Source organism: Solanum dulcamara, chromosome 6, assembly GCF_947179165.1.
Source record: "Solanum dulcamara chromosome 6, daSolDulc1.2, whole genome shotgun sequence".
NCBI classification, from domain to species: Eukaryota; Viridiplantae; Streptophyta; class Magnoliopsida; order Solanales; family Solanaceae; genus Solanum; species Solanum dulcamara.
The window spans coordinates 15,365,206-15,437,294 of NC_077242.1; the positions used below are offsets into that span (position 1 = coordinate 15,365,206).

The window sequence follows — 72,089 nt, forward strand, 5'->3', positions numbered from 1 at the left end:
CTGTTGGATCCCCTCTAGTGACTTGGGAGTCGTTCACCAGTGTTTTTTATGATCCTTTCATCCCTTGGAGTATGAGGAAAGAGAATCGCCTCAGATTTGAGAGGCTTAGGCAGGATGAGATGTCCGTTTTTGAGAATGCGGTTCATTTTTGTCAGCTAGCCATACTTGCCATCGTTATCATCCTTGTTGACACTGATAGGGTTCTCTATTTTTTGAGAGGTTTAACTTATTCTATCAGGCAGTCGATATTCTTGGTATCTAGAGATAACGCCTCCTTTCAATCGGTGGTTAGTGCCGCCAATGAGGCAGAGTTGATAGAGAAGGAGGAGTTCGGGGACCTTAAGAGGCCCTGTGCTTTTGGACAATTTTAGGGTGCCTTATTTAGAGGTAGAGGTTCTTACAGAAGACATGGTTTCTTTCAGTGCAAAGGGCTGTTTCATGCCTCTATGCTAGCATCTAAGGGAGGACAGGGTTATCATAGTTCATATAGTTTGGGTCAGAGTTCATCCGATTTACAGCATAGGCCTGCAGGTCGGGATGGTTATAGTAACCCTCATATTTCTCCACATCATCCATCTGTTTTGAGATTGTATTTTGGGTGAGGATCCCCAGACCATATAGTTCTATAGTGTCCCATGCAGACTTATTTAGGTCCACACTGTACTTACGCAGCAGCTCTAGTCAAAGATCCGGTGCCACTAGTAAGAGGTTCAGCCCTACTGACCCGGGGTCGTGGTAGGGGTCAGTCTGATAGAGGTGGTCGTACCAGAGGTAGGGAAGCGGGTGATGCCCTATCCTAGTAGGTTTATTTCTTGAATTGGTCCCAACGATTGATCGATAGGGGTTATTTGGCATATTTGACATTTATTCATGATATTGATGTTGAGCCGCCTTCTATGGAGTCTATTCCTGTAGTTCGAGAGTTTATGGATGTATTTCCTACTGATCTTCCAAGGGTTCCACCTGACAGAGATATTGATTTTGCTATTGACCTCGAGCCGGGCACCAAGCCCATTTTTATTTCTCTTTATCGTATGACTCCAGCTGAGTTGAAGGAGCATCTTTAGGATCTATTGAGTAAGGGGTTTATTCGCCCTAGTTTTTCTCCTTGGGGTGGCCCGGTGTTATTTGTGAAGAAGAATGATAGGTCTATGAGGATGTGTATCGACTATAGACAGTTGAACAAGGTGACTGTCAAGAACAAGTACCCTCTTCCCTATATTAATGATTTATTTGATCAGCTCCTAGGAGCGTCCTTATTCTCTAAGATCGATTTGAGATTCGAGTTTCATCAGTTGAGGATTCGGCCTTCAGATATTCCTAAGACAGCCTTCAGGACAAGATAAGGCCACTATAAGTTTTTTGTTATGTCTCTTGGGCTGACTAATGCCCTAGCAATATTTATGGAGTTGATGAATGAGGTGTTTCATCCGTATCTGAACTTATTTGTGATTGTCTTTATTGATGATGTCTTGGTTTACTCCCAAGATTGAGGTAGATCACGTGCACCACTTGAGGATTATGCTCCAGAGGCTTAGAAAGGAGAAACTTTATGCCAAGTTCTCTAAGTATGAGTTTTGGTTGAGTTTAGTAGAGTTCCTAGGGAATGTGGTTTCCAAGTAGGGCATTAGAGTTGATCCGGCCAAGATCGAGGCGGTTTGAGGGTGGACTAGACCCACCTCAGCTACATAGATTTGCAGCTTTGTGGGTTTGGCAGGGTGTAATTGTCGTTTTGTTTAGGGCTTCTGTACGATAGCAGCTCTATTAACCAGGCTCACTCAGAAGAATGTGGTATTTCATTGGTCGGATGAGTATGAGGAGAGCTTCCAAAAGCTCAAGGTATTATTGACTACTGCGCTAGTATTGACCTTACCTGAGGAGGGTGTTGACTTTACTGTGTATTGTGACACATCGGGAGTGGGCTTAAGTGGAGTGTTGATGCAAAGGGGAAGGTAATTGCCTATGCTTCGAGGCAATTAAATACTCATGAAAAGAACTATCCCACCCATGATTTAAAGTTGGCGGCGGTTATATTTGTTTTGAAGTTATGGAGACATTATTTATATGGAGTTCATTGTGAGATATTCATCGATCACCAGAGTCTACAATACATTTTCAGCTAGTGGGACTTCATGAGGCAAAGGAGGTGGGTTAAGCTTTTGAAGAATTATGATTTGACTATTCTATATTACCCCAGGAAGGCCAATGTGGTGGTCGATGCATTGAGTAAGAAGACTTCTAGTATGGGAAGTCTTGCAGCTATTCGAGATGCGGAGCAACCCTTGGCTAGATATGTTCAGAGATTGGCCAATGGGTTGGTGAGATTGCAGCTTTTAGATGACGACCGAGTGGTTGCTTTTATAGAGGCCAGTTCTTCTTTGATGGATCAGATCCGAGAGAGACGATTTGAGGATGAGAAGTTGTGCCTCATTCACGACAAGTTGGCGAGAGGCTAAGCTAAGGAAGTAGTGCTTGATTCTGAGGGTGTTTTGAAGATTGGGAGTCGCATTTGTGTGCCTAAAGTGGGTTAGTTGGTCAAATTGATACTTGAGGAGGCTCATTGTACTTGATATTTTATTCATCCTGGGATAGCCAAGATGTACCCTGACTTGAGTCAACACTATTGGTGGTGTGGTATGAAGAATGACATCGACGAGTTTGTGTCCAAGTGTTTGACATGTCAACAGGTTAAGTGTGAGCACCAGAGGCCTGAGGTGAGTTTTAGAGGATGCCCATTCCCACTTGGAAGTGGGAGAGGATCACGATGGATTTTGTGGCAGGTTTGCCCACTACCGTGGGAGGTTTTGATTTTATTTGGGCTGTGGTTGACCGATTAACCAAATTGGCTTATTTCATTCCAGTTAAGGTTAATTTCACGGCAGATAGGTTAGCTCATCTCTATATTAGTCAGATTGTTAGGCTCCATGGGGTTCCGGTTTCTATAATATCGAATCGGGGCTCATTTCACATCTCACCTCTAGGAGGCCGTGCAGCATGGATTGGATACCCGATTGGATCTGAGTACCTCATTCCACCCTCAGACTGTCCGTCAGTATGAGAGGACTATTTAGGTACTTGAGGATATGCTAAGGGCATGTGTGATTGATTTTGGTGCTCAGTAGGATCAACGCTTACCCTTGGCAAAGTTCGCTTACAATAACAATTACCATTCTAGCATCCATATGGCTCCTTTTAAGGCCTTGTATGGACGGAGATGTAGATCGCCCATTGAATGGTTTGATTCTGTGGTGGTGGACACCGATTTGATTCGAGATGCCATGGAGTGGGTTCGACTGATTCAGGGTAGGTTGTTGACAGCTCAGAGTCGCCATAAGAGCTATGCGGACATGTGGGTTCAACCCTTGGTATTCATGGTCGGGGATCAGGTATGATTGAGGGTCTCACCCTTGAAGGGTGTCATGAGGTTCGGGGAGAATGGCAAGTTTAGCCCTAGGTTTATTATCCCTTTTGAGATCTTAGAGCGAGTGGGAGAGGTGGCATACAGACTTGCCTTGCCACCTAGTCTATCCTCTGTGCATCTAGTATTTTATGTCTCGATGCTACGATGCTGCATTCCATATGAGTCTTATGTGATCTCCCATGATTCGGTGGAGTTGGGCCCAGATTTGACATATGAGGAGGAGCTTGTGGCTATTTTGGACAGGCAGGTCCGAAAGTTGAGAACTAAGGAAATAACTTCGGTGAGGTCCAGTGGCGGTATCAGTCCGTGGGGGAGGCTACTTGGGAGTTAAAGTCATACATGCGGGCCTGTTACCCCCATCTTTTTGAGACTCCAGGTATGTTCCTTGCTTTATATTCGAGGATGAACATAGGTTTTAGTAGTGGATGATGTAATGACCCTAAAGGTCATTTTTGGTATTTTTGATAAAATTATCATTTTACCCCTCCCGCTAGTTTCCCCGAGTCACTTTTGATTGGGTCTGAAAGTTAATTTTTGCAAATCTAGTAAAAAGTTGAGGTTTTACTTGAGAAATGAGCTTTAAAGGCTTAAGTTGTCAAAAATTTGAGTTTCAGAGTCATTTGGAGTTTTGAGTTTTGAATTGGAATTCCTTCGATTCCATCAGCTCTGGATTGTGGAAATTGATCTAGGAGAATTATTGGAATCAGATTTGGAGTCATAACATGGAATTTAGGTCCGAAGATGGAAATTGAATTAAAGTTTGATCCAAGTTTGACTTTGGTCAATATTTGAGGTCTGGATGCTCGGATTGGATTTCTGATGGTTCAAATGGTTTTGGGGAGGTGATTCTAACACTAGAAATGGCTTCGTTATAGTTTTTAGAGGTCCCGAGTGTATTTTGGGTATTTTAAGTGCTGAAAGTAGTTTAGTTGCGACTTATTGGATTTCGGGTCAAGGAAGCCTCGAATTTGAATTCTGATGATTCCATTGATTTCGGAATGTCGAATTTAGTAGGGTTGCATATATGATTTGCGTATATGGGCTTCCAAATGAATCTCGAGGGTCTATTCCATGACTTTGAGACTTGCCAAAATCTGCTATCTGGTGCCTCATAATTCCTTCTCCGCGTTCGCGGAGGGAATTCCACGGTTGCGGAGCTAGCTGAGTTCCTTCTCTGAGTTCGTGGAGAATAGGACACGTTCGCGGAGTGTACCGAATTCCTTCTTCGCATTCGCAGAGGGTGATCCGTGTTCGCGAAGAGATGTCTCCACGTTCGCAGAGTAAGTTGTCCACGTTCGCAAAGAACAAATGTGGTCTGAATAGTGTTTAGTCGAGGTTTAAGTCATTTTCCACCATTTTTGAGTTTCCAAGCTTTGGATAGGCAATTTGGAAGGGGTTTCTTACAAGGAAAACATTGGGTAAGCTATTCTAACCTATTTTCTTGATTATCCATGACTTATTTGGATTTTTAGACATGAAATTAGTGATTTTGAGTTGGAGGAATAATGTAAATTTGGTTTTTTAATTATTTTCAACTCATTTTAACTCCATTTTTGAAACGGATTTCACCATTAGACTCCTGATTACTTGAGGAACATTTTCATCTAAACATAATCAGATTTTGAGTTCAATTTTCGATATAAAATTTTTGATCATTTTATCCTTTTCACCCGAATTTCTTGATTTTAGCATCAATAGATTCGAAATGTGATTGTGAGTGTATATTTGATTAAATTGTGGTGATTTGAAGTATCGTCAGAGAGTAAAAGCGGTGATTTCAAATTATTCATGACTTTTTGGCTAAGGCAAGTGGAATTCTAACATTTGTTAAGTATGTTGAATTTTGTATTTTCCTATGTGAGGGGATTAGGGTGTGTTGGGTCATTAGATTGAATTGAATTATATGACTTGAAGTGTGATAGTAGATTTTGAATGGGGATTAATCGTCTAAGTGTTGTGGATTTCGGAAAATTGATCTATTGTGTGATTGTGGTTTATATGGCATCCTTGTGAATATTTATCTTGCTTCACTCATTACTTGTGCATATATTATATATGTGATGACTGAGAAATGATATGAATGAGGTACTGGATATTGGGACCAAAGTTGTAATTTGCCAAGGTTTCTTCCAGCGGCCGAGGTCTCTTTCGACAGATATTATTGTTGAGGTCTCTTCCGGTAGATATTGGATGAGGTCTTTTCCGGCGAATACATGATCTATGTGAAGCCCCCATGGGATCCGATTTGAGGTGATTAGCGGATGTGTATCATAGGACAGACATGCATCACAATATTTGACATTGCATTTGTATCTATTTCGTCCTGTGATTGATCATGATTTGAGACTTCACGTACTTGCCTGAGTATTGTGGTGAGAATGTATTTGTAGTTTCTATTTGTGGACTGTCTAGAATTCTGGTATAATTATGATATAAACTGTATAGATTGGATTGTCTGAGTGCAGGTGTGTAGTTGTGGAGGATTGTGGTTGAGATGTCAGGAGTACTCGTGTTCCGCATTGCTTTACTTAGGGTTAAGTTTTCATTTTGTCGAGTACCGTATTATTGGTGCTCACCCCTTGTTTCTACACATGTGTAGGATCTGAGCCTGGTGCCTCCTGTTCATAGCTTCCCTGTTGATTGGACCGAGCTTCTGGTGTGTGAGAGATAGCAACTCGTCTTCTTCGGCAGACTCTCGCCGTCATTTACCTTATGCCTTGTTCTGTTTGAGGATTGAGACATACAAACTTATACTCTTTTCATTTCTGTTAAAATAGTGGCTTGTACATGTGACACCAAATCTTGGGTAATTTAGAATCTATTCTTCACTTATCCTTATTTATATCATATTAGACTTTACATTTCTGATTACTTTAAATTGTTCAAATTCTTAGGCTGACTGGTCTTGATGGATTAGGTAAGTGTCATCACACCTGATTCTAGATAGTGATAAAAATCTATTTGCTTCAATAATGAAATAAAAGCATGAATATGAAATTTCCACTTCTAGTAACTTTCTCATTATAGAATAAACTATTGGTGACTAAATGGGACAAATAGTCACGGACGGAGCCACAATGCACACACAAATTGAATAGAATTAAATAATTTAGGCCCATATTTTTATATTACTGTTAAAAGATCTACATGTATAAATAATTTATTTAGAATCTAATAAAACTATTCTTTCATTCTACAAACTGAGCAGTATAAATACAGTAATATTATACATAGGATTTTGTTATGTGCATGCCATGCTCTGTAGACTCTGTAGAGTTATCAATATACAGTATGCAGTATTTTTGCTGGTGAATGAGCTTAGAAAAAAAGCCAGTGCTTCTTTCTGGGAACTCTAGCTGGAGCTTCTGAAAGAAAAACAAATGTGTTCTCAGTATAGCTGAACCAAATTTCTCAATTACTGCACAACAGCGAAAACAATAACATACTTACCTCCAATTTCGTATAACGAATTGTAGTGCACCTCACTCCAGAAACTCAGCCACAGTTCTGAAAATTGACAACAAGAAGTCAAAAAGTTTTTTACCTTCAAGAGATTCATCAGCACAACATGATACATCTACTAACAAGTGATTTGGAATTTACTGACTCATCAAAAAGGTTTTTTTTTTTATAACCATGGTGTCCGGACTAGCTTGCGTGTATCTTGACTAATTTCATTAGATACATGTTACCTCCCACTAGCACATGTATCTGAGATTTGAACCTGAGACTGTATGGTTCTCAAATTCACTTAATTGACCACCAGGCTACAGTTACTACACCTTTGGGTGCCAGACAAGGTTAATCTTATCAGGTTTAATTGTCTTTCCTAAGATAACCGTGAACATATGTGTTTATCTATATAAATAGAATCAGTAGAGAACATCAGCAAAAATGATTCAATATCTTGGGAAAACAATTTCAACATATCATCAAAACGAGAACAATAAAACAGGAGCACCCACTGATTGTTACTTTTTTTTGGCATGGATCAAGTTTACAGTTCGTAACAAATAAAGCTTAACAAGAATTGTGTGGCTCATGTGACAGTGAATTCTCGACGTTTGGAATCAACCTGGTTAAATGATGTAACAATGCCGTCACAAATTAAAAGTGCATTAATTTAGTACTTAAACAATTACTTAGTACCATTTCACTTTGGGACGATACTTTCACTCACTTTGGGACGATACTTGTCCCAAACAAAAAACAGCAAGTACTACTTTATTTAAATTCTGGATTTTATATCACAACTCATTATTTTATTGTTATTTAGCAATTTTCAGATATATTTTTTGTATTTTTGATTTTTAATCATTCAAGCAGGAAATTTAAGAATTAATAATCATAAATGAAATAATTGTCATAAGTATTGATTGTGCCATGATCATTAGGTAACAGAAAAGATGTATGTACCCCTAGAAGGTAGTATGTCCTTGGGAAGGATATCAATGTAGCCATTGTCCCGGAAAGAGGTGACCAAACATATTTTTACCCCAAACTGCAAATAAAATCCAAGCAATTACATAGTGTTAGAAGACAGCAACATCAAGCACCCAACAACAGAAAAAAAATGCAGATAAAATGTATGAACAAGAGGCTTATAACTTGCTTTCATGCCTGTTGCTATATTGAACTTCAATCGGTAACAATGAACTGATTATTTAAATTCTATCCCTTCACTGGTAGGAGAAAAGAGGCAGAAGATATCGTTTCTTAAAACAGTTTCTCTTCTTTATGTTTGTCGCTAACTATTAACAAGTAATAATTCTTGTCTTCTTTAGTTTCATTGACACAGTAACACGATAAATGAGCCAGCACTGCTGGTTTTTGTACCCATTTTCTGATTTCCATAAATGCTTTTGACTTTTGGGATAATATGTCTTTCCTTCTTGAAGTTGATAAAACAGAAACAAAACACAAGGGTATTCCAATCCTGACTCACTTCACTTTGTTATACAGATTATTTTTTCAAAGACATATTTGATGTCTCAGACAAATGTATGCCTTCTAAAGCCTAATGTAAATTGACAAGATGCCACAGGCCAAATTTAACTCTTTCTCATTTCTGCTCTAAAATCTATAGTTACTTTTCAGTAACCTACATGCAACGCAGGTATAGCACATAAAAAGATCGGGTTAAACAGATGAGATGATGTCCATGTTGCAAGGAAGTGAGAGGGACTATTCGAAATGTTCGTATTGAGATGATCAGGTTATTTACAGTGACAGCTTGGGTCAAGAATAAAGCTCTACACGTCATAGTCAAAGAGTTCTAAGTAGGAACCATCATAATTCACTGAAGAGTTTTACGTCTTAACAGAAAGAACTTTCATGAAAACCAAATGATAAAAGTCTAACAGCTCAACCATGGTGAAACCAGGAAGCTGAGCAGAATTGCTCCACACTCATAACTTTTAATTCTACCATATTATATACCAACACCAACTCAAAAATTCACTTCCTAAATTTGTTCAACTTTTTCACAGGAAACTTTGCCACTATGTATATTATGCAATGATAGGATGCTACTAACAAGGTTGCTTCATTGCTTTTTTCTCATTTAACAAGCTCAGATTTGCAAACTGCAATGCATCAATTTTTCTGCACAGGCAATACATCAATTGTTGGCTTTTTCTCGTATGCAATGTTCCGAATCACAATGTGTCATAATATTGCACAAGTATATCATCATATTTTTTCTATGCTATCTCAACAGTGCCATTAACTCTTAGTTCAAAATGCTGTATACATACAAGCATACCACATATATACCTCCAACAGTCCAATGCTTGTTGAGGAACAAAAGAGAAACTTTCAACTTACTCTATCAGAAGCTGCTTGTAGAGTGACATGATCTCCCCATTCTCCCAACCTGGTTAGAACGAGAATATGTAGGTAAAGTACTGAGATTTCCCGCTATAAGCACTGAAAATTGACCAGACAGCTTACCTCTTCATCTTCTTCAAGTAGCTTTTGTACTTCATGGGTACATAACCTTCATATAACTTTCTAAAGTGCTTTAGCTGAAATGAATTTCCAACTAGGATAAGAAACATGTAGGAAAAAAACTAGATTATAGAGATAACGTCAAACTCAAGCAAGTAGAGGATTGTGTTAATATTTACTAGATCCAGAAACTAGGTCAAGCAGTTGAGCTGATGAGTCTCAGATAAAACCCGGGAAAGTTCTTCTTTGTTACTCTATTATTATGCACAAGTCACCCAGGAGGAGCAAAATGAAAATTTGACCAGAAATGTTGCACTCCGATAATACAATAATTGTTCTAAGCCTACTCTTTTCCCATTTCTTAGCCTACTTTAGCTAACAGTCTGTAAGTCCTCGGGCAATTATTCAAAGCATAGTTCTTTAGATTTAATAGCAACAGGTACTGAGAATGTTGCATTAGAGATGAACCCTTCTTTTTCTTAACAAAAAAATGAATTCTAATGTGCTAAAACCTAATGGAGAACCAAACGTTTCACAAAGAAAAGAAATAGTACCATGATGTGTACAATAGGAATACAATCAGACTTGTGAGAAGAAATCAAAAAACAAACAAAAGTAGGATAGGGTTGGTGACAAGCATCTACAGTTCTAAAACTTGTAAAGATCTAAACAATGATAATTCAAGCAAACTAGCAGTCAATCAAGTTTGAAAGTCCAACTGTTTCAACTGAAGTCCGCAGGTGAACACAATCTTGCAACCACAGGATGTTACTTTTAAGGACAAAGAAGTTTTAGGTTCAACTAGAATTTTTGATCTACAATTACAAATTTGATTCCAGATTTATCAATCACAGAATTGATTTAACAAATTCCTTTGACCCTTAAACTCTTAATCTAAAACTTTCGCACTTCAGTATATTCCCCATCCTTCGGACAAAAAGTCGGGCATTGTCTTTCTATTTTTCTATGGTAAAGTTGTTCCATACTTGTCCTTGTGCCAATGATTATTTACTTACTTTAATGATCTACTTGGTTTAGTGCCACCTCCTAGTCACCAAATGACCAACTTGACCGCTATATTTGGGCAGGTTTGACAACTAACTGAGAAGTAGGTGAATTGTAAGTCATTCAGATTAGAAGGCTTGCTATTACTTTTAATCATGGCTTATATGTGCCACATGTTAGGCTCACTAATTTAGTTTAGGGGTCATGACTTTGCCCCAGAAGAAGTAAACTGCTGCTACAGATTTTCCTTGGAGTTCTGTTCTGCTTGATCAGTTTTCACTTTTATTCTAGTCCCTAAACATTGGCTTGATTGCTGTTTTCTGTAGCTTCTCGGTTTCCTTCTACAGTGAAACAATTTCAGGTCTATACTCTACTATAACTTCATTTTCCTTCTCTGAAACACAGATTAAAGCACCTCCTTTGGTATACATCGACGAAGTTAACCGGATCTTTTTTGTGAGCAACTTTATCTGAAGGCTGTTGTATAATAGCTTTAAGATGGACTGAGATATGGTTAAGACGTACTTATACCAAAACCATGTTCTTTAAAATGAGCAAACCTCATTTTTACCTGTCGGTGGCATCACTTGTGTGACAACTGCTGATGTTTTCCATTTTGGCTACTACTGCTATCATACATACAGTTCATAAAGGTCCTATGTATGGCTCCTCACTTTATACTATAACTCACAAAAAAAATAATCTAAGCTACAGAATGTGGCAATCTTAGATGAACACAATCCTCAAACATAATCATTATGTAATTCTCAACTTTTAGTTTTCACACATCCTGTTTCCCAACAATGAAAAGCAAATATTTAAAACATGCAACTGTACCTGTTTAACGACCTCCTTCCTTACATGCTTATGATACTCTGGATTATGATACAACTGATCTGAAAGGGCTCGAAACTACAATAAGCCAAGTATACAGTCACAAAGCAGGTTCAAATCGCCTGTGAATTAATAAGTAGCATGTAGGTCTCAAGTGCAACAAAAGCTTGTCGACAAGTCAAAAAGACCAACCTGGCAATTCCCATCCCCTTCAATTTGCATTTCAGCGAGACCATACGTTGACAACCTGAATCAAAGATAAACAAAGGATCAGAGTTGTCAAAGGGAAAGCCATAGAAAGCATCAACAAGTTGGTCACCTTTTAAGTGCAAAGTGCAATTTAAGTGTGGCTTCGGCTATGATTAAAGGTACTAATGAAGGGGTAAATATAATATATATAAAGAGAGAGACAGAGAGAGCGAGAGACAGACACACACACATATCTGTAAAGTTTATGAGCACAAAAGATAATAATTTTGACAAATAATTGAAATAGTATAATTGCTTGAAATATATGAAGTAAAAAATCATATCAATGAAGTTCACAAACTAATTTATCGTGATTTTGATAGAAAGATGCAGTTATAAGATTTTAGCGACTAGTTTTCTTATAGCATATATCTAATTTCTTTTTTTCTTTTGATGGGAAATCACAAAAGAAAAAGCCTTTTCAACTAGAGTCTCTGAAGTCATTTATCTGGGCTCTTCTACACAACGTAGGCTCCATCCTTGCTTTGCTCTTACAGATTTTTTAAAAAGGCTTTACGGATGAGTCAATGGAATTGTAATGTGAACCAACTCCCTTATCAACCCTGAAAGGTAGTCACATCTATCTTTGTTACAAGTGCTTGCTCTAACATTAGAAATAAAATAAGAAAAAATTTGATCATGAGGAAAATATTGTTAGAGCAGGATATTAAGTAACCCAGCAATTTATATCAATGTATAGAGGAAATAAATAGGGTTAAGGATTGAAATTGATATATGCTAAATTCACAAAAGTAAGTCAACCAAAGGCTGAACAATTGTGCACTATAGTGATGGATAACCTGCAAGAGAGCCTCCCATGGTCTAGCGTGGCATCATTTGGGTCAGGTATCTCGCCAATTACCCGTGGAGTGTGCTGGCAGGAAAGTAAGACTGTAAATAGAATGCAGATATAGGTTTCCATGGGATAAAGCTCATGAAGTAGTATACAGAAATGCAAACTATGGACACAAACACATCTTCATTCAGATATACTTTTGCTAGAGTTTGCAGAAAATAAAAAACAAATATATAAATTTAGATGCTTGTTCATAAAAAAGTCAAAAAGTTCCCTGGATTTGTAATCTTCTATGGATCTTAGAAGACACTAGAAGTTATGAGGGGCGAATTTATAGCTAAATATGAGGCACGTGGTCTATCCATAAAACAAAAATGTAATCATATCATACCGGTATTGAATCCAAATGAGAAAGTCTCTTCCCAAGCTTGCCATCATACTTTCGAGCATTTTCTTCTTCTTCAGCTAAAATTGTTGCAATGGCATGATCATCCTCAGTACCCTGCTGAGAATTGCTATTCAAACTAGATGCAGAACTCGAGCTTCCTCTTGAATTCCCATAGTATTCATTCATATTATGTCAAACAACTTCTAACCATACATACATACAAAAAAATCCTAGTATTAAACATCATCCAATAAATTAAATAAAGTAAACCCCTAAAAATAGAATCTTTAAAAGTTTGTATCAGAATATATACGCAAACCCATTGCTTTACCCAAATAATAAAAATCAAGACAGCGACCATAAAATCCAAAATCAAGAAAAGAAAGAGAGATACCTGTGAATGGAAGATAAAGATAGCGGAAAAGGGAAAGAGTTGCTTGGGGGAAAAAAGTAGTTGTTGAAATATCATTCTTTATTGCAAATCAAAAAGAAGAGATTGAATGTTTCGGTAAACAAACAACAGCCTACGGCAAACGAAAGCGTGTGTTGGTTGGAAGCTTCTTTCTTTGTCAAACTCTTTGACTTTTACTTGCACAAACTCGGCTACAAAATTAACCAGTATTTGAAAATTACAAAATCGATTTCGATTTGATAAGACTGGCTCACTAACAGCCTGATATCGGTAAGGTCGGACCAGTTTTTTGGTTCGATGCTGCGAATTGATCCAACTTTTGCCTACTAGTGAAAAAGGGAAGCAAATGAAAGTGCCTTTATTGAGATACATTGCCAGTGATACACAAGAAGTAAAAATAGTTGGCAAACACATAAGAAAGGGAGTGAAAATAACAAGACAAGAGACACACAAATATGAAGTCTTCGTCATTTGTTCATTAAGGCAGCATTCTTCTCGTCGCGCAGCAGTTGTATAACCTCAACAACTCCATCCATCTCTTCCTCTCTTCGCGATCTCACATTCTCACCAAGATTACACATATTCTTTCTCAAATTCTCGTCACTAATGACACGTTTAATATTCTCAGTTATATTAACTCTATCAAGATTCCCATTCCCATCTCTTGGGACCTCAATAGCTACTCCAATTTCCACCAGCAATCTAGCATTAAGAGGCTGATCATAAAGCATAGGGATACCTATGATTGGAACACCAAACTCTATGCTCTCTAGTGAAGAATTCCAACCACAATGAGTTACAAATCCGCCAATACTTGGATGGTTCAAAATTCTCTGTTGTGGAGCCCATCCTTCAACTATCCTTCCTCTGTCTCCAATTCTTTCTACAAAACCTTGAGGAAGTGCCACTTGTTCTCCTTTTTGAAACCTAACAACCCATATGAAATCAACATTGCTAAGCTCTAGTCCATAAGCTATCTCTTCCATTTCTTCTTTGGTTAAGAAATACTCACTCCCAAAAGAGACATAAACAGTTGAATGCTCTGTTTTCATGTCAAGCCATTTGATGAGATCCATATCATCTCCATTATTATCAAGGTTACCAACATGATCTTGATGAAATCGTGTTCCAATAGGTACAACTTTTGCTTGTCCTGTTTCCCAAAGATAATCTGTGTACTTCCCATCTATTGATCTAGAACTATCAACAAGCACAAACATGTCGAATTCAGTGAGATTGTCCTTGTCAATTTCTACCTCCGCGTCATCTGCAACATCATGTGTCATTTGTTCGTTCTCATAATCCCTCATATACAGAGCTGGGAAAGGAAATTCCTCTCCTGGTTTGCGATAAAAATGGGAAAAATAACAAAAAATAGCTGCATTTACAGTGTAGAATTTTAATGATGGAATGTTGAGAGTAGATGCAACTCTAGCTGACCATAGTAACATAATGTCATATATCAAAAAATCAGGTTTTTTATCACTCAAGATTTGGTGAAATTGTGGTTTGGTCATTTTAAGTGCTTTAAAGAGAGTTTGTTTAAGATGTTTTGGAAGGCCATTGGTTGTGTGGTGATGAGGAGGAAGTTCAGGTAAGTTTGGTAAGTGAAGTTCCACAAGATGAATTGAGGAAGAGTATTTCTCTGAGATTTTTTCCTTGATGAAGCTAAGATTAATGGGAGTGGAACATATATCAATGGAGAACCCTCTATCTGAGAGTTTCTTGGCTAGTTCAAAAAAAGGAGTGATGTGACCATAAGCTAAGTATGGCAACATAACAATTCTCAAGTTTCCCATGACTTGTGTGTGTGTATTTTTTTTTTGTGTGCCTAAAAGAAGCTCTTTATAGATCAAATTAGAGGAGGAAAGAGAGAATCTGTAAAGGGTTGTTTGGTTGGTTACAACTTATTTTGGAATTAATTATTTTGAAATAAGTTATTTCATCATGTTTATTAGATAATTTATCTCATTATTATGATATAAATTATAGGATAAATATTATAAGGTTGAACTCATCTGCAATCTCTTTAATGTTGCTACTAATTTTCACTTAGACAACTCAAATAAGTTTTATTCATTTTAATCCTTTTATATTACACTCGCAAGTAAGGTGTAAAATTTTCAATAAAATGAGGACATTTGTCATTTATCCTTAAAATAATTCTTAAATAATGAATTTTGAGTAAAATTCATGTAATTATATATCAAATTAAAATTCAAATCATATAGTGCCGTACAATTATTATATTCATAATAACACGTGTTCTAGTATCGACGTATATAAGTTAATTCCAAAATAATTTTTAAATGTTCGGTTAATTCCTCATTTGGTTGCATAGAATGTGTGATTATTTATCCCAAATTTAACAATTAATATTGAGATAAGTAATTCCTTCAATAGTAATTTCAGAATGACTTATTCTGAGATAAAGTATATTAAATAACAAAAATACTCCCCTTAAACTATTAATCACTGTTTTTATGATAAAATATTTTTTTATTTAGAAATTACATTTTTAAATATAATTTCTATTTATGAATATATAATAAATTGAATTTATTTATTTAATTCTTATGTTTATTTATATTTTGATTTCTCTTAAAATGTTCACTTCACTATTAAATTACATATTTTATTTAAATAGTTTATTACTCACTTAAAAAATTTATATTTTATATATTAAATAAAATGTAAATAACTTTAAAATATAGATAATTTTAAAAATAAAATTTATTTTACTTTAAACTTAAATGAAAGTTTCATTTTTAAGCCAAATAAGATGAAAATTTAATTTAAAGCTAAATAAGATGGAAGTGTTATTTTAAGTTACATAAGATGAAAGTTTAATTTTAAAAAACATACTGCACAAACATGGAAATGCATACACAAAAATATTTTAGTTAAATAAGATGAAAATTTTATTTTTAAGAATGAATAACTAAAGCTTGCTTAATAAAATGTAAAAAAAAATATAAAATATGGTGGAGGGTATTTTTGTAAATAAACAACTTATTCTTAGATTTATGCAATGAATATAATTTTGAATATGACAAACCGAATAAACAATAAAAACTACTCTCAATATAACTAATCCTAACATAATGTATCCCATCATAACTAATTTTATCATAACTTATATCCAAACGAAACAACCTTGCTCTGTAACGCGTTTCTATGTATAGTAAGAAAGAAAAAGATTTCATTCCCAATTATGATCATATGAAAATGGATAAATGAGTTCTAGCAGGTGTAATACAAGTCTACTCTATCCAAACACAATTTATCTGGACAAGTTTATTTATAGTTACAAGGCCATACTTATAAAAATCATGGCTTTAAGAATAAATCCAATGAAAAAAGAAAATTAAAAAATATATAAGCTAATGTAAAGATATATTCATGAAAAACACTCTGGCGAACTATTTTTAATCTATTATATTAAATTATTTATCTCCTTTTCCATTTATGCTTACAATAATTTAGTGATAGTATAAAAAAAAAAAAAAATCAAAAACACAGCAAGCTGTCCCTAGTTACTCTCACATCCAAAGCCAGGATTTCCTCTACAGATTACTCCTATAACTTTACACACAAATAATTCCTTGCGATATCTCTATCTGTTTCGTTTTGTTTTTACACCAATTTTGTTAAATATTTATGGAAATTTCTTGGTTGTCATTTTGTTATGACCAAACAAAATGAAGAAATCTATCTTCAATACCATCACTGGGAACTTAAATGACTGGTGTCGGTTCACATGAAGACTGATTAGAGCAACAAATAGAGAATGGAACCTAAGAAAAAGATAAAAAGGAATTTGAGGGAGTTATGATCTAAAAGTGTAACCTCAGGTATTTATAATTGTCCTGCATCTCGTATCAAAGACTTACGAACATAAATTTGAGATTTTTTTGGTAATACCGCTCAAATTTGGAGACATCGATTTTAAATGATTTTTTAAAAAAAAATAATATTTTTTTAGTCTATCCCTAAAATGTCTTAAATATTTATGGAAATACCATAAAGAAAGACTTTCCTAGACCATTTTGGATAACTACGCGCAGCCTAGTCATCCGGCTCCCAACAAATGAGACCGCCCTTCTAGTTCATCCAAAAGCTATTCCGATGGATTGGAGAGGAGAGGTGGAAGAAAGGGTTCGAGATGAATTTTGGCGTCTTTGTGCGAGCTGTATGTGGTGAGAGTCACACATATGACATCGTGTAGTGTGGTTCTTAGGCCTATCCAGTACCCTATTTGTTCTATGATCTATGGGTCTACTAGAGCTACCCACTTCGATTAATTAGACAAAATTTCGACTAGATATGAAATCACTGATGCTCGATCGATCTAGTGGTAATTTTATGGAAAATATTTTTGTAAGCAAACAACTTATTCTTAGAAATTATGCAATGCATATTATTTTTAATATAACAAACCAAATATTTACTAAGAAATAATACCAGAATAGCTAATATCAGAATCACCAATCCCAACATACCTAACATCTTTGCATAACTAATATCACCATAACTTGTATTCAAACCAAACGACCCCTAAGTATTGAAAGAAAACAAAGAAGACAGAAAGTCAAAAAAAGGAGGAAGAAAAAGAAGAAAAGAAAAAGTCAAAAAGAAAAGTTGAAAATGCAAAAAGGGAACAACACGTTTTGTTGAAAAACAGAAAACGTGTACTGCCCAACTTTTCTTTTAATTAACGCGTTTACGCGTTTCATCCTTCTATAAATGGAGGGCCTCTTGCCCTCATTTAGATCATCCAAAAATCCCAGAAAGAGAGAGTAAGAATACAAAAAGAGTTATACACCAAGATAAATATTGTAGTCTTGAGTGTCCTCTTTAGTAGTTGTTCCTTTTACAAGAGAAAAGTGTTAATTGTTGTTTTCTCCTTGTATTTGAGAACAGTGTACTCCATATTTTATAGTGAGATCCTTCTACCCCGTGGTTTTTCCCTTCTATCAATTAGAGGGGTTTCCACGTAAAATTCTCGTGTCCAATTTATTTTCAATATTTTCATCATATCAAACTTTAGTTGTGATGCTTCCCCCCCAACAAGTATCTTCCCTATTTTGATATTTGGCCTGCTAGTGAAAAAGGGAAGCAAATGAAAGTATCTTTATTGACATACATTACCATCACAGTCGAACGATAGAAGTAATACACAACAACTAAAAATAGTTGGCAAACACATAAGAAAGGTACAGAAATTTTGAAGACACACACAAATTGACAAAGAGAGAGAGAGATATGAAGTCATCTTGTGGAGGTATTTTTCAGGTGCAACTGGTCTTTTGGGACCATGGGTTCAGGTAAAACAAGTTGTACACATCGAAATTTTATGAGACTCTACAAGATGTGTTCAATTTCAGTTAGGGTTCTTGAAGGCTACTCTATCCTAAACCCTAGTTGATACCTATATAAAGGATATTATATTCCCTTGAAAAGACATCTTGAAAATTTCACAACTTCATAGAATATTCATAAAGAGATCAAAATATGTCAAACTCTTCTCGATAATCAAATATTTCAAGAGGATCCACAAATTCTTTCATGGTGATCAAGTTCAAATTACCCTAGTTCGAGAAATACGCTACTAACAACCCTCAAATCAAGGAGAAAATCCAGAGAAAAGAATTAAGGGAGGAACAGAATTGAACCGCATTATTTATCAATAAAATATTCTTGTTTCTTCATATTTTTTGTAATTGCAATTGTTCATCACTTTAAAATTTGTTGCAAACACAAGTATTAATGAAATGGTAGAATGTTAAAGGCAATCCTAGAAAGAAGATGGATTTTAATGCACTGCCTAATGTCATCTTGTGGTTTCTTTGGACAAGGAGAAATACCATTCTACATGGTGGTTCTTTCTCTACTAATAGAGAAATTTGGGATATCTCCTGGACTATTAAAAATTTCATTAAATTGAAATTTAAATATTTCATATCTCGGATAATTGGCCTCAAATGGTAGCTTTTTGATAACATTTAAACTACACTTCTAACAAGTCAAAGTGTAGACAGTTGCTAACAAGTATAAATCTGAGTTGGGACTGACCCACGAGGAACGATATTGAAGAGAATTCAATCACGAAGTATGCAAGCATTCTAACTTTTTGTAGAGTAAAAATAAATAAATTGAGACATGATATAAATCAATAAATTTTAGTTATCACTTTTAAAAGAGTTTTAGTAGTCTAATGTTAACTAAAGCAATGGATGCGAGATTACAACAAATAGAGAGGAAACCTTACGAGTGTGTAACTGAATACTAATTTCGCTTAGTGGGTATTAACAAATTGCTTTAACTTATTGAGTCTTAATGGGCAAGATGGATTATGATTATAACAACCATTTTTCAATCAACTATTATATTTCAAGCGAGTTCTTTCGAACCTCAGCAAGTCTAACGATACAAAGCAATCCAAATCCTTAGTTTATCCCACTTTATCAAGTTTGGTTGTAAAGACAAGAATCAATACAACTATCAATTATTTATTCTACTCTAAGCTTCTTTCAAAAGTAAACATAGAGATCTAAGGCTAGAATCGAATTTGCAACTTCAATTCATAAATGAAAACATGAATAAATAACCGAACCCATTTCAAAACAACATTAAATCAAGAAACTACTAATACCCACATCTAATTTGTGTATTCAATTATATAATCACACCCCTAAGGTATGAGTTTTTAGCCAAGCATAATGAAAAGTAAATAAGAATCACCAAAAAGATTATCCATCACAATTGACAAATTTTCAATACTCCAAATCAAAAACTAGAACAAAACCCTTAAACCTCAAGATTGTAGCTCAAAATATTATTCAGAGAATACAAGTTTCTTTTAATAGAAAATTCAGGTGTCCAAAAGTGCCTTTTTCTCACTTCAAAAATTAATTTATAAGTTCTCCAAAAAAAGTCAAAAATTCACGCCAGGACCACTTCGGCGACATAAGTCGTGCCCGCCGAAGTGATCAGTGCATTGCCAAATGAGACGGCGTCTTTCATATTAGCTCATAAGTCCTTTAGTCTTCATTATGAGTGGTTGGCTAGCACGATCCATATCGCGGACCTGTTCGGTGAGTCATCAATCAGATATAGAATTCGTCTTTTCATTGCTCAATTTTTTTAGATGTTGCAGAGCTTTTGGGCGAGTTCAGTCGAGCTCGCCTTTCATGTTGGAAAGTCTCCTTCCTCTCGTAGGCTCGCCATTTAGTTCCTTCACTTAGGCAAAAGTTTCAGCTTCTTTCTGCGAGCATATTTTAGCTCTCCTTCCACCTTTGGTGAATTGCCATTTAGCTTCATAGCTCACCGACTTGTCTTGACACTTAGCCTTGCCTTTCCTTTAGGTGATCATAGAGTCCACTTGGCGAGTCGCCAAGGGACTCTTTGCGAGTTCCAGCACAAATTTTCAGCATTTTCCCCTTTTTTAGCTCTTTTCTTCAAAATAATGCCCATGCCTTGTCCCACTGTACATCTGCAAATCAACACTTTAGCGTCAATGTTGGACATAATATAGACAAATAGGACACTATTTCATTGGATTTTAAGCCCTAAATGAGTCGAAATTTCCGACTCATCAACACCCTCAACTTAAATTTTTGTTTGTCCTCAAGTAAATCAAGAAACCAGTCAGTTCAAAACCAATGTCTACAAGTAGTGTTCATTCAGAACCAACACGAAAGTGCAAACAAGGTTCAATCTCAACATGCAATATTCAATTATGCATTCAAGGTTTCAAATCATGACTATCCAATCTTAATTAGCGTTCATGCTCACTTCAAATGCAAATTCATGCTCAATAAACGTATTAGAATTCCCTCACATAAAAAAATGATTCTGTGCTCTCTCGAGGCCATTCAAAGACTATAGTAAAGGAATCAAAAATAACTCTCACACTCACAAAGATAAAAACATGCATAACTTCACTCATAGGCTTGCCCGTATTTTCCAACTAGCATATCAATTGGATCATGCAAGATCAAAAAGGTCTTTTAAGGCTTGTAATGTCATAACCCAAATCCGGGTGTGATGACACCTATCCTTTCCCACTGGACAAGTCAGTCTAAACCTAAAATTTATGGAAATTAAAGCAAAAGTAGTCTAAATAAGTAAGTAATAAACAAAAGCGGAAGTCTTTCAACTTAAATACTCCTAAAGATTGGTTGTCACATGTACAAGCCGCTAAAGAAAACAAAACTTAAATGAAATACAAGTCTCAAAATGTCTTCAACTCTCAAGTAGAGTAAAGTATAAATACAAAAAATCTAAGAGTATGCTGAATGCCAATAACTATCTCTCCTATAAATCCTGGAAGCCTCGAATGATCAGAAAGAGACGGTGGTCAAAGTCCAGGCTCAGATCCTACACAAGTATAGAATCAAGGGTGAGTACCAAACAACGCGGTACCCAGCAAGCTAACTAGAAAAATTAAGTAAATATAATAGAATAGACGAACTCTTTTTTCCAACCCAACCGAACCTTCAGACTACAACCTGCACAGAAATCAGCCCAATCTAACAGTTCATAAAATATAGTTCAATAAAGTTCAGATCACAACTCAATATCACAAGATATATCGTACAAATACTTACAAGTCACAAATAGACATCAAACTATCAACACAGATATGCAAAATATGTATATGCACACTCAATGATCATGTATGTGTGCAATTGCCGGCAAAGACTTCGGCATAATACACTTTGACTGGAAATGATCCGGTCTCAAAATCCCTGACCAGAAATGACCTCGATCTCATAACCTCACCGAAAATGGCCTCGGCCATATAATCTTGCTGGAAATGACCTCGACAATATAATCCCGCTGGAAATGACCTCAGCAATATAATCCCTCCAAAAATGACCTTGGCCTATCAATCTCTCGCCAAAAATGACCTCGACAATACCATATCTCTAAGCAAAAATTACCTCAGCCCCACAATCATATACCTCTCATCATAGCATTTCAGAACCAATGCAAACGACATGCCCACACAATGAGGAATAATCAATTCAAACAAACAACAATCACAATTAGACTATCTAGTATTTTACCAAATACAACTAGATTTTTAGATTACGATATGTATAATTCAATACTTAACAATATCACACATCATCTTTTATTAACCCCATCAATTCATTTTAGATTAGTTCATATCACAATTAAACCCGTAACCTTATCCCCATTACGCCCCAACACATATACAATGGGATATTTGGGAATTTTAAGAGATTCACCGAGTTTTAAGAGTCTACTTGCCTTAGACAAGACGTGATCAATCAATCCACGTGTGCCTTACCCTTCCGATTATATTCCAAATCTCCACAATCTATTCAAGTATTGTTTCAAAATCAGAAATCAAATCCAACGATAATAAGAATGTGAAATTCGGTGAAAATGGGGTCAAAGGCTCAAAATCCGACTTCGCAAAATAGGGTTAAATCTGGAAATTTTTGGATGAAATTGTTCCTCTTAGTCTTAGGAGCTCAACAGTCAAAACTGTTTCAAAAACCAGCCCAAATCAAGTCACAATCACTATTTAAAGAAATTTTCAAAGTTCTTAAAAAATGGTCATTTTCACCCATTATAATCCCCAATTTCATGTTAAAATCATCAATTAATCATTGAAAAATGAAAAGTAGAGTCAAAGTAACTTACCCAATAAAATTCCACGAGAAAATCCTTCTCCAAATCGTTCTTACTGATATCCAAAGTTGAAAAATGGAGAGAATAGCATAAACCCTTGCCAACCCCCCCTAGATGTCGCTTAAGAGACTAGGGTTTGCTTAAGTGACATTTGCTTTTGCAGATATTTGGTCGCTTTGGCAACTTCCGCCTAAGTGACCCCTGTTGCTAAAGCAGATGTTGCTTTAGCGACACCCCCTGGATTTCGCTAAAGCGAGGCCTGCACCAAACACAACTGAAGTTCCAATTTTAACAAGTTTCAAAGTTTCGAATTGACCCTTGGGATTCGTTCGAAATATCGTATAGACAAACCATATATGCAATCCTACTAAACTCAATGTTTCGAACTCAACGAAACCATCGTAATTCGATTGTGAGGCCTCTTTGATCAAAAAATTAAAAAGTCACAACTAAACCAATATTATGCCTCAAATGACCAAAATGCCCTCGAAGCTTCCAAAAAATACACAAGAACTCTCCCTAGGCCTAAAATCACCCTCCAAATCTAACAGAGTCGTCAGAATTTAATTCCGAGTATTCGATCCTCAAATGTTGACCAAATTCAAACCTATGGCCAAAAACTCAAGCATTTCCAATTCAACCCCTCAAATCCATGATATGACCCCGAATATGATTCTGTCGACCATCCTAGACCAATTTCTATATTCCAAAACTATTGGAATCGACAAAATTCTGTTCTGAGACTCGAAACTCCGAATAACCTCAAATACTACTTTTGAGTCATTTCTAAACCTCTAAACTCAAAATTTACCAAAAAATCTCAACTTTCAAGAAAATTACAGAATCCAAATCAAATATAATTCGAAAAAACTATCGAGAGGGGTAAAGTGGTCTTTTTATGCAAAATTTCCAAAAATAACCTTTAGGGTCGTTATATCATCCACCACTAAAAACCATGTTCATGCTCAAACATAAAGTAAAAAAAAGTACCTGAAGCCTCGAAAAGTTATGGATATCAGGCCCACATGTCTTCCTCTGACGCCTGAGTCGCCTCTTCGGCTGAGCTGTGCCTCTACTGTATATTCACTAAAGCTATTTCCTTGGTCCTAAGCATACAAACCTGTCTATAAAGAATGTCTATGGGATCCTCATCAAAAGTCAAAGCTTGACCCAACTCTACCGTGTCAAGAGATAGGATATGAGACTCATTCGGAATATACTTTCGAAGCACGAAAACATGAAACACAGGATTTACCGCTGATAATCTAGGTGGCAAGGCCAATCTATAAGCCACCTCCCCTACTCGCCCAAAATCTCAAATAGGCTAATAAACCGAGGGCTAAGCTTGCCCTTCTTTTTGAACTGCATCACGCCCTTCATGGGTGACACTCGAAGCCAAATATGGTCACCCTCCAAGAACTTCAATGGTCAAAACCTCTTATCTATATAACTCTTTTGCCTACTTTGGGCTGTCAAGAGCCTACCCTAGATAATCCGAACCTGCTCAATAGAATATCTAAACAAGTCCGTATCCAAAAAGTCTATCTCAGCTGAATCAAACCACCCTATAGGAGATCAACACTGCCTACCATACAATGCCTCGAATGGGACCATGTGAATGTTGGAATGATAACTATTGTTGTAGGCAAACTCTTTTAAGGGAAAATACTGATCCCACCTAGCACAAAAATCAATAACATAAGCTCGGAGCATATCCTCCAACAGTTGAATCATCCGCTCAGATTGGCCATTAATCTGTGGGTGAAAAGTTGTACTCATATCAAGTATAGTACCCAGGCCTTTCTGTAAAGCCTGCCAAAAGTGCAAAGTAAACATTGAACCCCGATCCGAAACAATGGATACTGGGACTCCATGAAGCTGAACGATCTGACTAATATACAATTGAGCCAGCCTGTCAGCCATGTACTTCTCCTTAATTGGAATGAAATGGGCATACTTGGTTAATTTGTCAACAACCACCTATATAGAATCATAACCACCCACGATGGGAGGCAAAACCACAATGAGGTCCATGGTGATCCACTCCCACTTCCAAGTAAGAATGGGCATCCTTTGACTCACACTTCCAGGCCGCTAGTTCTCACATTTGACCTGTTGACTGGTCAAACACTTACACATGAACTCTGCGATGTCCCTCTTCATCCTACACCACCAATAATGCTAACTAAGGTCATAATACATCTTTGCAGAGTCTGGGTGAATAGAATATCAAGAGCAATAAGCCTCTTTTAGTAACAATCGGATCAAATCACCCACCTTGGGCTCACAAATCCGGCCCCTTATCCTCAAGACACCCTCTGAATCAAGTGTAGCCTCTTTGAATTAACCCCTCAACACCTTGTCTGGAATGAGACATAACTTTTCATCATCAAACTGCCTCTCCCGAGTCTACTCAACTAAGAAAGAGCGGGCTTCAATAGAAGCAATAAATCCTCTACTCTCCTCGAAAACTCGCAATCAGATAAGGTTTTTGGCTAACCTCTTAAAATCTCTACACAATGGTCTCCTATCAACACTAATCGCCGCAAGACTTTCCATACTAGGAGCCTTCCTACTCAAAGCATCGACCACCACATTAGCCTTCCTCGGGTGATACAAGATAGTCATGTCATAGTCATTCAGTAGCTTAAGCCATCTACGCTATCTCAAATTCAGATCCCTTTGACTGAATATGTACTAAAGACTTCGATGATCAGTGAATATCTCACAATGCACACCGTATAAGTAATGACATCATAGATTCAACACAAATACCACCGCTACTAACTTTAGATCATGGGTAGGGTAGTTCTTCTCATGAGCCTTCAACTATATAGATGCATAGGGAACCACCTTTTATTTTTGTATCAGAACTCCACCCAAACCAACACCAGAATCATCACAAAATATGGTGAAGTCTACACCCTTCTCGGTTAAGGTCAAAATAAGAGCTGAAGTCAATAAGGTCTTGACCTTTTGGAAGCTCACCTCATACTCATCGAACCAATAAAAGTCTACTGCCTTCTAAGTCAGTCTAGTCAGTGGGGCTGCAATAGTAGAGAATTCTTGCAAGAAACGTTGGTAATATCCAGCCAAACCGATAAAACTCTGAATCTCGATAGGGGAAGTAGGCCTGGTCCATCCTCTAACTCCCTCAATCTTGGCCTGATCCACCCTAATACCCTCCTTGGACACTACTTGCCCTAGAAATGTCATGGAATCAAGCCAAAACTCACATTTGGAGAACTTGGTATACAACTTCTGCTCCCTCAACTTCTGAAGCACCAACCTCAAATGACTAGAATGATCCTCCTTTTTCTTAGAGTACACTAAGATATCATCAATGAAAACAATCACAAACAAGTCTAGATACGGCCTAAATATCCCGTTCATCAACTCTATGAATGCCGTTGGGGCATTGGTCACCCAAAATGACATAACCAAAAATTCATAATGGCCGTAATGAGTTTAGAAAGTGGTCTTAGGAATATCTGATGGTCTAATCCTCAATTGATGATACCCGGATCTCAAATTTATCTTGGAGAACAAGGACTCTCAATGAAGCTGATCAAATAAATTATCAATACGAGGAAGAAGATATTTGTTCATGACCATCACCTTATTCAATTATGTATAGTCAATGCACATTCTCATAGATCCATCATTCTTCTCCACAAACAAAACTAGTGCACCCCAAGGTGACATACTAAGGTGAATAAATCCCTTACTCAACAAATCCTGTAACTGGTCATTCAATTCCTTCAACTCTGCCGGATCCATGCGATAAGGTAGAATAGAAATGAGCTTAGTGCCCGACTCTAAATCAATAGAAGAATCAATATCCCTATCCGGAGGATTTCCTAGAAGATTAGTAGAAAATACATCGGCGAACTCCTTAACTATGGGGAATATACTTCATGGGAGGTGACTCAGCACTGATATCCCGAATTAAAGCCAAATAGGACATACACCCTCTATCAATTAGTCTCTAAGCACTCATATATGAGATAACCTTACTAGGGTAGAATACTAGTGCCCTTCTACTCGATCCTCAGAACACCCAATATCACTAAGGTCAAGTTCTTAGCATAGTAATAAAGAATAACACTATAAGGAGAAAGTCAATCCATACCTAATATCACATTAAAGTCTACATCCTCAGTATAATCATGTCTACCTAAGTATCATACCTGGCTAAAGAAACAAGGTAGGATCGATATGCTTGATCCACTACTAAGGTCTCACCCACGAGTGTAGATACATGAATAGACATGAGCATGCGATCACAATTCAAATCAAATCCAGATACAAAATTGGTAGACACATAGGAGAATGTAGATCCAGGATCAAATAACACAACTGTGGGTCGATGGCAAGCTGGAACGATACCTGTAATGACTGCATCAAAAGCCTCAGGCTCAGGTCTCCCCCAAAAAGCATAGCACTGAGCTCCTCTACCACCAACTGCCTGAACTGTACCCCTACCTTATGAAACCACACCACCACCACCAGAGGCTCTATCACCTCTACTTGTCTGAGCTCTACCCGACTCTAGCTAGAGGCATTAAATCTCTCTCTGGAACCACTGAATAAGTGCGCTGAGGCCCTGAACGAGTATGTAGTAGGCATTGGTGTATCTAATTACCCAGATCTCTATAACTGAAACACGACCTCGAGACCGAAGACTACAACGACTACCCTAATGGAATACTATAACTACCTCGTCTGAACTCTACGATCCTCAAACTAATTGACCACTATCAACTGCTGGCATAGAAGTATTAACATGTCTCTGGTGCTGAAACTGACTGCCGCCCTAATGTGAACTCCTACCTATAGATGAGATACCCAAAAACTGACCACTAGCACGGGCCATCTTGGGGTCCCCAAACTCCTCTCTGACCATCAATTCTGCCTCATTGGAGGTACTCATAATAGATTGGGAGGAAGCTCCCTCATGGGCTGACCTAAACACATAGGATCGAATAGAGAAGGTCCAACCCTTAACAAACCTACAGTGTCATGCTCTGAAAGGGTACCCTAAGCGTGCCCGGCACTCAGAAATCATCTCTGGTCTCCGGGAGAACCACTTGGTCTCATCACTCATTCGTTCATCAGCGGAAGACTTTAGTGAAAATAAGAATACTTATGTGGGCGAACCATCATCAACATCAAATGAAAGAAATAATCCTTAGAAGAAGTAGTTTCAAAGGAGAACTACTCTAATTACATCATCAAACTCTGTCTATGAAGCCTCTAATACTATCAGACGGTGCCAATGGCATGTCCATGGCTACCTCAGAAGAAACATAATACTCAACAATAATAAAAGTATAAAGAGTTCCTCCGAATACAAGAAGGACTCACCAAATAACTAGAAAGTAATGATCTTTAATAATGCGCCTATTGAGGATATCTAACACCTGTATCTGCATCATAAAATAATGCAGGTCGAATGACCTCAGTACATGGAATGTATGAGTATGTAAAATAACAGGAAAGTAAGGATAGATATCAAGAAACTCCTCTCAGGAAGACTCGGCTCAGAACTCAACACTATCTCAACATTAATATGTAATGCAAGTTTAATAATAATAATAATAATAATAATAATAATAATAATAATAATAATAAGCAATGCTTACTCAGTTGTGAGTTTCTCTAACCGACAACCATCACTTATGAGCTAGTGATGATATAACGAAGTAATATCGTTGTCATATCCATCCAATACCTTGCTAGGGTAAATGACATCACCATCTTGGATTCAATCATCGAAGTACTCTTTTTGGAACTTAAGAGGCATAGCCTCCATCCTACGCTGGCTACGTAGTTCTGGGATTTGAGTCAATTAAATTCTTACCCAACTTGGTTCTCATTACTACTCCCAAAATATGTGCTCATATTAACATCATCATCTAGCTTTATTGGAAAATATCAAACTCATCTTATTACCTCTTCATCAATCATTACACTTCAAAAAATAATTTACATCTCATCAGAACATCTTGCTCAAAACATCATTTACTCAAATTCATTTAAACTTAATTCTTTTGCTCTTTCAAAACTCAATACATATATAGTATTAATTCAAATCACTCGTTTTGTCAATAAATGTTAAAAGCCAATATCTCTAATCAAAACAAGCGTAAAAATATTCATGAACATCAAATCAATTATGGTTAATGGGAAAGTAGCCATGAATAATAATTCAATTAATATGTGAGATAAAATAATAATAATCTTAATGCATAAATATATCTATCTCAATAAAAGAAGAGTTAATTCATTTAGAATTCAAGATTTGGGTAAAACTCAACTATAACTCAATTACGATGAATTTAAATATTGAGCGCATGGACGAACTCAATCCAATGCTATGAATAGCCTTACATACCTGAAATTTGAAGCTTTACTCCGAATTGAAGAACTCAATGACCACTCTTGAACCCCTAGCTTTTTCTCCTTGCTGAAGTATTTTGTGTACTACCCACATTATAAGAATTACTGGAATAGTATTTCTACACTACTAAAAACTAAAACTATATTTAATAATGAGTAAAGAAGTGTATAGAGAGAAGAGTTGCTTAAGAAAGTTTGATGAATAAAATGAGGAAATAGAGTGGATATTTATAAGTGTGGAGGAGGAACCTAACAATAAATAAAAAATAATTACAAAGGATGATCTTGAAAATTTAATGGAGGATTGTGATATCATGGATAATGTCAAATGGAGGACTATTGATGTCATGGGTGACGTCAAATGGATCTAGATCTTTTCATGATTGGTGAAATAACTCTTTTTTAATGGAATACCTTTTTTTGGAGGTGCGTTTGAATAAGATAACTTCTTAATTAGGATTTGGTGTCTTATATGAATTGTAGATCTAGAAGTATACTTTCAGGTCATTCAAGAATCAACCAATTTGGAGCACTTTCAGATCGTTCAAAAATCAATCGATTTGGAGCATCCTACCATGAGATATGAATTCGCTTCTACAAATACTTTATTTCGTCACAACACCATTTCTTATAAAAATTAATTTATTTGACCTACGTATCCTTCGATATGAAGATTTGGTCTCATAAAGGTTGTAGGTAATGCCGTTGGGGTTATTCAAAAATTTGAATAACCTAATATGGACTATTCTATAAAAATTTATGCTCAAAATATAGAAGCAATATCATTTTCATCGAAAATTGAAACACCACATACAACGTTTTAGGGGATGTTATAATATCTCCCTCTTAGGATCATTCGTCCTCAAATAAAGATGAAACTAGGGGACATGAATAACGAATATCATCAAGACATCAATTTCTCAAAAACTCCAATACTCAAATATTCAAAGAACACATACTGAAATAGTTAATGACTCAAACACAAGAATACACATCGAATCAAAGGTAGAAGTAAGGAATATTACCTTGAACATCATCCTCGTAAGGCATGAATATAAGTGGATATTTAGCCTTCATATCTTCTTCAGCTTCCCATGTTGCATCTTCAACAAATAGATTTAACTATAGGACTTTGACATATGCCACTTCCATAGTTCTTAATTTACAAACTTGACGATCAAGAATCTGGACTGGAATCTCTTCATAACTCAAACTCTCTTTCACCCCAATTCTCTCAGTCAGGATAACAAGTGAAGGATCTTCCAAACACTTCTTAAGCATAGAGATGTGAAACACGGGATGAATAACTACTAATTCTAGGGGCAACTCCCATTCATAGGCTACGTTACCAACCCTCTTCACAATCTGATAAGGACCAATGTAGCGGAGACTAAGCTTTCCTTTCTTTCAAATATCATCACACCCTTCATGGGTGAAACTTTCAAGTATACCCAATAATATACTTCGAACTCTAAATTTCTCCTTCTAACATCAGTGTAGGATTTCTAGCGACTCTAAAAAGTCCTCAACCTCTCTTGGATAATTTTCACCTTTGCCATAGCTTGGTGAACCAAGTCTAGTCCAATCAACTCAGCTTTACCAACTTCGAACCAACCAATTGGTGATCTACATCTCCTCTCACACAGAGCTTCATAAGGAGCTATTTGAATACTCAAATGGAAGCTATTATTGTATGCAAACTCAATAAGAGGTAAATGATTATTCCAATTACCTCTAAAGTCGATGACATAGGCTCTCAACATATCCTCCAAAGTATGTATCGTATGCTCTGCCTGGCTGTCTGTCTGCGGATGAAAAGTAGTACTAAGGTTCACTCTTGAACCCAAACCCTTCTGAAATGACTTCTAAAACTCAGCAGTGAATTAAGCTCCCTTATCTGAGATGATAGATAAAGGAACTCTATACAGTCTAACAATCTCTCTAAGATACAGTTTGGCATAATCCTTTGCGGTGTCCGTAGTCTTAATCGGCAAAAAATGAGCCAATTTGGTCATCCTATCCACAATCACCCAAATAGATTCATGTTGTTTACTAGTTCGCGTTAAACCGGTAATGAAGTCCATGTTGATCATCTCCCACTTCCATTCTAAGATCTCTATATTTTGAGCCACTCCACAAGGCCTTTGGTGTTCAACTTTAACTTATTGGCAGTTCAGGCATTTGGACATAAACTCTGCTATATCTCTCTTCATTTTACTCTATCAGAATACTTCTCTCAAGTCATGGTACATCTTTGTCTAACCTGGATGGATGGAATACCTGGAATTATAGGATTCTGCCATGATTCTCTCTTAAATACCATCAATACTTGGAACACATAATCTCCCTTGATATCTCAACACTCTATCTCCCCCTTTGGAAAAAGCCATTACCATCTGCTTGTAAACCTCATCTTTCAATTGAAGGAGAATATAGTCCTGATCTTACTTTCCTTTTACCTCTGCAGCTAGAGATATTCAGCTCCATTCCAGACTATTGTACCGCCCTCACTAGAGTCAATAAGTTGAACTCCCAAATGCGCAAGTCTATGCACTTCCTTTGCCAACTCCTTGTTTTCCTCTTACATATGGGTCGTACTCTCCATGGATAACTTGTTTAGAGCATCGACAACTACATTTTGTTTACCTGGGTGATAGAAAATGCCCATATCATAATCCTTGAGCAACTCTAGCCATCTCCTCTGCCTCAAGTTCAACTCCTTTTGATTGAATACATACTGGAAGATCTTCTGGTTCGTGAATACATCCACATGTACACCATAAAGATAGTGACGCCAGATCTTAAGAGAAAATACCATAACTGCCAATGTAAAGTCATGAGTGGGGTAGTTTCTCTCATGAGTCTTAAGCTATCTGGAGACATAGATAATGACCTTACCTTTCTACATCAAAACACATCCCAACTCAACTCTAGAAGCATCAAAATTGATTACAAAACCACCCGTTCCCTCGAGTAGGGATAGTACTGGAGTAGTAGTCAATCTAGCTTTCAACTCTTGAAAGCTTTTCTCACAAGCATCAAACCATTGAAACTTAGCCTTTTTCTGAGTCAGCTTAGTCAATGGTGAGGATATGGATGAGAATCTCTCAACAAACCTCCTATAGTAACCAACCAAACTAAAGAAACTCCTTATGTCAGTTAGAGAAGTGGGTCTAGGCAGTTCTTAACTGCCTTAATCTTTTGAGTATCAACTAAAATTCCAACACCAGATATAATATAACCTAGGAACGCTACACATGCAAGATAAAACTCACACTTCAAAAAATTAGCATATAACTCCCTTTCCTTAAGAGTTTGAAGGATATTACTAAGGCTGTTAGCATGCTCACTCTTACTTCTAGAGTAGACCAAAATATCATCGATGAAGATAATCACAAATGTATCAAGGTATAGCTTGAATACCCAGTTCTTGAGGTCCATAAAAGGTGTAAGAGAGTTTGTCAATCCAAAGGACATAACAAGAAACTCAAAATGACCATAGCGGGTTTGGAAAGCTGTCTTCGGGATGTCAATTATCTCACTTTCAACTGATGATAGCCTGATCTGAGGTCTATCTTAGAGAAGCATGTGGCATCCTGAAGTTGGTCAAATAAATCATCTATTCTGGGGAGAGGATACTTGTTCTTTATGGTGACCTTGTTCAGATGCTGGTAAATAATGCACATTCTAAGGGACCCATCTTTCTTTCGCATGAATAGGACAGGAGCGCCCCAAGGTGAGACACTTGACCTAATAAATCCCTTATCTAGGAGGTCTTTCATCTATTCTTTCAACTCTTTCAACTCAACGGGATCCATCCTATAAGGAGGAATGTAGATAGGTTGTGTATTAAGATGGACATCAATACCAAAGTCTATCTTTCTATCAAGAGGGATTTCGGGTAGATCCTCAGGAAAGACTTTCGGAAACTCTCATAACGGGAACTGACTCAAGAGATAGAGCCTGATTATTAATATTTTTGACTCAGACTATATGATATATGCATCCTTTAGAGATACTTTTTGACCTTAAGGTAGAAAATAAATTTACCCCTAGGCACTACAGAACTCCCCTTCAACTCTAAGATAGACTTATTTATAAATTGAAACTTGACAATTCGGGTCCTACAATCAACTAAGGCATAACAAGCATAAAGCCAGTCTATACCAAGAATCACATCAAAATCAACCATGTCCAACTTAACTAAGTCAGCCATGGTATTCCTGTGATAGATTGATACAGTACAATCTCTATAGACCCTCTCAGCTAAGATAGAGTCACCAACAGGAATAGATATGATAAAAGGCTTAAGAAAACACTTAGGAAGGATCTCAAAATTACTAGTCAAGTAAGGAGTCACAAAAGATAATGTAGCACCCGGATCAAGTAATGCATACACATCAAAAGAAAGGACTTGGAGCATACCAGTAACAATATCGGGTGCATACTCTTGGTCTTGACGACTACCCATAGCATACAAACAGTTTGTTCCCCCGCTTGTACTTAAAACTGCACCTCTTTAATTACCTCTATTCTGCGGAGTTGCAGAAGAAAACTTAGATCTACTACTTCTATCTCCCTATCTCTTTGAAGGACATTCATTCTGGAAGTGACCTATCTTTCCACATCCGTAGCAAGCATTGGTGCCCATACGACACTCTCCCAAATAGAGCTTCCCACATCTAGCACATGGTGTCTTTCCTCTAAAACCTTGATCTATACTTAATTGGGACTGAGAACCCTAAGATCAGAAGTTTTGGTGAGTCAGCAACCTCTGATTAGGTGTAAAAGCACTTAAAAAAGGTGCATAATTAAAAGACCCCTTCTGAAAGAAGGACTTGTTACCCTTCTTGCTTAAGTGTTCCTCTTGATCCTTTTTCTTGTCATCCTCAACCTTCTGAGCATACACCATCAATCTAAAAAAATCCATATAAAAAATCATTAGCATTACTTATATTCTCTCTTTACATGTTTTACTAGGCTAGAGTCAAACTTCCTCATCTTGGATCTTATATAAGGAATCATTTCTGGGGAATATTTGGACGACTGAATAAATTTCAAGCTATACTTCTTTACAATCATGCTCTCCTACTTGAGGTTCACAAACTCCTTAACTTTTGCTTCCCGTAGCTCTTGGGGAAAGAAGTGGTCAAGAAAAGTTCTTTCAAACTTATCCCAAACTGCAGGTCCAGCATCCTCACTGCGAATCTGCTCCCATTGGTCATACCACACGTTCGCCATATCCCTGAGCTGGTAGGAAACCAACTCAACACCCTCGACCTTGGTAGTATGTATCGCTTTCAAGATCTTCCACATATCATCAATGAAATTTTTGAGGATCTTCCTCAACCTTAGACCCTGTGAAGACTAGCGGGTTCATCCTCAAAAATCCTCTTAATCCTTATGGTGGAAGACGACTCTTGAGAGCTAGAGCGAGGAGTTGGTGAACTATGGTTACCCATCTGGGCAGCTACTAGTTGAGTAAGCATGGCAATAACTACTCTGAATTCTACCTCCGAAGTAGGAGTGGTATGAACTGTAGGTATTTGGGGTACCTCATTAGACTTTGCAGGTCGGCCCCTAGTTTTTAATGGAGGCATCTCTGACTGTGAAACCTCAGTGCTGTTAGCGTTTCTCTGATTGGCTGTACATTTAGGAGTCATAGCCTACAACGTATAAATGAACGAATTAGAAAGAAAGTTTTATAGAGTTAAACTCCATTGCACGAACTCAGATTATAAAATAAGTGAAACAATTCCTAATGTTCTATAGCGTCCTGATTATAAGTATGGTGCACGATACACCCATAAGCAAGACTCTACTAGACACGACTTCATAGACACCTTATGACTCTTGAACTCTGTACTCTAATACCAAGTTTGTCTCTTCCCAAGAGGGTACCCTAGGCCAGACCAACACTCAAAGACCATTACTGGTCTTCAATCAAATTACTTGGTTTGATCACCCTTCCAATCACTTAGCGGAAGACTCAACATGAGTTTAAAAGAAATTCAAGTGGGCTAACCAAATCTATATTTCGAGAAGAGTAATATATTAAAAATAACCCTCAAATCAACTCCATATAATAAGGATAATTTTGAAAACTAAAATATCTACTCAACACTATCACTATCAAGAAGATGCCAATGACAAGCCAATGGCTACCCAAAGAAACTACTCAAAATAAGAGATAATAACTCAAGAGTGTCTCCGGATGCAAAGAGGACTCACTAAAAGCTGAGAGTAGAAATGATCTTCAATGATGCGCCTGTTGAGGATCTCTAATATGTATATTTGCATCATGAAATAATGTAGGCCAAATAGATTAAGTATATGGATGGACGAGTATGTAATATAGCTGAAAGGAAACTTACTCAAAGATATTCAACTCAAACAAGGGACTCAACTCGGAAAATAACTCAACTGAATATAGATGCAAGTTTAAAAATAATCAAATACTTTGAAAATAGATTCAATGATATGCAACTCAACCAAATCAAACCATTCATTTTATGAGAGAGTTTCTCGTAGAGATAACCATCACCATATGAGCGAGTGATGTACAATGATCCAATGTTGTTGCCACATCCGTTCGAAACTTTGCCAAAGTAAGGGACAAATCAACTAATCTTGGATCCACAATCAATCAAATCAAGTCCTCTTTAGGACTAAATAGGAAACATCCAACTCTAATGGTTTAATCCTCTCCTCTCCTACACTGGCTACATAGTTAATGGGATTCAAGTTATGTATACTCTTACCCAAATCAGTGTTTAATACTACTACCAAAATCTATGATGCTCATATCTATCAGGTAAAATATTCAAATTATCTCATCTGGTCCCATTAGACCATTTTCAAAACTCAGTGTCATCTCAAATCATCATGCTTTTCCAAAAACAAAACATGATATCAAGCTCAATAAAATCTCCTCAAAACTCTATCTCAAATAATTATTTATACTCAAAATACTCATATTCAAAATAATAGAAGTTTAAGAACCTTTGAAACTCAACTCATGCTCGACTCATGCTTATTTATGATGTTGAAAAATCATGCTTTAAGACTCTATAAAATTATGAATGACTCAAGAACTCAATTCATATGAAAACTAAAACTCATTTAAAATCAATGCTCATGCTCAAATCATCAAGTTCTTTTAGTAAAATATGCTTTCAAAATCATTCATATCTTATCAAAATGCTTTTTTGATTTCAATCAATCATGTTCGACCCTCATATGCATTAAGACTCTATAATATATATATAATATTAGTTCAAATCACTTTTTCATCAATGCATAAAAACCATCATCTTTACTCAAAAATATGTATGTAAATGTCATGATTATCAAATCAATTAGGGTTTATGGGAAAGTAGCCATGAACATCAATTCCAAACAATTGAGAGATAGAAAACTACAATAATTTCAATACATAATTATATAAAACTCATTAGAAGAAGAATTAACTCATTCAAAATTCAAGAAACTAGGTTAGACTCAACACATTTTCAACAATTGATAAAATTAGATGTAAGACATGTGGATAAACTCAATCTAATATTGTGATTAGCCTTACATAACTGAAAATCAAAGGGACGATCGAGACTTTAAGGAATGACTTAAAAATCTTGAACCCTAACTTTCTTTCTTCTCTCCAATTCTCTTCTCTCAATGTTCTAAAGGTTAAATGATAGAAAATACCCTTAGGGTACTAATAAGAGATGAAATTTAGTCCCAAAATGGCTTGGGTTTAAGGCTGAAAGTTGAAAAGTCAAAACAAAACAATATTCTAAGAAACAGGACCATCCTAGAGTTTACGACTTGACCTATGAGTCATCGGGATTCCTATGAATCTTAGAAGTGGCTCGTAGGAAGGATATTAGGGTTGAAAAATCGACCAAGTTTGGAACTGAGTTTATAAGTCAAGTTGAAGATTCATAGAAATGGTAAAAACTAGTAGAGTGAGTCATATAGTTGATCTTTGATTTTGTGAAATTGACAAGCTTCAGTACTTTTAAAATGACTCGACAGGACAAGTAGTAGGATGAGTCACGAGTTGTAGAATAGACTCATAGAAATGGGTCCAAAGTTCTGAATTTTGACTGAGTGAAGGGGAAAATTGATGAGTTGTGTGTACGACTTGTAAGAGAGTCGAAGACTCGTAAGGATGATTCCTAGGGACCAAGTTTCATTCCAATAGCCTATGATTTTTGAGTACTACTTTGATGACTCGTAGAATAATCGACCAATCGTAGAAGCCATTCGTAGTGTTGTAAAGGATGATTCTTAATTGTGCATAGGTTTTTAGTCTAATTATTAAGTGTGGGAATAGATCTGGAGATATTTTAATTTCACAAGAATCCTTTAGCACAAAGTTGAGATGAAAGCTTCCTTATCGATTGAGTTTTGGTGAAAGATTTTACTTGGTTTAACTTCAAACGATCATATCTCCTAGAATATAGGGAATTAGGTACACCATTACCTACTAAAATAAAGGTCTTTAAGTCCTCTTTTCAACTACACTAAGTTTACCTCATTTGAAGTTCATACAAAAACGTTATGATCATTTTACTAAATACTGTCAAGTTACAACCTGTAGGAAATACTACAACCTAGGGTTACGACCCGTAGGAACAAGTTACAAACCGTGTAAATGTTTATGGGTCGTCAACATTGTTCATAAACAAAGATTAAAGGCTCATTATTTTAGTTTTTTCCAAGGTTTGATAGGACGAATTGGGTGTAGACCCGTAAAGAGTGATCCGTAGGGTCAACATTTAGATTTTAATGAAGGGAAATTGTGTCTTTTTCCAATTTTGGTTAAATGATCCTTGACACTTTTATGTCCAAGTTCAAAGTCTACAAATATTCAATTCTTCAAATTCTCCTCTTATTCAATTCATTCTCGTAAAATTTGCTAAGGCAAGGAACTGAAAGTCTCTCAAGGTTTCTCTCCAAATTCAAGCTAGGGTATCCAGATTTCTTCAAGGTTCTTCTTCAATTCTTAGTAAATTCAGCCAAGGTATGTGGAGATTGATTCATGAGTCCTTTTCACCCATGAAGTCCCAAATATTTCTCAATTTTTCATTCAATTTACATTTGATTATAAACTATAGTTTTGATGAATTGCATTGGGCTGATTTAACTCCATTTTTAGATGTTATCAATGATCATTATATGAATGTTTTTTATATAAACTGCATTATTTTAAGTTAAATTATGAATGACCATGCATGATGCTATTTCCAAGTTAAGATTATAAAGTTAAAGATGATTTTTATGAATTGATTATGAGTTCAATAATCTTCAAGTAAAGTTTTCATAGTTTAAAGTTGAGATTAAGATTTCATGATAAAAGTTATAATGATGATCAAAGTTAAGGATGAGTTTATGAGTTAAACTATTTTCAATAAAAGTCTTATATGAGTTAAAGTTGAGATTTCGATTCTAAAATTAAAGCTATGATGATGATCAGAGTTAAGATTATTAGATATTTTGAGATGGTGATAAGGACAATTCTTATCAAAGTAATAGATTCTTATGAATCACTAAGTAGATAATCTATTCCTAATATATTTTTAAGATGAATTGATAGGCAGTTACTATCCTTTCTTATTATGTTATGATTATGTTTATGAGATTCCGTTGAGCGTTTACCTAGCACTCAGTGGACCTTGGGCTGGGCATTCTCTCCCATAGCAAAGGCAAGAGACCAGTAGAAAGATCTTATTTTCCCATAACTATGTGTCATAGTAGGATAAAGGATCACCCGTAGAAGAGGCTTGATTCCTTAAAGGATCACCCATAGAAGAGGTTTGATTCCTTAAAGGATCATATGTAGAAGAGGCTTGATTCCTTTGAGGCTCACCCGTAGTTGAGGCTTGATCGTTAGTATAGCTTAGTAGATCTACTTAGGCATATAGGAGTCTACCTTGGCAAGTAGTCTCCCTCTTTCCTCCGATGTATGGGTAAACAATGAGACTCTATGTTATAGCTCACGTGGTTTATGTCAGTTAACAGTTGCTCTCAATAAATTACAAGGTCCTTCTCTTAATGTTTAAAGTATTTCTTACTATGACTACTAACATCATTCACATGTCTATGATCTCTCATAAGGTTGAAGGTCCTATCTCACAAGTCATATGACATGAAGTAAGTTTTACTATGATGATTATGATGCATTGACCACAAGTTTTTAATATGATTTCAAATGATTTTCAAGTCTTATTCATGCTTTTCATTACATTGATGATGCATTCTATGTTCATATTGTTTATGCCTTATTTCATTGTTCATGCATATCTCACATACTTAGTACATTCAAAGTACTAATGCATATTTTGCCTACATTGTCTCATAATGTAGGGACAGACGACGCTCACGATTATCCTACTCATGGCTAGGGATTTATTTAGATTTCAAAGAAGTTGGCGAGTCCTTATTCTATTGAGGACAAGACTTTTATTCATGTTATTATTGTTTTCACTTTCTTCTATTGTTAGGGTGAGATAGGAGCTTGTCTTAAGCCCCCGTTCAAGATTAGACTAGTGGCATGTTTAGACGATATTCATTGGTGTAGTCCGGATTGGGCATTTATAAAGTTGATTTCCCTTAGTCCTATTCCCCACTTAATGATTACTTCTGCTCATCTTTATATTATTCTTTACCTTATGTATGCGATGTATGCTAAGATGACTTATGGTTGGGGTCCCTCACATCCTAATTGTTGTGTTATGACTAGGCCCTAGGTCAGGTCAGGATAAACTTGGTATCAAAGCATAAGGTTCAATTGTCCTAGGGTGTCTAACATTCCACATCGAGTAGATTCTTGCTCATCGATGTGACGTATGCCAAATCTATGAATAGGAGGCTATGAGACATTTTAGAAAATCTTTACTTCTTTCATGGTCTTGTTATCCAATAAAGTTAAACTCTATAGGAATTCTTTATAACACGTGTTTGACGCATTTCAGAGTATGTCTCATCAAGAAGAAAACAACCAGGAAGTTGGTCAAGATGGTAGCCCTTAAGTTTTGATTGATCCATCCTCAAGCATCGATATCTCTAATGTGGATCTCCGATATGTCCTCATGTTATTGTCTTGAGCTGTGACCCTTCAACTGAATCAACAAAAAGTAACTCCTATAAGTATGAATGTCAAAAGAAGGAAAAAGTTTAGCAAAAGGGATGTTAAGAGAGGAAATGACTTTAATCTTCAGAAGATGTCAAAAGAGGAAACATCTGGTTCAAATACGAGGAAGAGTGATGGAAAGAAAAATTCCTACTCCTCATGCTACTGGTGTGGTAAGAATCATCGAGGGACGTCTTTGTCCGATAGAAGAAGTTGATATAGTTATGGAAAAAGTGGACATAAGAAGAGGGATTGTCCGGTAACTTCTAGGAAAGGGAGGGATTTCAAGAGGGCTCGATATGAAGGTGGGACTTCTTAATCCAAAACTAGTGGTGGTTTTAGTGGATCTACTATTCCCAAGTGTTCTAAGTGTGGGAAAAACCATAGGAGAGAGTGCTTAGGGGGATTGGATGTTTGCTATAGGTGTGGAAAGACAGGTCACCATGCAAGAGAGTGTAGGATAGGTACTAAACCCTAGGCTCAGACCCAGACTATAGGTCTTCTAGATCAAAGTGCTACTTCTTCCGGTGGCGGTCAGCGCCAAGATAGATTTTATGCCCTTCAGACTCGTCAGGAGTTAGAGGATTCACCCGATGGTGTGACTGGTATGTTGAAAGTCTTCGACTTTGATATTTATACATAGTTAGATCCGGGTGCTACCTTATCTCGTTAACTTGCTATAAGATTTGATTATTCCTGCAAGGGGGAGATGGAGTACTTAGTTATCAAGGTCGGTTATGTGTTTGAATGTTAATAATTGTAGATGAGTCATGATCAATAAAAAGAGAGTGGTTGTTCAGTATTGTGATAAAGTGTAGTATACTTACCCCATTTAAGGTTATAGAAATAGAAGAAGAGCTAGATGGATCTTGTTGTGCAATAGATAGGTAGGAGTATATTGGTGTGCCTTTGGTAGGAGTTAATGCAAATGTTGATGTAGAGATGCTAGGGTAGAATTGATAATTCTTAAGAGATGTTTACTTCAAGGGAGACATAAAGTGGTTAGAATGGTAGGCTTGAATGTGTGGTTGTAGATATGTGAGTGATTGTAGTAAGCTATTAATGACTTTTTGTTAAGGGTTTCAAGTGAGTGTATTAGAATACTTATGGAACTAGGCTTGAATGCGGTGTTGATAGCATGTGGGTGAATGTGTGGTGCACTAGGTGCTTGTTGATTAGGTCTCGAGGTTGATTGAATGTGGTGGAGAGGATTGGCATAGGATCTTAAGGCGTATTGGTAAGGTAGCCCATGAACTTTAATTACCATTGGAGTTAGCCTCGATTCATTCAATACTCCATGTACCAATATTGAGGAAATGTGTTGGTGATCCTAATGTCGTATACCTTTGGGTAATGTGAGTGTTGAAAAAAACTTGACTTATGAGGAATTATCCATTGGCTACTAGAAGAGGAAGGGAGATGGCTTGGGCTGCTTCATCCGGTATGTTACAAGTTTTCTTTGGTCATGATAATGGTGGGTATGGCTTGGTTTCATATTCATTGTATCATGATTGACTTGATAACCCGAGTGTTTGAGTTTCCATGCTAGTTGAAGTGTTGGCTTCTCATGTCTATTCTTGCAAATTCCCGAGTTCTAGTTAATCTCATATCTTTTCATATACATGCATGTTCATGAAGTTGATTTTAAAAGTCATGTTTGAAAATTCCATGTTCTATGCATGTTAATGTTTTATTGCATTCATGTTGGGTTGCTGGTCCTCTTTTCGTATCTGTTCTATGCTAGTCGAATCTTATTCGAAGACGAATGTTCCCAATGGGAAGATATTGTAAGGCCCCGAAAGTTGAAAAGTAGAAATAAAGAAAATTCTAAGAAAAAGGACTATCCCAGAGTTTACGACTTGACCTACTAGTCATCGGGACTCCTACGGGTCTTAGAATAAGCTTGTAGGAATGATTATGGGGTTGGAAAATTGACTTAGTTTGGAATATAGTTTAAGAGTCAAGTTGATGACTTATAGAAATGGTGACGACTCGTAGAGTGAGTCGTAAAGTTGATCTTTGATTTTGTGAAATTGACAAGCCTTAGTAATTTCTAAATTACTCAACAGGATGAGTCGTAGGACGAGTTACGAGTTGTAGAATGAACTCAATGAATTGGGTCCTGAGTTCTAAATTTTGACTAAGTGAAGGGGGAATTGATGAGTCATTTGTATAACTCGTAAGAGAGTCGACGACACATAAGTATAAGTCGTAGGGACCAAGTTTCATTCCAATAGCCTGATTTTGGAGCACAACTTTGATGACTCATATTGACGACCCATAGAATAATTAACCAATTGTAGAAGATCCGTAGTGTTGTAAAGGGTGATTATTAATTTTTCATAGGTGTTTAGTCCAATTATTAAGTATGGGAATAGATTTGTAGATGTTTTAAGGTCACAAGAATCCTCTAACACAAAGTCGAGTTGAACGCTTCCTTACTGATTGAGTTTTGGTGAAAGATTTTACTTGGGTCAACTTCAAACAATCATATCTCCTATAATATAAGAAATTAGGTGGCCCATTACCTATCACATTAAATTTTTTTGAAACGCCACCAAGTTTGCCTCATTTGGAGTTCGGAGTAAAAGTTATGACCGTTTTACTAAAGACTATCAAGTTACGACCCATAGAAAATATTACGACCTGGAGTTACGACCCATAGGAACAAGTTATGAATCATATAAATATTTACTGGTCATAAAAAAAATCAGAGGCTCATTTGTTTTTAGCTTTTTCCAAGGTTTGACAGGATGAATTGGGTCTACGACCCATAGACATTTTGACGATCCGTAAGGAGTGATCCGTAGGGTCAACTTTTAGATTTTAATGAATGGAAAATGTGTCTTTCCCCAAGTTCAGTTCAATGAACCTAGACACTTTTATGGCCAAGTTCAAAGTCTATAAATATTCAATTCTTCAAATTCCCCTCCTATTCAATTCATTCTTCTAAAATTTTCTAAGGCAAGGAACTCAAAGTATCTCAAGGTTTCTCTCCAAATTCAAGCTAGGGTTTTTAGATTTCTTTAAATTTCTTCTTCAATTCTTAGTAAATCAATTAAGGTATGTGGGGATTGATTCATGGGCCCTTTTCACCCATTAATTTCCAAAGATTTCTGAAGTTTTCATTCAATTTATTATTGATTATGAACACTAGTTTTGATGAATTGTATTGGAATGATTTAATTCCATTTTTAGATGTTATAAATGATCATTAAATGCATGTTTTCATATGAATTACATGATTTTAAGTTGAATTATAAATGCCTATGCATGGAGCTATTTCCAAGTTAAGATTATGAAGTTAAAGATGATTTTCATGATAGATTATGAGTTCAACAATCTTCAAGTAAAGTTTTCATGGTTTAAAGTTGAGATTATGATTTTATGATGAAGTTATAATAATGATCAAAGTTAAGGATAAGTTTTTGAGTTAAATTATTTTCAATAAAAGTCTTATATGAGTTAAAGTTAAGATTTATGATTTTAAAGTTAAAGCTATGATGATGATCAGAGTTAAAATCATTAGATATTTTGAGATGGTGATAAGGAGAATTCTTACCAAAGTTATAGATTCTTATGAATCACTAAGTAGATAAGCTATTCGTAATATGTTTTTAAGATGGATTGATAGGCAGTTACTATCCTTCCTTATTATGTTATGATTATGTTTATGAGATTCCGTTGAGTGTTTACCTAATACCGAGTGGACCTTGGGCTAGGCATTCTCTCTCGTAGCAAAGACAAGAGACCCGTAGAGAGATCCCATTGTCCCATAGCTACGTGCTATCGTAGGATAAATTATCACCCATAGAAGAGGCTTGATTCTTGAAAGGATCACCAGTCGAAGAGGCTTGATTCCTTAAAGGATCACCTGTAGAAGAGGCTTGATTCCTTTGTAGGTCACCCGTAGTTGAGGCTCGATCCTTTGTGTAGATTAGTGGATCCACTTAGACATATAGGAGTATACCTTGGAAAGTAGTCTCCCCCTTTCCTCCGATGTATGGATAAACATTGGGACTCCATGTTATAGCTCACATGGCTTATGTCAGTTAACGGTCGCTCTCAATAAGTTACAAGGTCCTTCTCTCAATGTTTAAGGTATATTTTACTATGACTGCTAACATCTTTCACATGTACATGATCTCTTATAAGGTTAAATGTCCTATCTCACAAGTTATATGACATGAAGTAAGTTTTACTATGATGATTATGATGCATTGACCACAAGTTTTAAATATGATTTCAAATGCTTTTGAAGCCTTATTCATGCTTTTCATTACATTGGTCATGCATCCTATGTTCATATTGTTTATGCCTTATTTCATTGTTCATGCATATCTCACATACTTATTACATTCAAAGTACTAACACATATTTTGCCTACATTATCTCATATTGTAGGGACGGACGACGCTCACGATCATCCTACTCGTGGCTAGAGATTTATTTAGATTTCAAAGAAGTTGGTGAGTCCTCACTCTACCAAGGACAAGACTTTTATTCATGTTACTATTGTTTTCACTTTCTTCTATTGTTAGGGTGAGCTAGGAGCTTGTCCTAAGACCCCATCAAAGATTAGACTAGTGGCATGTTTAGACGATATTCATTGGTGTAGTCCGGATTGGGAAGTTATAGAGTTGATTTACCTTAGTCCCAATCCCCATTTAATGATTACTTCCTCTCATCTTTATATTGTTCTTTACCTTATGTATGCGATATATGCTAAGATGTCTTATGGTTGGAGTCCCTCGCATCCGGATCGCCGTGTTATGACTAGGCCTTAGGTCAGATCGTGACATTAGATTATGTTTGGGATAGTTGAGAAAAAGTCTGGAATGCCCTTTATTAAAAAAAATCTAAAAAATGAGTTCGGGCGCACTGCTGGCGCGCTACGCTAGGGCCCCAACTACTGAAGGCAGTTTCTGGCTCACCGCTGGCACGCCGCCTCAGGCCCCAAACTGGTAAAATGGTTATAACATTTTGGTCTGAACTCGAAATGAGGCAAACTTGATTATTTTGGAAAGAGCGCTCAAAGATCTTTAATTTAATATTTCATGGGCCACCTAATTATTTATATTCTAGAAGATATGATCGCTTGAAGTTGACCCTTATATGATCTTATACGAAAGTTCAATCTGTAAAGAATCTTTGAACTCGATTTAGTACTAGAGGTTCCATATGACCCTAATTCACCTCTAATACATCTCGAATACTTAGAAATTTGTCCTAAAATAGATATACAATTAGAAGTCATCGGGCTCGGGCCTATACGCATAAGAAGAAGGGAAAATTACTTATGGCAAATTGATGTATTTAATGTTTTATAATAGTATTATTTAAATATGTATTTAAATGGTTTGCCATAAATTACAGATATACTTCAACTTTTAAAAGTACATAGCTTTTGTCATTTAGAATTGATATACCCCGTTATGCAAGTGGTTCATATATACTCCTATCATTATATAAATGGCTCACATATATCCCCACCATGACAAAAATGGCTCACATACACTCCAGCCGTTATAAAAATGGCTAACATATACCCTTTTTATCTAAAGAAAGTGAAAAAATTCCTTTTTTTTAATTTTTAATTTTAAAAAAAACTATGTTGATTTGTTAAGTATAAAAATGAAGTACCTTTAATCTAGTTACGTTGTTAGTGCTATGGGCGTTGTACATCTTTACATGTATTTATGTTGTCAATGATATGGGCGTTGCACATAATAAAGTTAAAAGTGAGACCCCAAAACTCGAATTTGAATTAATTAGCAGAAAAAAATGGAGAGAAAGATAGAAAATGGCATAATACGTCTTCCTTTTGTTGGTTAAGGAGTCAATGATTTTATATAAATAAAAGAAAATTGTTTAAATGCCTATTCATATTATAAACACGTTTTATTTTTGTTCGACATGTAATATTATAAAAATAAAGCTCCATTGTTTTCCTGAGGACCCAAAAAGACTGATAGAACAACTATCCTTCCCACAATGACTTTGGCCATAGTTGTTTAAATGCCTGTTCATATTACTCTCGTGATAGTACGGACTTAATATATGTTATTTTTTATATTGTAATTTATGTGACACGTGAAATTTTAAGAAAAAATCAAAATTTTTTTTGATCAAATCTTTTTAAAAGTATTTTAAATTATTAATTATTATTATAAATATATAAATTATTGAAAATTTCTTTACCCTCCCCCTCTCCCCCCACCCCCACCCCAATTTTATGTAGTAAAGATGAATTTGACAAAATTTTTTTATTAATTATTGTGATTTATATTATTTTTTATATAATTTTTAAATATTTAAATTATTAAAAATTCCTCTTTTAATAATTTGATATTTCTCTTAGTTTCTTTTTAAAGTATCAAACGTTATAGTAAAAATCAGAGCAATTTATTTCATTACAAAATTATAATTAGTCACGTTAATTAGTTATACTTATTTCTTAACCCGTGTTTCTCTATCTATTCATTACTCTATCCAACAATTTATTTTTCTTATTTTTTAATCTGCATTTAAAAAAATATTTATTTTTATTTTTTGACAACTTTTTACTTTTAGTTTTTCACATGACATATTTAGGACCAAAAAAATTAAAAGCGATTTGGTATATAATATATAAAATATATTTCTTTTTGTTATTTTTATCTTTTTCAAGGAAATGGGAGTTGTCCAGTTGGTACGAATGGACCTACGAGTCGTAAGAACTCCTACGGATCATAGAAGGGACTCATAGGGTTGACAATGAGGGTTGAAATTTTGGCTAAGTTGGGATGAGAGGTTACGAATTGACTTATGACCTGTAAAGGTCGTCACGACTTGTAGAAGTGAGTCGTAGGGTCAGTAGTCTGATGTTGGAAAATACAAGCCTCAGTACTTTCGAAATGACTAAACAGGTTGAGTCATAGAATATTTGACGAGTCATAGTGTCACAACTCCGATCCACCGTGACTTACACCCACACTAACCCTTCGGTGGGAGAACCATTTTTACAGCCCAAAATAACAACATTCACAGGAAATTTAGAGATGCGGAAGCAACTTAATTAAAGAAATAAGCCCGAGTCCCCATAAGCTCAGCAAAAATCTAGTCAACAACTCAAACCATGCGGAAGTTTAACACCTATGACCTGAAAGTCGGAGTACCAAAACTGTAAATAAACAACAAATCTTGGAAATGGGATGAAACCCCAACAAGTCATAAATTAACATTGTTTAAAGTCTGAGTCCTAGAAGAAGGAATAGAACAAGGAGAGTCCATGGCAGCATGAAAGAAATGGCTTACCCTTGAACTCAAGCAGCTAACGATCCTCTATTCTAGGTCTCTCCGTAGCCAACTGAATATGCCTTGTACTCAACAAAGACAGAGCAAGTGTAGTATCAGTATATAAAATCAATAGTGTACTGGTAGGATCACGCGGCTAGATAGTAAGCGAGTCATGGACAAGTAAACAACACATAGTAAGCACATATACATAATAAAATTAACCATTTACATCTCAAAATTTGTATTTAACAGGATAACAGTTCATTAGCCTAAATATCATACAATTTCATATAAGAGTCTTCTCATGGGACTTGCAAACACTTATTTATGTTCGAAAAGTGACATCCGGTTCAAGGTTTGTGTTGGAACGTGACACCCGATCCAAAAGTATATCGGAGCGTCACACCCGATTCAAACATACAATTCAGCCACAATTATAATCAACAATCAACTATCATATTACCCAAGAACCTGATTATCATAAGTCATTGCCAGTAAGTGATCCTTTCACATAACTCATAGCATTCTTCCTTATTCATATACACAATAATTGAGTAATTTAGAAAGATCATGAATTACATACGAAAAATAAAACCATCACCTACCTCGAAATCAAGCATTGATAACTCTAAAGCGCACAAGCTTTCCCTTTTCGAGCTCGTTCAACATGTTATTGGTCTAAAAAAGTAAATACATGCAAAGGATCAAAAAAATGTCCTAATTAACATGAATTATAAAATAATTCCCCTCCTAGGACAAATTCATGATCTTAACCCCCATTCTAAAGTTTACTTTCCACCATTTATTCCAGGCCAAAACCCTCCCCAACGATCACCCACCAATAACTATGGGTTTTAGGAAATCAAATTACAAGTTTAGGGAGTAATTTACTTACCTTTGACATAAATTGTGGTGGAAAATAGTATAAAATTGCCCTACGTCACTTTTGATCTTTTAAAAATGATGTGGGAATGACTAAAACCATTTTGGACTTTTTCCCGACTTTAAATCGTATTTGTCCTGCCATAACGGGACCATCCCGCTCTGGAGGGATATGAAGAGACATTTAGCTCGTAAAAAGTCTCCAAGTCTCCTATATCACAACATACCGTCACTCGAAGACACCTTAAAATAAACTTTCTACACCAAATCCAATTTCGGGAGTTTTACTCGCACGAATGCGATTTTGTAAAGCAGTAAAGGCTCCATATCATCTTGGCTATCAAATAATCCAATCAAATTAAGGATTTAATCTCCTATCCACATCCATATCATCCTAGACTTTCCCTGACTCAAAATTCATCCAAGTATGGCTTAGGCTCAACATTTTTAATATCACTACCCAAGCTGTTCTAGCCCGATTTCCTTCTTTATTGACTTACCTATAATGTCGGACACATGTATTACAATAGATACGAATTTACTCATCACTCGTCCCTGAGTGATCAACTAGGAAAAATAGGCTAATACAGATATAGAGTAGTACCTGATTCGATAAACACCTGAGATACTTGTCTCGCATGTCCTTTTTGGTCTATCAAGTAATATCCTCTATTGGAAGATGCTTCCATTGAACTTTTACGGACTTAATTTCTTTGGTCCTCAACTTCCGGACATCACGATTAAAGATTTCCACTGGCTCTTCTTCGTATTGAAGATCATTGTCTAACAAGACTGAGTCCTATTTAATGATGTAATCCTTATTCCTATATTATATCTTAAGTATTGACACATGGAACACCAGATGTACCCCCAATAAGCTAGGCAATAAAGCCAATTTGTAAGACACTAGCCCTACACGGTCAAGGATCTCAAAAGGACCAATATAACGAGGACTGAGCTTGCCCTCCTTACCAAATATCATCACCCCCTTAATGGGTGACACTTTTAGTATAACTTGCTCACCAGCCTAGAAGGCCATATCCCACCTTACGGTCAACATATTCTTTCTGGCGACTTTAGGTAGCTATAAGGTTAGCTTTGATGTTCCTTACCTTTTCCTGAGCATCCTTTACTAAGTCCACCCCCAAGGGCTCCATTTCTCCAGGTTTAAACCATCCTATAGGAGACCTGCACCCCTTTCCATAAAAGGCTTCGAACAGTGATATCTCAATACTAGAGTGGTAACTATTATTGTAGGAGAACTCACACAAGGGAAATAACATATCCTAATGTCCCCCAAAATCCATCACAAATGCTCTCAACATGTCTTCTAGTGCTTGATGTACTCTCTGGCTGTTTATATGCCCGGGGATGAAAGGTTGTGCTCAAAGTGAGTTGAGTGCCCAACTTTTCTTGTAAATTTCCCCAAAATTTAGAGGTGAACTGCGTACCACGGTATGAGATGATAGAAAGGGGCACCCAGAGCAACCTCACTATCACCTTCACATAAATCTTTGCCAACTGTTGTAAATTGTAATCCACTCTAGCCTGAATTGGGATGACTTTATTTATCTATCAACTACCACCCAAATGAAATTATACATCTCTAAAGTCTTGGAGAGTCCCACCACAAAGTCCATAGCTATCATTTCCCACTTTAATTCAGGAATGGGCACTCTTTGAAGCAAACCTACAAGTCTTTAGTGCTCATATTCGGGTATGTCAGTCTTCTTACCTGGCCACCAATATAGATGTTTTAAGTCTCGATACATCTTGGTTATCCTAGGATGAATAGAGTACCGCAAACCAAGAGATTTAGACAGATCCTTTTGAATTATACCATTTACCCTAGGAACACAAATCCTTCCCCTAAAGCTGAGCACCCCACCTGCATCAAGGACTGCATCTTGGGCCTTGTCCATAAACACTTTCTCCCTTATCTTATTCAAGTTTTCATCCTCAATTTTGGCTTTAATATCTTCAATGAAGGTGGGTCTTAGATCAACACTGGCCATCACCCTTTTCTGAGATGCCTAGTATCATAAATTTGGCCTCCAAGGCCTGAATCTCTCTAGCTAGGGGCAACTTGCAGACTCCTAAATAGGATAGACTATCCATGCTAACTGGTTTTCGGATTAATGCACCTGCCATCACATTTGCCTTATCTGAATTATACTGGATGGTAACATCATAGTCTTTCAGCAACTCCATCCATCTCCGTTTCCTTAAGTTCAAATATTTTAAGGTGAAATGTTGCAAACTGCGATTGTCAGTATACACCTCGCACTTGAGACCATAAAGATAATGTATCCAAATTTTCAGAGCAAACACTACCACTATCAACTCTAAGTCATGAATTGGGTAGTTCCTCTCATTCATCTTCAACTGCTGCGAAGCATAGGCTATATCATTCTTGTCCTGGATCAATATAGCACCCAAACCTCAATGGAAAGCATCACAACAAACAATAAAGTCTTTACCTTCAACCAGTAGTGTCAAGATAGGTACTGTGGTCAGAAGAGTCTTGAGCTTTTGGAAGCTATATTTGCATTTATCAATTCACTCAAAGAGTACCTCCTTTTGAGTCAGCCGTGTTAAATAGGTAGTATAGAAGAAAAAGTTCTTCATGAAGTGGTGATAATAACTGGCAAGTCCTACAAAACTCCTCACCTCAGCCTCAGAGCTAGGCCGAACCCAGTTTTAAATCTCTTCAATCTTTTATGGGTCTGGCATTACCCTTTCCTTAGAAACAACATAATCCAAGAAGGAAACTAAAGGCAACTAGAATTCACATTTAGAAACTTTTTGCATACAGTTTCTACTTCCCTAGAACACCTAAAACAATGCGAAGATGGTCTGCATGCTTGCTTACTCTTTAAATATACCGAAATATCATCTATAAACACAATTACAAAGGAATCTAGGAATGACTTGAAAACTCCATTCATCAAACTCATGAGGGTTGCAGGGTTCTTAATCCCAATTTACAAAATGGACTACATCAATTTTTCAACGTTTAAACATGCCTCTATACTAGACTTTGATGGGGTCTTAACATAAGCTGCTAGCTCACCCAAATCACAAAACAAAGTCAAAGAAAGATATGAAACAAAGTCCCATCCTTGATGAATGATGTTATACCCCGTATGTTTATACGTCAAATTATTTGTAAGCAAGTGGACTTAAGTTAAAGGCGGTGTTATATTGTGTACTTTTGCACATTGGACTATTTGCGAGCTAATCGACATAAATTCAAAGACTCTTAATTTTGAATTTTAAAATGGCTTAACTTATTTGTAAATTTCAATCAGTGTAGAAATATTAATTAAGATTAGGGATTAATTAATCATGATTGGATTATTAAGTGGGGATTTGGGATTAATTAAGATGAATTAAGTTAATAGTGGGCTGAAAAGTAGCCCCCACGACCACATGGCCAATTCGGATTGGCCCATATTTTAGTAGGGGACAAATAGGCTTCTTGTGAAGCACACTTGGTCTCCTTGTTGACCCAAAATTTTCAGCCTAATCATTTCCAACTCTAGACAATTTCATTAGAGAAAGAAGTTAGAGGTGTAGAGAGAGAGAGCGAGGGGTTCGGCCAAGCTAGAGAGTGAGGGAGAAATTAAGAGGTCAAGTGTGGCATTTTTTTCAAGGTGATGGCAGTAAGGATTGGGTCATTAGGGCAGCAAAAATGTGGTTGAATTAACTCCCCAACTTTCCAAGCAAATTGTGTCATTATAGCTTAAGGTAAGATTCAATCTTTTTACACATCTCTGAGGTAATTTGAACTTGTATTAGTTGGTAAATATGTGATGAATGTATGAAATTATGGGTGTTGATGTTAAAGTATGATGGGAGACATTGGGGGCTGTTTGGTGTAGATGATGGTGGACTGATTTTGCGTAGTATATTTATTTTTATTATTATGGATTTTATGATAAGAATGAAGGTATTTAATGATTAAAATTGAAGTTAAATTGGTTTATGGGATGTTGTAAGGATTATAGTGATAATAATGTAGTTTACTTGCATAGAAATAGATGATATAGTGTTCTTGTGGCTGTTGTTATGTCTCAAAAAATTAGATGAAAAGATAGTACGAAATAAGGTGTAAAAATCGTATGTGATTTCCTTGGTGTGTTCACAAGTATTCGCAAGGTTTTCAGCATCTTTATGTTAATAGTTAGGGACTATTTTGATATGTTGTTGTTGTTCTTGTTGAGCTTGAAAGATTAATGATAGTTAAAATTATATGTTGTGTTGTATGTTGGTTGGGCAGTTGTAGGGTTATTTCGATGAAAACATTAAAACTATGGATCATTAAAGATAACTTGAAGATGTAGTAGTTGTATGTGGATTTGGATTATTGTTGGATGTTATGAATGTAGGCTGCCTTAATCTAGAAATGATGTTATAATAAAGAGATTAACTTGTATTAAATAGAATTGGAAGTAAGATAACTCCATGATTAGCGTTGGTGTTGAAATAGACAGAATTGGAGTTGCTTGATTAGATTGGATTCATTGTTGTTCTTGCTAATATTGTTATGGATTATGTGTTAAAAGTGAAGGGATTGTATTTATTAATGTTAAATCTTTATTTGGGCCGTGTTGGGGCTACTTTAATCTAAAAATTGTGGATTAATTTTGATTAATGTTGTGGTTGTTATTATGGCTGATTATATAATGAAAATGAAAAAATTTGATATGTCAAGTTGGAGTTGTAATTGCTCTAAGGGCTGGTTGTAACGTGTGGCTGTTTGTGTTGAATTGAAGGATTAAGCGTAGTTACGATTATGCATTGTATGGTTGTAATTGTTGGGCTGTTATAAATTATTTTGGTAGGGTGTGGTGACTGCGACCTATTAGGATAATTCGATAGCATCGTAGTCGTCATGTTGATAATTAATGGAAGTATAAGGATATGTGGGTTGTTCGGAGTATTCTTGAATCTCTTCCTAGATAGTCTTAACATGGCATTTGAACGTGTGATTGTTAATGCTGCTTGGTGATTATATGGCTGGTTTGGGCGTGAGAAAAGTGAGTGATGTAGGGGAGGTGCTGTCCATTTTTTTAGAAATAACCTACTAATGATAAAGTACATTTTATGCCTTTTCATAGCTTAACTGTAGTGCTTAACGTCTTAAAATAGGTTGAGATGCTATTGGACAGCATATATGTGTTGTGTGCGAATAAATGCTAAAGGTATGTAAAGCTAACCTTTCTTTCTTTTAGCATGATCCATGTGAAACAAACGGACGACGAATTTATAAATTCCAAAAAAGCTCTTATTCTTAGATACACTAGGATGCCTATGTTCTTGATTTCCAAAAATTATATTATTATGTCTTGATACATGTGTATGATTCCAGCCATCCTAGTTTGGTATAATTCCTAGTTTGGTGCAATTCATATTTTGATATAATTCATATTTTGGTATAATTCATATTTCGGCATACTTTATATTTGGTATAATTCATAATGATAATCGAAGGGTACTTGTAATGACTATTGTCTTGATTTTCAAATGATGGCTCATTTTAATTATTCTATTAAATCTCAAATGATGATCTAATTGTACATGGTTGCTAATAATACCCTATTTGTGCATATTGTTATTGTATTATCCACTGAGTCCTACGATAGGCCGGGTATGTTATCATGTATGGATTCTACTACATTATTCACTAAGTCCCATACTAGAGGGTCGAGTACATGAGACGTTGTTATGAGGATAGGATTATGGCATCGAGTCCCTTGACAGACTGGGTACGGTATATGTGTACACGACTTTATTCACTGAGTCCCATGATGGGTCGAGTACGGTATATGTATACACGACTTTATTCACCCAATCCCATAATGGGTCGGGTATGACAATGAAAACAACATGTATGATTCCATTTATAAAATATAGGTACAATGATTTCTTGATTATTATACTTGTCTCCTGAATCTCTACTTTAGATGTGATCTCCTTTGTGTTATTTTATGCTTTATATACTCATTACATATGTCGTACTGACCCCCTCTCTTTGGAGGCTGTGTTTCATGTTCGTAGGTGCAGATACTCATTTCTGGGATCCGCCAGCTTAGGATTTCCACTCAGTTTTTTTGGAGTGCTCCATTGTCCCGGAGCCCAGATTTTTTGTACCAATCCTTTTGATGTATATATTTGTTTATCCAGGGGTACGACGGGGCCCTGCCCCATCATATGCTACTGTTAATACTCTTAGAGGCCTGTAGACATGTGTGGGTTGCATATAGATGTTATCCAACTGTACTAGTATGACTTATGTTTGGGATATTCCCAGTCGTAGTGGAAACTTTGTCGGCCTACATATGTACATGTATATTTTTGAATGTTGTGCATAGTGGAAACCTTGTCGGTTTACATACTATGTTATCTTTTAATGAATGTGACTCCTCAGGAGACATGTGGTTTTGGTATGTATGTATATACATATGGCACTTTTGAGACTACGTTCTGCCCTTATAAGTCATATATCGTTTTTAGTTGCTGATTGATTATAGATAACATATCTGTATAAGATTATCTAGTTCGGGCGCTAGTCACGGCCCACGAGGTTGGGTCATGAAAAAAGTAGTATCAGAGCAGTTCATCCTCGAAGTGTCTACAGACCGTGTCTAATAGAGTCTTATTTATCAGTGTATTGTGCACCACATCTATAAACAGGAAGCTACAAGACATTTAGGATATTGCCTTTCTTTTATATCTAAGATCGTGCGATAGTGCCCAGCAATAGGAAATGAAATTCCTTTTTTCTAACTTTTGATTTCATCTGAAGAATGACATCGACAGAAGGAAGCGACTGATGATATTAGAAGCTACACATTACACAAGTAAGTAATGGTTCGAAAGAGGCATGTTGGATAAGGTAAGAATATTGAAATATGATTAAAATATAAAGTTGGAGGATGAAAGAGAAGTTGGATAGGAAAGTATAAAAGAACAGATCGTTAAAGGATCAGGTATGTCTCAAGGTGCGATATGTGAGGTAAGTCTCGACACCTTTATACGTTTTATTGGAAATTGGGAGCCCTGTATGGCTATGATACGATATGATATATGCGAATATATGTTGGATGTTATTGTTGGTATTTCCTGCGTACATGTTTTTATATAGCAAGAAGTACAAAGGAAACTCTACCAAAATTTTCCCAGAATTAGGAAAAAAAAGACAGAGAATGAGATATAAGTTCATAATATGTCTTAGAAGTTGATACCGATAGGGTAAATTTATTATGTTGGATTAAAGCTTTAATATATACCCTTCATGTCATCCGTAAGGGGCACCATTCTTACTTGGAAAATTTATTTCAAAAAAGCCTATATGAGCAGTAAAGTTTGGAATTCATTTGGACATACCAAGATACTTTCCAGCTGCATTTTTGCCTTAGAAGAAGCTTATGTTGAAGGGAAAAAACATCCGGTAATTAAGTTTCACTTCTATTGAAAAGTACAAAGCACTCAATAATTAGTTTGTGAATTAGATAATTCGTTCACGACTCAAGAATAAACCTGGGATAAACCATGTGAATCAAGCACTAAGAAGTCATGTGGTGCTTATCGGATTTTAGTTTCCTTCTGGTGGTGGTTGGAGAATGCTTCATGGTAACATTTTATTAGTTCTTAACCAACTTATTGGAGATGAAATTTATGGAAGAAAAATATAAACTTGTGGTCTATTTAGGATTATGTATTTCATATGTTGTTGATGAAATGCTAGGATGATTCGAAAGGGCTTTTGATACTAAGGGATGATTTAGAAAAAGGTGGCAACTCTTAACGAAACATTTTATTAAGGTATTGAGTGAACCGATAAGTAGGGATAATTTACGACGAGATTACAGTTTAAGGGGGTAATAATATGATTGAGATAAAAGTATGGAGGAGGAGTAAATATGACAAATTATGAAGGTATTAATAAGACAGCTTGTGAGCTATTAAGGATAAGATTGATCAGAAGGGGGTGAAGGGTTAAGTAAGCCTAGTCCAGAGAGTGTAATTAAAACATAGTAAGAATCGTGAATAAGGTTAAGAAGTATTACGTTATAGGATAGATTATGAATAGGATGTAATGTTAATACCATAAGGATTGCTATAGAAATGAGTAAAGCCTAGGAAGGAAGTAACTAAAGGATATGATGTGATTTGTGGGAAACGGGAAAGGAAATAGAGAACGAATAAGAAAGACTTCAAAAATTATATAGGTAAAGTTCAGAATAAAAAGTAAAGTGGTAACGAAAGTGAAAGCGGGCATAGAAAGAGGAAGATAAGAAGAAAACGAGTGGGATTATAGTGTAGCGATGTGTTATGGCATGTATAGTTTGGAAAATGAGTAATACATGCGACAGAATTGGGAAAGACCTACCTCAAGGAAGCACTCAAGATAGACATAATTAATTAAGTATGAGTATAGGACAAAAAGGAAGATAGATAACTATGAACTGAAGGTGTAGTACGATGAAAAGGTGATAAGACAAGACCACTATTAAAATGAATTTGATATAATTTTGAGCAAGATTAGAAGATAGCGTTGGGTACACAATAAGGGTGAAAGAGCATGAGGCATAAATGCGTATTGTGTATATGTGACTTCACCTTGGAAAATAGTGAGATTCTTAAATGATAGGGAATGTAGATTTGTGAAACAACGGATGTAGTGTGAGTTTATTAGAGGAACAAGTGATATCTATTGGGATAAAGATAGTGTCATAAGAAAGCTTGCAATACTTATCATCAGAATATAAGTGGTACCGAATGGAGAATTTGAAACAATTATAAGCGTTAACTAATTACTGATTAGAATGAATGGAATGTTGCTTTGGATAAATTGCTACATTAATTATATTACTCGAGCACCAATCATCAGATGAGATTTTATACTCTATATCGGGAGTTCTCATCACCTCGTGATTGTATTAAGGTTTCGTATATGGGTAATCTAAGTTATATATGATATAAAGGAAGACATGAATATGGTGTAGTATACCAAATGTATTGGAAAAGAATCATATGAATTTGACAATTGGAAATGGGGGCATAGAGTAGAATATAAATAGATAATGATGTGGGTACACCCTAAAGGAGGGAAGCGGATGAGAGAAATACAAGTGTAAGATGAAATCAACTTACACTGCAACACTATGTGAACACTTAAACTTCAAGTGAGATCCCATGCTGGAACAAGTTAGTAAGATTTGAAAGCCAGTAATAAACAGATAGAAGCCAAAATGATATTTGAGATAGTGTTGAGAATTATTGGTAAAGATCTTGGATAGTATGACATCAAAAGGTGGATGCTTATAAAAAGGATGAATATGACAAGAGAATCATAATGAGTAACTTAAAAGATATTATAAAGGATAGTAAGGCTATACTGGATTAGAGGATAAAGATATTAGAAACGGAGTTATTGGCTAATGATATTGTGACATACAAGTAGCAAAGGAGAAAGGATAGGACATCTCTCCTATGGTAGAATATGAGAAAATTGAATGGTAAGTAAAGGAAGGGAAACAAGTATGACAAAATAGATAACAAGTGAGTGTTAGTACAATAAGATATGTAGAGCAGAATAAGCCAAGAGAAGGAAAGACTATGATTAGAATTGAACGCACTTTGTAAAAATTATACAAGAATAGTTATGCAACCTACGAGTATTGGTATGCTAAGGGTGAGATCAAGTGATTACTTGATAAAAAGAATAAGAATTCAGTAACAACAATGTGATTGCAATATTTCAGATACATCAAAGAAAAGTATAAGATGGTTTGAGGCAAACCTACAGAGATATAATTAGTATTGAGGGCAAAAGCCATAGTTGAGCTCTGATATCAACTGAAAGAGGTAAGAGAAAATATAGGGTTTGCATAAAGACTAGTGTGGCGATGTTAGGGTATTTTCTGGGCTGATTTAAGCACCTACACATATTCGTGTAAAGATTGCAGTTGGATGCATGGTAGGAGAACTCAGAGCAAATTTCAATAAAGGGGAAATAGAAGAGTTTGAGTCAAAAATAGAGAAATAACTCAAGATAAAATAGCTAAAGTATTGCCAGTTAGGGTAAAGGAATTACGAAATGACTTAACCCAGACAATCAGAACAAGCGGGTTACTGGTTACTAGATGATGGTAAGGTCATAATATGAGGGAACTCTAGCACTAATTGATAGCCAACCCTAAAAAAAGATCGAGATCAAGAAGTAAAAGAAAATGACAGTTAAAGACCTTCAAGAGAAAGTCAAAAAGTAACACATGATGCCGAGGATTCCAGGATACGGACTATCATAGCGGAGTAAAACAAGAATATTGGAGTACAAAAATATTACCTCCGTGATATTGTTTTTACACATAGAACCTATAAAGGGTCCAAAGGTTACTAGAGGCATGCGATACTCCAGGGATGTTAAAGTCTAAATCGATAAGGGACATCTACACATTATAAAAAGCTTATTTAAAGATTGAGAGGTAAGATAAAAGAAATGATACCTTGAGGGGATAACAATAAGAGAAGCACAAGAAGAAAATACTATTTCAGTGGAAGAGCAATACAACTGATAATAGACTACGAAGTAAAGAGGAGAGTAAAGACAATGACGTGAGTTATTACCTCGGGAAGCAATTAAAAGAGGAAGTATTATAAGAATGACTATGTAAAGACCTAGAATGTGTTATAATGAACTAAAGTGAGTCGACAAACAAAGGAGGTATGTGAAGGGCATAATTAACTAATAGAACATTTGAGAAAATATTGGGAATTCAAAATCAATTCAACATTCGAGGATGAATGTTCTAAAGGAGGGAAGGATGTTATACCCCGTATGTTTATACATCAAATTATTTGCAAGCAAGTCAACTCAAGTTAAAGAAGGTGTTATATTCCATATTTTTTTCACATTGGACTATTCATGAGCTAATGGACATAAATTTCAAGGCTCTTAATTTTGAATTTTAAAATGGTTCGACTTGTTTGTAAATTTCAATCAGTGTAGAAATATTAATTAAGATTAAGGATTAATTAACCATGATTAGATTATTAAGTGAGTATTTGGGATTAATTAAGATGAATTAAGTTAATAATAGGCTAAAAAGTGGCCCTCACTACCACATGGCCAATTCGGATTGGCCCATGTTTTAGTAGGGGACAAATAGGCTTCTTAGGCAGCACATTTGGTCTCCTTGTTGACCCAAAATTTTCAGCCTAATCACTTCCAACTCTAAAAAATTCCATTAGAGAAAGAAGTTAGAGGTGTAGAGAGAAAGAGAGAGGTTCGGCCAAGCTAGAGAGTAAGGGAGAAATTAAGGGGTCAAGTGTGGAATTTTTTTCAAGGTGATGGCAGCAAGGATTGGGTCACTAGGGCAGCAAAAATGTGGTTGAATTAACTCCCCAACTTTCCTAGCAAATTGTGTCATTATATATTAAGGTAAGATTCAATCCTTTTACACATCTTGGAGGTAATTTGAACTTGTATAAGTTGGTAAATGTGTGATGAATGTATGAAATTATGGGTGTTGATGTTGAAGCATGATGGGAGACATTGGGGGCTGTTTGGTGTAGATGATGGTGGACTAATTTTGCGTAGTATATTGATTGTTATTGTTATGGATTTTGTGATGAGAATGAAGTTATTTAATGGTTAAAATTAAAGTTAAATTGGTTTGTGGGATGTTGTAAGGATTATAGTGATAATAATGTAATTTACTTGCATATGAATAGGTGAGATAGTGTTCTTGTGGCTGCTTTTATGTCTCAAAAAATTAGATGAAAAGATAGTACGAAATAAGGTGTAAAAATTATATGTGATTTCCTAGTGTGTTCACAAGTATTCACAAGGTTTTTAGTATCTTTATGTTGATAGTTAGGGTTATTTTAATATGTTGTTGTTGTTCTTGTTGAGCTTGGAAGATTAATGATAGTTAAGATTAGATGTTGTGTTGTATGTTGGTTGGGCTATTGTAGGGTTAATTTAAGGAAAATGTTAAGACTATGGATCATTAAAGATAACATGAAGATGTAGTAGTTGTATGTGGATTTGGATTGTTGTCGGAAGTTATGAATGTGGGCTGCCTTAACTTAGAAATGATGTTATAATGAAGAGATTAACTTGTATTAAATGGAATTGGAAGTAAGAAAACTCCATGATTAGTGTTGGTGTTGAAATAGACAGAATTGGAGTTGCTTGATTAGATTGGATTGATTGTTGTTGTTGCTAATATTGTTATGGATTATGTGTTAAAAGTGAAGGGATTGTATATGTTAATGTTAAATATTCATTTGGGCCGTGTTGGGGCTATTCTAATCTAAAAATTCTGGATTAATTTTGATTAATGTTGTGGTTGTTATTGTGGATGATTATATAATGAAAATGAAAGAATTTGATATGTCAAGTTGGAGTTGTAATTGTTCTAAGGGCTGGTTGTAACGTGTGGCTATTTGTGTTGAATTGAAGGATTAAGCATAGTTACGAATATGCATTGTATGGTTATAATTGTTGGGATGTTATAAATCATTTCGATAGGGTGTGGTGGCTGCGACCTATTAGGAGTAATTCGATAGCATCGTAGTAATCATGTTTATAATTAATGGAAGTCAAAAGGGTATGTGGGTTGTTCGGAGTATTCTTGAATCTCGTCCTAGCTAGTCTTAACATGATATTTGAATGTGTGATCGTTGATGCTGCTTGGTGATTGTATGACTGGTTTAGGCGTAAGGAAAGTGAGCGATGTAGGGGAGGTGCTGTCCAATTTTTTAGAAATAACCTACTAATGATAAAGTACGTTTTATGCCTTTTTATAGCTTAAGTGTTGTGCTTAATATTTTAATATAGGTTTAGACGCTATTGGGCAGCATATACGTGTTATGTCGAATAAACACTAAAGGTATATAAAGCTAACTTTTCTTTCTTTTGGCATGATCTATATGAAATAAACGGACGACGAATTTATAAATTCCAAAAAAGCTCTTATTCTTACATACACTAGGATGACTAATGTTCTTGATTTTCGAAAATTATATTATTATGTCTTGATACATGTGTATGATTCGAGCCGTTCTAGTTTGGTATAATTCATAGTTTGGTGCAATTCATATTTTGGTATAATTCATATTTTGGTATACTTCATATTTGGTAGAATTCATATTTTGGTATATTTCATATTTGGTATAATTCATAATGATAATGAAGGGTACTTGTAATGACTACTTTCTTGATTTTCAAATGATTGTTCATTTTGATTATTCTATTGAATCTCAGATGATGATCTAATTGTATATGGTTGCTAATGATACCCTATTCGTGCATATTATTATTGTATTATCCACCGAGTCCTACGATAGGCTAGGTATGTTATTATGTGTGGATTCCACTACATTATTCACCGAGTCCCTTATTAGAGGGTCGGGTACGTGAGACGATGTTATAATGATATGATTATAGCACCAAGTCCCATGATAGGACGAGTACGGTATATGTGTACATAGCTTTATTCATCGAGTCCCGTGACGGGTCGGGTATGGTATATGTGTACACGACTTTATTCACTGAGTCCCATAATGGGCGGGGTATGGCATATGACATGATATGTTTGACTCCATTTATAAAATATAGGTACAGTAATGTTTTTATTATTATACTTGTCTTCTGAATCTCTACTTCAGATGTGATCTCCGTTATGATATTTTATGCTTTATATACTTAGTACATATGTCGTACTGACCCCCTCTCTTTGAGGGGCTGTGTTTCATGCCCGTATGTACAAATACTCGTATCAGGGATCCGCCAGCTTAAGATTTCCATTCAGCTGTTTTGGAGTGCTGTATTTTCTTAGAGCCTAGATTTTTGGTACCAATCCTTTTGATATATATATTTGTTTATCCAGGGGTACGGTGGTTGTCTCGTCATATGCTACTGTTAATACTCTTAAAGGTCTGTAGACATGTGTGGGTTTCATATAGATGTTATCCAGCTGTACTGGTATGACTTATGTTTGGGAAGTTTCCATTCGTAGTGACAGACTTGTCGGCTTACGTATGTACATATATATTTTGGAATGTTGTGCATAGTGGCAGCCTTGTCAGTTTATGTACTATGTTATCTTTTAATGAATATGACTCCTCAATAAATAGGTGGTTTTGGTATATATATATATATATAGCAGTTTTGAGATGATGTTCTGCCCGTATAAGTCCCATATCATGTTTAGTTGATGATTGATTATATATAATTGGTGTGTGTATGAGTGTCTAGTTTGGGCGCTAGTCACGGCCCATGGAGTTGGGTCGTAATAAATGAGGACTCACCAATAACAACTAAAGAGTGATAAGTGAACTCTAGCCACGAATATGAGGAGCGTGAGTATCATCCATCTCTATATTATGAGAAAATGTAGTGAAAATATGCGCTAGTACATAGAACGTAATAAATATATGAGATATGCATGAAGAAGTAATAGATCATGAGTAATATGACATAAGATACATGACCAATCGTAAATGGATATGAATAAAGTTTGAAAGCATTTGGGAAGCATATGAAAACTTATGGTAAATGCATCATAAAGTTTCATAGTAAAACTTACATCCTTGCATATAACTTGTGTAGGATAAGACCTTTAACTGACATCTAAGAGAATATAAGCTATAAGATGGATCCGATGTAACTCCCACATCAATAAGAGAGAGGCTACTTACCAAGGTAGACTCCGTGAGAACAACTTTAACTTTGTGAGCTATATGTGGATCCACTAGCTAAGCCATAAAGGCAACCTACGATGGCGATGTAGCTTGGGACTTTAGGTTGCCTCAAGAATTTCCTTGGTGAACTAACTATGTTACCAGACCGAACCCTACCTACAAGTCCTCTCGATGCTTAGTCAATATGCCATCTTAATTCATTAAAAACATAGAAGCATCATCATTATCTTCATCATGAAAATAGTCATTAGAGTAGTTCATTAACTTGGTGATTCGTAAGATTCCATAAACTTTGGTGAGAATTGTACTTATCACTATCTTAAATCATAATTTGTTTGAGAATTGTCCTTATCACACCACAATAACTTTCTTGGATCATCATTATAAATTCCATCATTCAATCATAAATCTACTCTTTCATAAAAGCTTTCTTTTGAAAAGGAACTCATAAATCACTCCCCGCATACCATGGTGAATTAACTCAGAAATTAAAGAAGAAACTGATTGCTCTTGAAACCCTGGCTTGAACTTTGGAGAAGAACCATGAGAGACTTCCTTTTTCTTGCCTTAGTGAATTTAGGAGAATGATTTAGAATAGAAGGGGAATTTGAAGGAATGGGTGTTTATAGGCTTTGAATTTGTCCATAAAAGTGTCTTGATTTATTGAATCGAACTTGGGGAAATGACCCTTATACCCTTCTTTAATTTTGAAACTTGACCCTATGAGTTGGGCTCTACGATTTATAGGTATTTCTATGACTCATCAACGCGAGTCGTCCTACAAGGTCCAAAAATCACTGAAGTTGCATCTATGAGTTGCTCTTACGACTCGTCAGTGGGTTTATAGGTCGTACACCCTCGCATCTTGCAGGCCTATAAACTTGCAAATTCTGAGCCTTTGAAGTTTTGGTACGAGTAAAAATTATGACTCGTCAATAGAACTATGACTCATCTTGTGTTATAGGACCCCTCTGAAATATTATCTTCAACAAACACAAGGGATCACTCTACGACTCGCCCCTACTAGTCGTAGGAATAGCTACAAGTCATAGAGGGACTCATAAAGTTGAGGTCAGTCAATATTTTCTTGAGTTTTCCTTTTGATCCAACTTTTTGACTTCCGAGGTCTTACACTAGAACGAGAGATTTTCAAACTTAAAAAAAAAATAGGACTTAAAAATCAATCTTCATGAACATGCATACATATGAATGACATAGGAGGGACTGAATACGTAGGACTTCAATTGAGTTGAATAAGAACAACTTACTACTTTAGGCTTCAGTAGAGGAAAATAGATGTGGGTATCGTTTCATCATATCCGCCTCTGCTTACCAAGTAGCACTGTTACATCTGGTAAGATTACAAAAATACCCCTAGACTAAATAATACTCGTACAACATATCTACATTAAATTTTTGGTCAATATAAGGCCGAGATATTAATCAGGATAAAACATTGTGTGGAAAAATGGTCTTAGTTGAATTTTTGGCCAATCGAATCTAAAGATGAATTTTTGGAGTGAAGTGACGAAAATAGAGAAGTGGGCAATAGGTCTGCGTCGCAGACATGCCGCGGACTTAGACTTAGGTTTATCCTAGTTAATTTCTACAGGGTTAAAATTTGATCGAAAAAATTTTCAAAAAAAATGAACTATGTTGGAACAAGTGCGCGATTTTATTTCTAAGGAGGGGCATTCTGGTCTTTTCTCCATCCCTCCTATACTTAATCCACGACTGATATAGGCCATTTTCGACCTTAAAAGAGTTCCTAAACTTATTCCTAAGTATTTTACGCTAAATTAACTTAAAAGCTAGGGCTAAGGAGTGGAGAAGAGGTTAGGGTTCAAAAGATTCAAGCAATATCTTGCAAGATTGATTATTCAGTCTTCATTCCAGGTATGTAAGGCTAACACAACATTGGACTAAGTTCGTCCATGTTCCCCTTTATATTTACTGATTTGAGTTGCGTTGTGTTGAAATTTTTGAGTTCCTTGAATTGAATTCTTGAGTTATCTATTGTCTTTTTTTGGGTTCCTTGTACTTATTTAAAATACATATTTCTGTTGTTCATGGGTTAAGTATTTGATTTGGATGCGTTTTCATGTCTTCATTCACATGAACCCTAATTGAGGATTATATTTGATTTTAATCATAGATTGTAGAAGAGTTTGAGTTTTCACATAAGTTAGTTTTTTATTATTTCGAACATGAATAGCTTGAGTATAAATGATGATTTTGAGACAGACTTTTAATGATTTGGGATTTATTTCAAAAATATTTTTTTTTAAAAGAACTTGATGATTTGTGTATGAATCAAGCCTGAGTTGAATTGAAAGAGTCTTTAAATTTTTTAATGATTTTGATCCTGATTTCACTATGCATTATTTTTTAGTCGATATTGCATGTTTTCAAACAGATTTAAAAGAGTTGAGTAATTAATCTAAATGAGTGGATTTGATTGAATTGATTTAAAAAGGTCTAATGAGACCAGATGAGATTGAGTTTTGAAAAGGGTTAAATGAGATGATTTGAATATTTTTCCTGATTGATTATCTTATGAGCATTGAGTCATGGGAGGAGTATGTAGAAGAGGATTGAACTGTGAAAGTCAAATGTTTCTTAAATTATTGTTCTGATATGATAAGAGTTGATTGGTTACGGATCCATGATTGTTGATTCATTTTTACCCTGGCAAGGTAATGGAAGGAGTGGTAACAACTCAACTTGTTGTACTTTCACTGCTCATAAGTGATGGTTGTCGGATAAGAGAAACTCCCATTTAGGTCTTGATAGTACTCTAATTTGGATTGGATCAGATTGGAATGGATTGGATTAGATTGTGTATGATTGGTCTTTGTCTAAATCTCGTTCTTACTTTAGACTCTGAATATCTTGATTGAGTTGTTCACCTTTCCGATTTGAAATCTCTGAGTTGATTTGATTCTACCTTGATGCATGTTTCATTCTTCTATTTTACATATTCGAACATTCTATGTATTGGCATCCATTTAGGCCTGCATTATTTTATAATGCAGAGATAGGTACTAGAGATCATCAACAGGTGTATCGTGAGTCCTCTCTGCTTTCAGAGGATACCATATTTATTTTTCAAGCTTTGAGTTTAGTTTTCTTCATTTGATTTGAGGTAGCCATAAACCTTTCATTGGTACCACTAAGATTGTTGATAGAAGCTTCATATACTAGATTGATGATGATGTTGATTAGTTTCGTTTTAACTAGTTTCACTCTCACTAGTTATTGATTGGATAGATGGTTGGCCTCTGGCCTTATTTATGAATAGAACTCTTAATGAATTGAGTCTTCCGCTGATAGAATGCGATTGAATGAATGTGTGATTGGACTAAGTGGTTCGCTTGAGGATCATCAATGGTCTTCGAGTGTCGGCCCTGTCTAGGGTACCCTCCTTGGGCGTGAAAAACTTAGTATTAGAGCAAAGAGTTCAAGAGTCCTAGGGAGTCTATGATGTTGTGTCTAGTAGAGTCTTGCTTATGGGTGTGTTGTGCACCATACTTATAATCAGGAGGCTATAGGATATTACAAATTGTTCCACTTCTTTCATACTCTGAGTTTGTGCTAAAGAGTTTAACTCTAAAAGTTCCTTCTTAATTCATGCGTTACATGTTCGTAGATAATGCCTTTTAAATGCACTGCCAGCCATAGAAATGCTGCCAGTACTGATTTTCCACAATTTGAGATGCCCCCACCATCTAGAGTAAGCACTAAGAGTCGTCCTGCATGGTCTACTAAGGCAACGTAAGAGCTTACTACTCAGCTAGCTTCTACTTTAGAAGTTGAATTTAGAGGTGCCATCACTATGCTGTCCCAACTGATAGCTGGCTAAAGGGGTAACCAGATTTCATCAACTCCCAACTCTAGCTCTTAAGAGCCATCAACTTTGGTGAGAATTCAAGACTTTCTGAGGATTAACCCACCTATCTTCACGGGTTCTAAGGTTGAGGAGGACCCCTAAATTTTTATTGATAAGATGTGGAAGATACTGAAAGCTATGCATGCTACTGAGATTGAAGGGGTTGAGTCGGTTTCCTATTAGCTCAAAGATGTTTCTATTGTTTGGTATAACCAGTGGGAAGAAGGTGGGGGTGAGGAGGCTGAGCCTGCCATGTGGGATGAGTTCGAGGGAGCTTTTCTTGATCATTTCTTTCCTAGAGAATTGAGGGAAGCGAAAGTGAAAGAGTTTGTGAATTTGAAATAAGAGGCTTTGATGGTGAAAGAGTATAGTCTGAAGTTCATCCAACTGTCTTGATATGCTCTAGAGATGATCCCCAATATGAGATTAAAGATGAGAAAGTTTATCTCCGGCTTGGGCAAACATTTGAAGAAGGAGTGCAAAGCGTCACTATTGATTTCTGACATAGATATTTCCAGGTTGATGGTGTGTGCTCAGCAAGTAGAGAATGAGAAGAGGATAGACAAGAAAGAGCACTTGAGTAACAAGACAAAGTTAGCTGGGCATAAGAATGAACTGAGGTAGAGTAAGGGAAATAGTTCTTTCTTTCAGAAGAGGTCTTCCAACTATGCTCCATTAGCGACAAGTGCACCTATGTGTATAGAAGGTATGATCAGCAGGTACAAAGTCACCAGAATTTCAGCACCCTCAGCTAGAGGTAATCAAAGGGGCACTACTTCAGGTATGGGCGAAGGTACAAACTGTCTATATTCCATGGGTAGTAGCCAAGATCAGGAGAACTCCCTAGATATTGTGGTGGGTATGATTTCAGTTTTTATTCTTAATTGTTATGTTTTAATGGATCCGAGGGCCACCTTATCCTTCGTATCTCCTTAGGTGGCTAGCAGATTTGATAGAATTCCTAAGTGTCTTCTTGAGCCATTCAATATATCTATTCTTGTTCGTGAGTCTATCTTAACTAAGAAGGTCTATAAAGATTGTACTATGTCAATCTATCACAGGGATACCATGGCTGACTTAGTTGAGTTGGACATGGTTGATATTAATGTGATTCTTGGCATAGACTAACTTTAAGTCTGTTATGCCTCTGTTGATTGTAGGACTTATATTGTTAACTTCAAATTCCTGAATTAGCCTTTCTTAGGGTGGAAAGGTAGTCCTATTGTGCCTAAAGGTAAATTTATTTCCTACCTTAAAGCCAAAAAGTTAATCTCAAAAGGGTGTATTTATCACATTATTAGTGTCAAAGATTATACTATTGAGTCCCTTACCCTCGAGTCAGTCTCGATTGTAAATGAGTTTCCTGAAGATCTACCCAGAGTCCCTCCTTATAGGGAGCTTGACTTTGGGATTGATGTCCTTCTTGATACACAACCTATCTCTATTCTTCTTTATAGAATGACTTTTGTTGAGTTGAAATAATTAAAGGAGAAATTGAAAGATTTGTTAGATAAGGCCTTCATTAGGCCGAGTGTCTCACCTTGGGGCGCTCCTATCCTATTCGTATAAACGAAATATGGATCCCTTAGAATGTGCATTGACTATAGGCAACTGAATAAGGTCATAGTAAAGAACAAGTATCCTCTCCCTAGAATAGATGATTTGTTTGACCAACTTTAAAGTGCCTCCTATTTCTCAAAGATAGACATTAGATCAGGTTACCATCATGTGAGAGTGAGAGAATATGATATTCCAAAACATCCTTTTGGACCCATTATGGACATTTTGAATTCTTGGTTATGTACTTTGGGTTGACTAATAAACCTGCCGCCTTTATGGATCTCATGAATTGGATGTTCAAGCCATATCTTGCTACATTCATGATTGTCTTTATTGATGATATTTTGGTCTACTCAAAGAATGAGGAAAAGTATGCCTATCACCTTAGAGTTGTCTATGACTTTCACCTTAGAGTTGTCTTCCAGACTTTGAAAGACAAGGATTTGTATGTAAAGTTCTCCAAATGTGAATTCTGGCTTGCATCAGTGGCTTTTCTAGGCCACATTATATCCAAAGATGGTATTCGGGTTGATACCCAGAAAGAGGCAGTAAAGAACTGGCCCAGACCCACATCCCCAACTGATATAAGCAGATTTATGGGTTTTGCTGGCTATTACTGAAGGTTTGTAGAGGGATTTTCATCCATATCATCCCCATTAACTACGATGAATCAAAAGAAGTCAAAGTTCCAATTGTCTGATGCTAGTGAGGAGAGTTTTCAGAAGATGAAGACCAAACTAATTACCGCTTTTGGTTTGACCTTGCCTGATAGAATAGATGGTTTTGTAATATATTGTTATGCATCTAGGGTTGGTTTGGACTATGTGTTGATACAAAGGGGAAAGGTGGTAGCTTATTCTTCTAGATAGCTTAGGAAACATGAGAGTAATTACCCAACTCATGACCTGGAACTAGCAGCTATGGTGTTTGCTCTTAAACGTAGCTCAATTATTTGTATAGAGTGCATGTTGATATATTCACCGATCATAAGAGCCTACAATATGTCTTTAGTTAGAAAGAGCTTAACCTAAGGCAGAGAAGATGGCTAGAGTTGCTCAAGGATTATGACATGAGCATTCCTACCACCTAGGTAATGCTAATATTGTTACGAATGCTCTTATCAGGTTGTCTATAGGTAGCACTGCACATATAAAGGAGGGAAAGAAAGAATTGGTTAAATAAGGCATATATTAGCTCGATTGAGAGTTCAGCTTGAGGAGAATAATGAAGGTGGGGTTAATGTTTAGAATGGGTCTACATCATCCCTTGTGGCAGAAGTGAAAAAGAGGCAAGACCAAGATCTTGTCCTTTTTCATTTTAAGGAAGCTATTCATAAACAAAAGGTTATGGTTTTCTCCAAAGGGGAAGATGGTATATTAAGATACTAGAATAGATTGTGCATCCGAATGTTGATTATGTACGAGAAAGGATTATGGCCAAAACTCATAGTTCTAGATACTCTTTCATCCTGGTTCTACAAAGATGTACCATGTTTTGAGAGAATTCTATTGGTGGAGTGGAATAAAGGAATGAAGAGAGATATTGCTGAATTTGTTTCCAAGTGTTGGAATTGTCAATAGGTTAAAGTTGAGCATCAAAGGCCATGTGGGTTAGCTCGGAATATAGAGATTCTAGAGTGGAAGTAGGAGATGATCAATATGGACTTCATTACTGGTTTGCCGAGATCCCGTAAGTAGCATGATTCGATTTGGATGATTGTGGATAGAATGTCTAAATTAGCCTACTTCTTGGCAGTTAAGACTACAGACACTACCGAGAACTGTGCAAGATTATATATCCGAGAGATTATCGAATTACATGGGGTTCCCTTGTCTGTCAGCTCAGACTAAGGAGCTAAATTCACTTCTCAATTTTGGAGATCCTTTCAGAAAGGACTTGGTTCAATGGTGAATCTTAGTATAACCTTTCATCCCAAACATATGGCTAGGTAGAGCGCACTATTCAGACATTAGAGGATATGTTGAGGGAATGTCTACTTGACTTTAAAATTAATTGAGATGGCCATTTACCTCTCATTGAGTTTGCATACAACAATAGCGATCAAGCAAGTATTCATATGGCTCCCTATAAAGCTTTGTATGGGAGAAGGGTGTAGATCTCCAATTGGGTCTAATTTTGTTCACCAAGCTATAGAAAAGGTGAGGGTTATTCAATAAAGGCTGAAGACAGCCCAAAGCCACCAAAAATCATATACTGATATGAGAAGGAGAGACTTAGAGTTTGAGGTGAATGATTGGGTATACCTGAAAGTCTCACCCATAAAGAGTGTCATGAGATTTGGGAAGAAGGGAAAGCTTAGTCCCCGATACATTGGTCCTTACAAGATTGTGAGGAGGATTATAAGTGTCACTTATGAGTTGGTGTTACCTTCTGAGTTAGCCGCAATTCCTCTGGTATTTCACATCTCGATGTTGAAGAAGTGTTTGGGAGACCCTTTATTGGTAGTCACCATTGATAGTATTGGAGTTAAAGATAGCCTATCCTATGAAGAAATTCTGATTCAAATTTTTGATTGTCAGGTTCGCAAATTGAGAACCAAAGAGATTGTCTCAGTCAAAGTCCTGTGGAGAAATCAATTTATTGAGGAAGCCACTTGGGAAGATGAGGATGATATGAAAGCTAAATACTCGCACTTATTCATTCCCAATGATGAGAATATTAAAGGTAATGTCCCTACTCTTGACTTGTACTAATTTTTCTATTCTTGAGTTTGAATAGTTGATTATGTAGATTGTCTGATATGATTAATAGTTTGATTCTATTGAGTCTCGATTATTATTCATTCCTTGAGTCCATTTCTAATGACTCTTTATTCGAGGACAAATGGTTCCAAAGGGGAGATAATATTACAGTTGGTAATTTTACTAAAATACCCCTAGATTAAAGAATGCTCGCGCAACACATCTACCTTAATTTTTTCAATCAATTCGAGGTCGGAATATTGATCAAGATGAAATATAGTGTGGAAAAATGATCTTGATTGAATTTTAGGCCAACCGGATCGAAAGATAAATTTTCGGAGTGAAGAGATGAAAATAGAGAAGCGGGTGACAGGTCCGCGTGGCGGACCTGGACTTAATTTTATCCTAGTTATTTTCTACAGGGTTAAAATTTGATCAAAAAAAATTCAGAAAAAAATGAACTATGAGGGAACAAGTCCGCGTCGCGCACTTGTTCCCCCGCAGGCTAAATTTTCTGCCTATTTATTTCTAAGAAGGGGCATTACGGTCTTTTCTCCATCCCTCTTATACTTAACCCACGACTGATATAGGCCATTTTCAACCTTAAAAGAGTTCCTAAACTCATTCCTAAGTATTTTACGCTAAATTAACTTAAAAGCTAGGGCTAAGGAGTGGAGAAGAGGCTAGGGTTCAAAAGATTCAAGCAATATCTTGCAAGATTGATTGTTCAGTCTTCATTCCAGGTATGTAAGGCTAACACAACATTGGACTAAGTTCGTCCACGTTCCCCTTTATATT

The 72,089-nt window shown here is 36.0% G+C and overlaps 3 protein-coding genes across 4 annotated transcripts; 1 reads left to right on the plus strand and 2 right to left on the minus strand.

Moving 5' to 3' along the window:
* Positions 1–2,764: 2,764 nt before the first annotated feature.
* LOC129892728 (uncharacterized) lies at positions 2,765–6,330 on the plus strand. Its single transcript, XM_055968297.1, has 4 exons — positions 2,765–3,052; positions 3,123–3,386; positions 6,021–6,077; positions 6,316–6,330. The coding sequence occupies exons 1-4, from the start codon at positions 2,765–2,767 to the stop codon at positions 6,328–6,330; spliced, it is 624 nt and encodes a 207-aa protein (XP_055824272.1).
* Positions 6,331–6,501: 171 nt separating this feature from the next.
* LOC129892307 (OVARIAN TUMOR DOMAIN-containing deubiquitinating enzyme 11-like) lies at positions 6,502–13,308 on the minus strand. Of its 2 annotated transcripts, none has more exons than XM_055967873.1 (10): positions 13,037–13,308; positions 12,646–12,842; positions 12,259–12,332; positions 11,402–11,456; positions 11,213–11,287; positions 9,374–9,447; positions 9,248–9,296; positions 7,838–7,922; positions 6,872–6,928; positions 6,502–6,786 (listed from the first exon to the last, which is right to left on the minus strand). In XM_055967873.1, exons 2-10 carry the CDS (start codon positions 12,826–12,828, stop codon positions 6,740–6,742), a joined length of 699 nt encoding a protein of 232 aa, XP_055823848.1. In that variant the 5' UTR covers positions 12,829–12,842; positions 13,037–13,308; the 3' UTR covers positions 6,502–6,739. The 2 variants fall into 2 exon arrangements, with proteins under 2 accessions (XP_055823848.1, XP_055823847.1); XM_055967872.1 differs by having other exon boundaries at positions 12,646–12,845.
* An 89-nt stretch (positions 13,309–13,397) lies between these two features.
* On the minus strand, positions 13,398–14,887 carry LOC129892306 (beta-D-glucosyl crocetin beta-1,6-glucosyltransferase-like). Its single transcript, XM_055967871.1, has one exon. The coding sequence runs from the start codon at positions 14,851–14,853 to the stop codon at positions 13,522–13,524; it is 1,332 nt and encodes a 443-aa protein (XP_055823846.1). The 5' UTR covers positions 14,854–14,887; the 3' UTR covers positions 13,398–13,521.
* Positions 14,888–72,089: the final 57,202 nt, after the last annotated feature.

Bases quoted from the DNA above. Each gene is read 5' to 3' on its own strand.
- LOC129892728 (XM_055968297.1), top strand. From the start codon at position 2,765: ATGGATTTTGTGGCAGGTTTGCCCACTACCGTGGGAGGTTTTGATTTT. The intron at 3,053-3,122 runs GTATGAGAGGAC...GGTGCTCAGTAG, and splicing joins CACCCTCAGACTGTCCGTCA to GATCAACGCTTACCCTTGGC. The intron at 3,387-6,020 runs GTATGATTGAGG...ACACATGTGTAG, and splicing joins TATTCATGGTCGGGGATCAG to GATCTGAGCCTGGTGCCTCC.
- LOC129892307 (XM_055967873.1), bottom strand. From the start codon at position 12,828: ATGAATGAATACTATGGGAATTCAAGAGGAAGCTCGAGTTCTGCATCT. The intron at 11,288-11,401 runs GTTGGTCTTTTT...GGCTTATTGTAG, and splicing joins AAGGGGATGGGAATTGCCAG to TTTCGAGCCCTTTCAGATCA. The intron at 9,297-9,373 runs GTAAGCTGTCTG...CGTTCTAACCAG, and splicing joins TACTTGAAGAAGATGAAGAG to GTTGGGAGAATGGGGAGATC.
- LOC129892306 (XM_055967871.1), bottom strand. From the start codon at position 14,853: ATGGGAAACTTGAGAATTGTTATGTTGCCATACTTAGCTTATGGTCAC.